The sequence below is a fragment of the Dasypus novemcinctus genome, chromosome 10, assembly GCF_030445035.2.
Source record: "Dasypus novemcinctus isolate mDasNov1 chromosome 10, mDasNov1.1.hap2, whole genome shotgun sequence".
NCBI lineage: Eukaryota > Metazoa > Chordata > Mammalia > Cingulata > Dasypodidae > Dasypus > Dasypus novemcinctus.
Window position 1 is genome coordinate 20,357,197 of NC_080682.1, and position 72,089 is coordinate 20,429,285.

General features: G+C 39.5%; 4 protein-coding genes across 4 annotated transcripts; 2 read left to right on the forward strand and 2 right to left on the reverse strand.

Moving 5' to 3' along the window:
- Positions 1 to 1,564: 1,564 nt before the first annotated feature.
- LOC101432356 (olfactory receptor 10Q1) lies at positions 1,565 to 2,524 on the forward strand. The gene has a single exon (XM_012530054.2). It carries the CDS (start codon positions 1,565 to 1,567, stop codon positions 2,522 to 2,524), a length of 960 nt encoding a protein of 319 aa, XP_012385508.2.
- Positions 2,525 to 17,583: 15,059 nt separating this feature from the next.
- Positions 17,584 to 18,522, forward strand: LOC101431920 (olfactory receptor 1S1-like). Its single transcript, XM_004471086.4, has one exon. The coding sequence runs from the start codon at positions 17,584 to 17,586 to the stop codon at positions 18,520 to 18,522; it is 939 nt and encodes a 312-aa protein (XP_004471143.1).
- A 9,847-nt stretch (positions 18,523 to 28,369) lies between these two features.
- On the reverse strand, positions 28,370 to 29,314 carry LOC101431488 (olfactory receptor 9Q2). The gene has a single exon (XM_004471085.2). The coding sequence runs from the start codon at positions 29,312 to 29,314 to the stop codon at positions 28,370 to 28,372; it is 945 nt and encodes a 314-aa protein (XP_004471142.1).
- Positions 29,315 to 49,618: 20,304 nt separating this feature from the next.
- Positions 49,619 to 50,536, reverse strand: LOC101446025 (olfactory receptor 9Q1). Its single transcript, XM_004471053.1, has one exon. The coding sequence runs from the start codon at positions 50,534 to 50,536 to the stop codon at positions 49,619 to 49,621; it is 918 nt and encodes a 305-aa protein (XP_004471110.1).
- Positions 50,537 to 72,089: the final 21,553 nt, after the last annotated feature.

The window sequence follows — 72,089 nt, forward strand, 5'->3', positions numbered from 1 at the left end:
ACCCCCTCTTTAATATAGTATAAACCCTGTTATAATGCTCAAAAATGAAATATTTACTTTCATCAACTTATTTTAAGCTTTTATTTTATAGGTTTGCTCTCATTTTCCTTTGTTTTCTGCCTCCACTCTCTACACTATAGTTACTTTTTAAATCCTCTGATCATTTAGAAGGGATATGCTGGTTTTTATTCTATAGATGATTAAGATTCAGAAATGCATACTTGAATAGATACGTCTCTGACTAGTAACATATAAATGAAATTATATCCCTTTTATCCCTCCCTATATAGTTGGAAGAAATTAGCATGATTTCATTTCTCCCATCCCTCCCTATCAATTTCCCAATTATATAATTTTCTATTATGATATATACATGATTATATGAATTTTTAAATTTTACATTATGTAGTTTTTCAAGAATTATTCGGGAATATTTTCTGCTTATATCTGCATTAAATTTTAAGCACATATTTTATTATTTCATTTTTTATATTAAACTTCCCCAATCTTGAATTATGTGCTTTGATTAATAACTCAATTCAATGATCTAGACTCTTTCGGAAATTTTTTTCATTGTATTTAAATATTTTCTAAGTCCTTGTAAGTCTGACAGCCTTGAATCACTAATACCTGAATATAGAATTTTTTCACAATATTTTCTTTTTATTAAAACTCCCCAGGCATTGTTCTATTATTTCTTAGGTTTTTGTGTTAAAAACAAAATTGTAGTTCCACTTTAGAGTGCTTCATTTATAGGCATTTTTCTCTACCTGGATGCTTACAAAATTCTTTCTTGGTATTCTAATTTTTCAAGTATTCAAATAAATGTTCAAAAAATGTTCAATAGCAGATTCTCTCAATTCTGTTATAGCAGTTTTAGTTCCTTATATTATTTTCTTGTCTCAGGGATTTACCTAACTCCTATTTGGTTTCCTCTCATTTAATCTGTGTGAATCCTAAAGTTTAGGATCATGGTTGGAAATTTCAAGAAAATGTTCAAATGAGAGGAAATATATAATATCAGAATATATTGGAGGGAAAAGATGTTTGCCTAGTTCTATACAGAATCAGAACAATTGGACATAAAGTGAACAACTGAGGAATAACTTGTGGTTTACCCTTAAAAATGGTATACTACAGAGCAATGGAACGAACAAACTTGCTACCTTTCCAGACAAAATGCTGAAGTCAGCAACACTAGAGTACACACTTTATCATTACATGTTTAAATTGAAACATAGTGAAACTAATCTGCAACAATGAGTGCCCATCAAATTGGATTAAAAATATCAAAGTAAAAATAGATATTTCATCAGGAACATTTTACATGTCTTTGTCACCAGGAACTTCTACAAATGAACATCTATTCCACTGATTTAGCTTTCCAAGGAAAAATATGCCATAACCTCTACTGTCAATTCATTCCCAAGCATTACGATTGGAAACTAGGGACCAAACAGGGGATTCCAAATACAAAATTAAATTTAAAGTCTCTGTTTTTAATCAGGCAGTTAGGCAACTCAGCAAATGAAGGTTCAGCGCTTGCTCTTCTTTTGCAGGGGAAATGTTTGTTTGGAACGCTGTCCTCAACCAATCTGACACCACTGAGTTTGTATTCCGTGTGTTCACCGCTGTCCCGGCATTCCAAGCCCTCCTCTTCCTTCTCTTCCTCCTCCTCTACCTGATGATCCTTTCGGGCAACAGTGCCATCATCTGGGTGGTGTGCACACATAGCGCCCTGCACACCCCGATGTATTTCTTCCTGTCCAATCTCTCTCTCCTGGAAATCTGCTACACCTCCGTCGTGGTGCCCTTGATGCTTTCCAATATTTTGGGGGCCCAGAAGCCCATCCCTTTGGCTGGCTGTGGGGCCCAAATGTTCTTTTTTGTCACCCTCGGCAGCACGGACTGCTTTCTCTTGGCAGTGATGGCATATGATCGATTCGTGGCCATCTGCCACCCTCTGCACTACGCCCTCATCGTGACCCGGAGGCTGTGCGTCCAGATGGCGCTCGGAGCCCTGGGCCTGGCGCTCTTCCTCTCGCTGCCGCTCACGTCCTTAGGCTTCGCCCTGCCCTTCTGCGGCCACCGCCGGGAAATCAACCACTTCCTCTGTGACGTGCCTCCCGTCCTGCGCCTGGCCTGCGCGGACATCCACGTGCACCAGGCCGTCCTCTACGTCGTGGGCATCCTCGTGCTGACCGTCCCCTTCAGCCTCATTTCTGTTTCCTACGGGTTCATCACCTCCGCCATCCTACGCATCGGTTCTGCCGCGGGCCGCCGCCGGGCCTCCTCCACCTGCTCCTCCCACCTCACCATGGTCCTGCTGCAGCACGGCTGCTGCAGCCTGGTCTACCTGCGACCCCGATCCAGCACCTCCGAGGATGAGGACCGCCAAATCGCCCTGGTCTACACCGTTGTCACCCCCTTACTCAACCCCCTGATTTATACCCTTAGGAACAAAGATGTCAAAGGTGCTCTGTGGAAGGCTGTCACTGGCAAAGCAGCCTCTGACATCGATTAAAGTGACTGTGTGGGTGTCTGCTGGTTGCTACCACTACTAACTAAGTGACGGTTAAAGAATTATAACAATGACTTTCCCATACTTTGCACTTAATAAGTCTCTTTGGGCATATTTGTCTGCATTCGCAATCCACACTCATTTTCTTGAAGTAGTTCAAATTAGATTTGAAGATTTGGACATAACTTCCAATATAGCCAGTTCTAGTCTACTCCCCCTCTTCTTTAAAGGTTCACAGCTCACCAGAGGCAACTGCTCTATCAGTAGATCCCTGCCTTGCTGTGAATAAGTTGAAAACTTTAGACATGCTGTCCCCTGAGGAGGAAATGAAATTAACTTATCCTGTAAAAAGTGCCTTAGTTAAGAAATATTCAGAAATGGACTCAGTTGTGGTTTCCCTACACATGGCTCTTCTGACCCTTCTATTTGAACCCATGGTTAGTAGTAGAGTTGATAGGTGTATGTCCAAGAGACTTAAATCTTTAGGCTGTCCTTGTACCAGCTGAGCCCTGAATCTCAATGGAGTTGCAACACCTATTCTCCAGTTCATTGGGCTACCCAGGACAACTAATAGGAAGATGATGATGGACAACGACCATCCCAAGCAGCCAAAAGAGTCTATAACTGCAAGCAAGGGAGTCCCACCCATCTGCCCTTTGGGATTGAAGCCCACTCTCAGTGGTGGAGTGGGCATCACCATCCCAGAATCCTCAGGATTGGGAAATGAACCATGGACTAAAGTAGACTTACTGATATTTTACTATAGACTTATTGTGATTCTACCAATGGAAGAAATTATATCATTGATGTGGAGGCAGTGGCCACTGGAGGTTCTGAGCGGAGGGAGAGGGGAAAACAGGGGCATTTTTGGAATTTGAAAATCATCTTGAATCACATTGCAATGACAGATACAGGCCATTATATATCTTGCCATAACCTACAGAAGTGTATGGGAGAGAGTGTAACTACAATGTAAACTATAATCCATGCTTAGTAGCAATGCTTCACAGTGTGTTCATCATTTGCAATGCATATAACACACTAATGAAGGATATTACTAATGTGGGGAAATGTGGGAAGTGTGGGGAGCAGGGCATGTGGGAATCCCCTATATTTTTTTTTAATTTAACATTTATGTAATCTAAGTATCTTTTAAAAAATAAAAAATAAATTCATAAAGATACTTTACTCAAAGAAATATCTTTTATTATTGCTTTAGTTGTCAGTGCATGGCAACAATAGCTTATTTAATGCATCAATTTCCTTTGTTCTGTGCTTCCTAGATGGCTGTCTCCATTTTCTGTCACTCTGCCATGCCCAGAAAAGGACAGGAATTATCATTCATTGACTAAACACCTACTAGGTGCCAGCCATGCTAGGGTATCAATAACTATATCGAGATGTCAGCAGCTGCCAGTATGAGCCATCTGTGCTGATGATACTCATGCCAGCCATTGCTGTATCCCCTTCCTTCCCACCTCCTGTGCCTTCATAAAGACTGCTGCTCATAAGATCACCCAGCAGATGGCGCCATGGCTCCTCCCACCTCACTGCAACCCTGCTGCAGTAGGGCTGGTGCATCTTCGTGTACCTGTTCCCTGACTCCAGATACACCCTCAAGTAAGACTAGCTTCCCTGTCTGATGTGCATAGCAAGCACCCTGCTGCTAAAACATTCATCGACACCTTGATGAAGAATGAGGTTGTTATAGATTGTTTCCCCCAAAAAGATATGTTCAAGTCCTAACCCCCAGTCCTATGCATGTGGCCCTATTTATTAATAGAAATGGGGTCTCGGAAGATGTGATCAGTTAAGATGAAGCCAGATGGGACTAGAGTAGGCCCTAATTCAATACAACTGTGTTTTTATAAGAAGGAGAGAATTGGACACAGGCAGACACTGGAGAGGAGGTCATGTGAAGATGGAGGAGGGAAAGATTAGAGTGATGCACCTACAAGCCAAGGATTGCCAAGGATTGCCAGCCAACTCCAGAAGCTAAAATAAGCAAGGAAGGAGTCTCCTCTACAGATTTCAGATCCCGGGTGAATTTACGGCTTTCTTGATTTCAGACTTCCAGCTTCCAGAACTGTCAGACAAGACATTTCTACTGTTTTAAGCCACCTAGTCTGTTACAATTTGTTATAGAAACTCTGGGAAACTAAGAGGTGAAGAGGGCAGTTCTTATCAGAATTACCTTTCCCAGAAACAAGTAGGCGAAGGTATAACCTATCAGACAAGGGCCTAGATCTAGTCCATACAGCCAATTCTAGTTAGCAAAGCCAGAGAGAGAGCAAGAGCCTCTGTTTGTTGGTTTTAAAACTGATCAAAGAAATGGTATAAGCTTGTTGAATGTCAATTTGTATAAGTATACCAAAGGCCTTGAAAATATTTCAGTTCTTTTATCTAGTAATTCCTATTCTAGAAATTTAACCTCAGGATATTAATAGAGGGTTAAACAAAACTAAAAACCATTTATTACATTTTTTTAAATGAAAAATTATTGTACTCGAATTGTACTCGAATTATTGTACTCGAATCCAACAACTTTGGATATATAACTAAAACAAACTTAAAATCATTTTTAAAATAATGTAATAATAAGAAGCAATGTTTATCACTATAACTGCCAGTGACAAAAGCAAGACTTTAAATATGTATTTACAGGAGACCAATTTTGTAAAAATGCATACAGATACACATACCAATGAATTGAAATGCACAAAGATATGTGGTTTGTAGAATTATAGGTAGCTTGTTTTAATTTTCTTTTTGGTCATTTAAGCATTTTCCTATTTTCTAAAATAAGTCATTGTGGTGGTTTGAAACTATGTGTACCCCGGAAAGCATTTCTTAAATTTAATCCATTCCTATGGGTGTGAACCCATTACAAATAGGACCTTTTGATGAGGTTAATTCAGTTCAGGTATATATGCTCAACCTCAACCCTATTACTGGCATCCTTTTTAAGAGAATGAAATTCAGAGAGAGGGAAAGCCACAGGAAGTAAGAAGCTGAAATCAACAGAACCCAGAAGAGAAGGGAAAGACCACCAGATGTTGCCATGTGCCTTGCCATGTGGAAGAGGACCCCCAGATCACCGGCAGCCAGTCTGCAGCAAGAAAGCCTCACCTTGATGATGCCTTGATTTGGACTTCTGTTAGCCTCAAAACCATAAGCTAATGAATGCCCACTGTTTAAGCCAACCCATTTCATGGTATTTGCTTACGCTGTCTAGAAAACAGTCTTTTATTTTTTTTAAAAAGATATTTAGATTACATAAATGTTGCATAAAAATTTAGGGGATTCCCATATGCCCTCCTCCCCACATTTACCCTTCATTAGTGTGGTATATTCATTGTAATTTATGAACACATTTTGGAGCATTGCCACTAAGCATGGATTATAATTTACATTGTAGTTACACTCTTTCCCACACGATTCTGTAGGAAAAGCAGTCTTTACTGCTCTTATAATTAAAAAATGATCATTTCTAAAAGCAATCCAAGGACCATATAGATTTATTTGCACATAAACCTTGCATCATCCCAGCAAGGATCCTGCTCCACTCTTCACCTTTTTCCAGGATTAGAACTTTTTTTGGTTACCTTTTTTTGCCCTTCAAAACTGCTTTTGATGTTTTTGATTTTTTAAGCTGATTTCACATGCAGATAAGGAGAAGAAATACAAAGTGCTACTTATTCTGGGAACAGCCATGGATTTAACAATATATTAGGCATGACTTTGCTTTCAAGTTGGTTTGGAGGAGAGGAACAAAATTCTCTGCTGGACAGGATTCTCATCAGCACATTCAGACCAAGTCACATCAAAACATAATGATTCAATTTTATGTACCCACTGTGATAGGCATTGTCTGGAATGTCAAGAAAAGAGAAGTTTGCAGCTATGACTCCACACTTTCTTTCTTTCTTCAACTGATGTCACAAATCATAGAGAAAATCAACTTGGAACTGAGGCTGCTGAAAAAAAGAGAGTGAAATGTTACTCTATCAGGAAGAAAGCCCTGAAGCCTTGATCATTCCTTTCAATCTGAATTACTGGACTCCCTAGTTATCCTTCCTGTAGATGTTTTAGCTGAAAGGACAAGCAACTCCTTCTTAATGAAAAAGTATTCCCTTACTGCAGGAGTCTGCACAAAATTATTACATTCCAGAATTAGAGCATTGGGTGCAATGTCGATACACCATGAGTAGATTTATGGGAATGGACTGTCAATCAGTGCTGTTTCCTTTGTGGAAACCACACCTAACCTGATCCCTCCAAAATGGCAGACTTGTGGTAGCATTTGCAACAAATATAAGTAGCTGGAATCTTCTTTAGTTTGCAGCTAAGCCAAAGTCAGAACTTGGCAAAACTATTTTAGATGTCCTCTATCTTTCCTCATCTGCCTCTTCACCACTCCTTTCTTGAAATTCTCTTTGCTAAGGCCCTGCTCATCCCCTTATTCTTGGCATAAATGATCTTACAGAGAAGTACCTGCCCAGGAAGTAACCTCTCCCTCTACTGACATCCTGTATCTATTCCTGTTTCATTGGAATTTTTTTTAAATGCATCTTACAAGGTAGTGTAAATAATTGAGCATACTAAACAATAAGACCTTGAGAGCAGGAACCCTGTTTCGTGAGTCACAGTTCACTATACATTGCTCTGATTTCAGTAAATGCCCAATAAATGTTTGTTTATCAAGATAATGAATCATTTCCCTGGATATCTAACTTTGATTATATGTAGATTGGTTTTGTCATCTTAGGAAAGTGGTTTACTTGAATTTTAAAGCTCTGTTTCCTTTAGTTAAATGGGAACAGTTATCCATGGCTTCTACCAGTCTTCTGTGAATGTTATTCCAGAGAAATTCTTTGACATGCTGCCGCTTTACACACTTCTCAAGGCTGCGCTGTCCAGAACCTAAATACAACTCTGGGTGATAGTTCATCTTCCCGTGGGGAATAATGGAACAGTATAGAATGGAATCATGAGTACACAGTTACCTAAGGTAAACAATGGGCTTTTTAAAACACCAGGGGACAAATGAGGGGAAACTAGCATTATTATACTTTGCAGGTAGCTATGTTAATTTGTAAACACTTTTGGAAAGCATTTTGGCAAAATACGTCAAGAGCTAAAACAACTTTTATGCCTCTAATAAAACAATCATCATTCATCTGGGGATCTATCCCAATACATAAAAAGCTACAATTAAGAAAATGTTCATTCCAGTGTTATTTATACTTTCAGAAACTAGGACTCCAACTAAATATCCAATGATAGGTGATTAGTTAAATAAATTTCATTACAACTAATCCATGCACTAAAAATATTAGTGTGACAGCTATATAATGATCTGGAAACATACACATGGAATTAAATGAAAGCAATACTGTATTTAACTGTATTATTTGATTAAAACTATATATTATCTTTTAAACCACCAAATTATAGTGATAGTTTATTAATTTATATGCATCGCTTGATTAAAATTATATAAATCTAAAAAAAAAAGCAACCACACTAGATTGTGTTTAACAGTCCGTTAGAGTGGTGGGATTATGTGTGGTTTTTCCTTACATTTCAAATGCTCTATATATTTCTATACTTTATAGTAAGGGAGAAATTACTCTGTTATTTCCCATGGACTTCATATTAGATGTGCACTCCAATGGCCATCAGAGTTGTTGCTTCAGACAGGGCCATATTCTATGCCAATAACACAGTCTGCCTGTAGTCCCAGCTGCAATGGTCTACTTCAGCCCAAAAGAAAAGTTCTGAAATTTTCCTTTATCTCTGAGTTTAGTTATTACCATTTGCAAGTGAAATAAGTAGGATTCTGTCTTACCACCCCCCTTTTCCTCTATATAGAATTCACGAGGCAAGAGCTTTGCCTACACACATTTCCTGTCCCCTCCCAGCTCATGCCCTGCCCTAACCTCTGCTCGCTACCTGTCCAACCACAGCATATCACAGCATTCCCTAACATAGGGTAGCCAAATTTGGCAAATAAAAATTTTGGCAAAAAAAAAAAATTGAACTTCAAATAGACAAAAAAATTTTACTATAGCAGTTGGACCATACATATACCATACAATACTTATACTAAATAATTATTCATTGTTTACCTGAAATTCAAATTTACTTGGGCTTCCTATATTTTATCTGGCAACTATAAGCCAGGGTACATGACAAAGACATCACTGATCTGTTGTGACTGTTGAATTTCTCCATCCTTTTGCTTACAATTTGACTGGTAGATGAGATGAAGGGTTAGTAAAATTGTGAAAGTAGTGTTTCCATGTGGAAATTCCTTACCAGCATTTCTCAAGAAATTTATATGTATTAACCCAAATTCTAAGAAAAAGCAGTTGAGAAATCAGGAAAATTGGAAAAAGTATTATAATTCTCTTGAAAAAATTAAAGTACAATAATCAGCATAAAGATGTTACTGGTTCAGGGGAATTCACTCATGTTAAGGGAAAGCAAGAACAGAGCATGCTGACATGTGGTGTCAAAACTTACTTTTGTACTTTACAGGAGTTTGTCAAAAGGGTGAAAAGGCAACCTACTCAATGGGAGAAAATATTTGGAAATCACATGTTCGGTAAGGGTTTTAATATCCATGATATATAAAGAGATCCTACAACTCAATGATAAAAAGACAAATAACCAAATGGGCAAAAGACTTGAACAGATATTAGTCCAAAGAAGAACTACAAATGGGGAAAAAAAAGAATGAAAAAATGTTCAACATCACTAACAATCAGGGAAATGCAAATCAAAACTATAATGAGATACCATTTCACAACTATCAGAATGACAACTATTAAAAATGGAGAATAAATGATATTGCAGGGACAGATGCTGGACATTATATATCCTGCCATAACCCACAGAATGTACTGGGGGAGAGTGTAAACTACAATGTAAACTATAATCCATGCAGTGTAGCAGTGCTCCAAAATGTATTCACCAAATACAATGAATGTGCCACAATGATGAAAGAGGTTGTTAATGTGGAAGGAGTAGGGTAGGGTGGGATGTGTGGTATATGGGAACCTCTTAAATTTTTTGTGTAACATTTTTTGTAATCTATCTATCTTTTTTCAAAAAGCTAATTAAATTTTTTAAATTCGAAAAAAAGAGAACTATGAGTGTTAGAGAGCATGTGGAGAGATAGGAACACTTATTCACTAATGGTGGAAATGTAGAATGGTGCAGTCTCTGTGAAGGACTGTTTGGCAGTTTCTAAAGAAATTGAATATAAATTTTCCATATGAACTGGCAATTCCAGTACTGGGTATAGCCAAAAGAACTGAGAAGAGTGACACGAACAGACATCTGTAAACTGATATTCATAATGGCAATATTTATGATTGCCAAAAGCCGGAAACAAACCAGGTGTCCATCAACCAATGAATGAATAAACAAACTGTGGTGTATTCACACTATGGACTATTAGGCATCTGTAAGAAGAAATGAAGTTGTAAAGCATATGACAACATGGATGAACCTGGAGGACATTGTTTTGAATAAATCAAGCCAGACACAAGAGAACAAATAACTATATGATTGCACTACTATGAACTAAATATACTGTGTAATCTCATGGAGTTTCTAACAAGGGTAAAATTGCATTCATAAGACTGTTTTTCTTTGAAGCTGAAAAAATATACGTTAATATGACAAAATGTTAATATCAGCCAAAAAAAAAACATTATTCTTGGTGAAAGAAACCAGACACAAAGTACTACATATTGTATGATTCCATTTATATAAAATGTAAATATAAATCAATTAATGAAGATAAAATTAGATTAGTGGTTATGTAGGACTGGAGAAGGAATGCTAAAGGGTATGGAGTTTTTCTTTTTGGAGTAATGAAATTGTTATAAAACTTTTTGTGGTGATGAATGTACAACATTGTGATTATACTAAAAGCTATTGATTATATTCTTTGGAAAAATCATATGGTATGTGAATGTATCTCAATAAAACTGTCTAATAAATAAATAAAGGTGCAAGAATAACCAGAAATACCAGATATGCACCGATATGTTTCACTTAACCCACTGAATGTACTGGTGCAGAGTGTAGACTACAGTGTAAACTATAATCCATGCAGTGCAGCTGTGCAGCAGTGCTCCAAAATATATTCACCAAATGCAAATGAATGTGCCACAATGATGAAAGAGGGTGTTGATATGGGAGGAGTGGGGGCGGGGGTGGGAACCTCTTATAATTTTTAATGTAACATTTTTTAAAATTTATGTACCTTTAAAAAAAGACAATAAAAAATAAAATAAATTAAAAAAAGAGAGAGAGACCCTATTAGGAAAAATTAGTCAAAGGATAAGATCAAGTGTTATATAGAAGATGAAATGCAAACAGACCATAAATATTAGAATATATTCACAGACTTACCAATAATTAAATTAGAATTTTTTTATAAATGTTATAACTTTTAGCCCATCAAATAAAAAAATTTAAATGATTGTTTATACCTGGTATACATTAAAAATACAGAGACATAAGGGCTCACAAGCTATGGTAAGTGTAAAGTCAGTACAGTATTTTTGGGAAACACTTTAACATTATTTATTAAAAACTTAGCTGTTCCTGAGTGTGATGGAGTTGGATTCAGATGTGACCTTTCTACACATGCCTCTTCTGTCACTTTTACTGGACCTGTGGTTTGCACTAGGGTTGGTGTATACTCAGGAGACCTGAATCTCTGGACTGTCCATGTGACAGACAGGCCCTGAGCTTCAGCAGACTTGCAACTCCTACCCTCTGGATTATTGGACTTACCCCGGTCAGGTAACAGGGAGGTGAAGAAGGTCGACCACCACACCAGGAAGCCAAGAGTGCCTACAACTGCAAGCAAGAGAATTGCATCCATCATTCATGGGGAATCAAGTCCCCTCTTTATATAGAGGTGGAGTGGACATAACCATCCCAGGGTCCACAGGATGGAGGAATAGAGTATGGATTAGAGTGGACTTACTGATAATCTATTATGGAACTATTGTGATTAGTAATGGAAGAAATTGCAGCATTAATGTGGAGAAAGTGGCCACGGTAGCTGCCGAGGGTAGGGAGAGGGAACAAGAGATATGATGTAGGGGCATTTTCAGGACTTGGAGTTGTCCTGGATGGTACTGCAGGGGTAGATGCTGGACATTGTATGTCCTGCCATGGCCCACTGGGTGAACTGGGGGAGAGTGTAAACTATAAGATAAACCACTATCCATGTGGTGCAGCAGTGCTCCAAAAATGTATTCACCAAATGCAATGAATGTCCCACGATGATGAAAGAGGTTATTGATGTGGGAGTGGGGTGAGGGGGGTAGGAAGTATATGGGGACCTCATATTTTTTTAATGTAACATTTTTTTTTTAAATAAAGGGAGGAAAAAAAAAACTTCACTGTATATGACTTTTTGTTTCCTAGGCTACTCCAAGCAAATTACCATGAAATTGTTCGACTTAAGCAATGGAAATTTATTTGCCTATGATTAGAGTTCAGGAAAATGTCCAAATCAAGGCATCAACAAGGTAATGTTTTCCACCCAGATACCAGTTGCCTGTGATCCTTGGCTCCTCTGCCACATGGCAAGACACATGGCTACCTCTCCTGGTCTCCCCTTTCTCTTCCAGATTTCATTGCTGTCAGCTTCTTTCTTCCATGGTTTACTGTCTTTGTCTTGCTTCCATTTATAAAGGACTCCAATAATAGAATTAAGACCCATCCTGAATGAAGTGGGTCACCCCTTAACTGAAGTTGCCTCATAAAAAGGTCCTACTTACAAGGGGTTCACACCCATACGAATGGGTTAACTTTAAGAATATGATTAGGGGGTGCGAGAGTACATAGAGCCTCGGACCACCAGAATGACCTTTTGATCTGACAACATTATTTTAAGTTCCTATCCTACAGAAATATCTTTAGAAATGCGTGAAGATATAGGGAACCAATTCAGTTTCTCCATTATTTATAAGTGGGAAATTTAGAAGCAACCTGATAGTCCTTTAATACAAATATAATTGAAAATGTTATGTATTGTGCATCCATTAAAAATGAGCCATATGTGTATGTACTGTTGTGGGAAGTTATTCATGGCAGTCTACAGAGGGGAAAGGGGGGAGTTGTGATGGAGTGAATAGTGAGAGCGCTCCACCCAGCAAGGAGTACTCATTTATCACTGACACTGTTAGAATTGCCAGGGCATGGTGATAATAAAATGCAGGTTGGCTTTTAGTCAGTTTTATTATTGTTTTAAATTCTTTATAGACAAAGCACTCCTTACTGCCTACATCTGGGATATTCTGCTCTCCCTGCCTACCCCACCACACCCATCCTTTGTGTGTGCTATTCAGCAAGGCCAGGAAGATGAGCTGGATGCAGAGCAGATGAGAGCAGGAACAATCTGGAACCTGATGGACTATGTAATGTCCCAAAGTGTGACCTTTTAAGAATAATGGAGAAGTGGTTCAAGCAATTGGGCTCCTGCCTACCACACGGGAAGTCCACGGTTCAGTTCCCGGTACCTCCTAAAGACAGTGAGCTGGGCAGGCATGGTGAGCTGACACAACAAGATGATGTAACAAGAGACTCAAGAGGAAAAACACAATGAGAGACACAAAAAGGCAGAAAGTGGAGGTTCCCAGTGCCTCCTAAAGAAGATAGGCAAGACAGCAAGCTGGCATGATGGGCAGGTGAAGCAAGCTAATGCAGCAAGATGATGCAACAAGAGACACAAGAAGAAAAATATAATGAAAGACACAACAAAGCAGGGAATGGAGGTGGCTCAAGTGATTAGGCACCACCCTCCCACATCAAAGTTCCCAGGTTCTGTTCCTGGTGCCTCCGAAATAAACAAGGAAGATTCAGAGACACAGCAAATGCAAACAATGAAGGGGTGGGGAGAAATAAATAAACAAAATAAATCTTTAAAAAATAAAACAAGACTAATGGCTTCTGCTAAATTTTTACTTCCAACTTTCATGTAAGTTCCTCTTTTGGATAACCCTAAACCCAGAACCTCACAAGGAAAAGGATTCCAGGGGACATAGTTTCCAGCTTTAGCCAACCTGACAAAACACAATCCAGCACAGATAGATACGGTTTTTCAATCTCGTTCTGCTGGCCTCTGAAAATGCTACAATTCAAGGGCATACAAAATACCTTGCTCATCACCATCAGGGCATCCCACACAAATTGTCTAGGACCAAGAGATATATTTTAATCCAAAGAACATACAACAATGGACAAATAACCATAAAATTCACTGGTCTACCACACAGTACATCTGTTAGATAGAATGATGGAATAATATAATGAAGGCTAACTAAGATGCCAGCTGGAGGACAATGCCTTATGGGCTGGGGTACTATCCCCAAGGATTAGGTACACTCCTTGAACTCGCCTCCAATAAGCAGCATGGTATCCCTTATAGTTAAACTGCACAGATTCAAAAGTCACTGAGTAAAGTGGGAGTGGCTCTTCTCACTCACCAATTTGTGCAATTGGTGCTTCCTATTGCTGAAACTTTTAATCAGGATAATTCCAAACTCTGGTGTAAAGACTGTAATAAGCACTTACAACAACCTCAGCCCTCAAGGTCAGGGCACCTAAGCACTCATATCCCTCAGTGAGAAGGTCTAAGTCCCACAGAAAAATAACCGAGATCATTCAAAGTGTGAGCTAAGGAAGCAGTAGTGGAGGGAGGAGAAGAATACCAATCAGAACCTTAAGGCCAGCTACCAAAATGATATATTTTGCTAACGCTTTTGCTGCAGTATTACAGGAAATCAAGACTGGCCAACACCATGAAGGGATCTCTAGACCATGCAATCTTAATTTGAAAGATATTGCTCCCAAGTGGGAAAAAATCTGTTTCTTAGAGGACATCTTAGTTTGCCAGAGCTGCTATGTTGAATACCATACATTAGGTTGAACAGAAGTACAAGTCAAAACATAGGCAAGACCATGATTTCTCTTGGAGTCTGTAGCATTCTGGCAATGCTCAATGTACACAGTGATCTTTTACCTTCCAAATAACATGTCTACACTTTTAAATTCTTGCATCAAGCCCTGCTTTCTAGAATACCCATACTAAAGCATTAAGACATATTACTTAGACATACTAAGAGGAAAAGGAACTAATAAATGTGCTACTCAGACTAATTATAGAAACAAGGACTCTGTTTCCACCCATATTTCCTTCCTAGATGTGATGAGAGAGAGAAAAACTTGCCTTATCTTTCCTCCTTATTTCTCTGATATTTTAAATATTAATCATGAATAAATATGCAGTTAGTCCACAGGTTGAGTAATTTCTATTGAGAAGGGATTGAATATTCTTAGTTTGTGTGAGAAATAACTATGCTATATTATGAGGTATGTGTAAGCATTAGAAGAAGGGATATATTGATTTTGACTGTCTCTGTGCAGTCTCCTTTCCTCCTATCCATTTCAGAGCTTGTTTATCTAGTCATCCCAGTATATCTGTGAGCTACCAGTATCATTTCAACATGCTTCTTTTCCACATTACAAGCCAGAGTTGACTTCTTTATTTTGCAAGTAAGATCCCTGAGTGCCGAATCTCTGGGATCTCCAGATTCTGTTCCAATGAGACACTAATTCAAGTGCTACAGGAAGCCAAAGCCTATTCCCTTCTACTAGAGATGACATCTCTTTGGAGTCATAATCACTAACAAAGGAATTGAAAGAATTTGATTGAATGCTGTAGGCCTTTATTAAGTATTCTCCTATACTAGGCACTAGAGGGTAAAAAAAACAGAGACAGAATCCTCAAAATGCTTACTCTCTCACTGGGAAAATAAGACACACACAGCAAACAATTCAATTGCTACAAAGAGCAATAACCAACTAAATTACAAGTAGGAAAAAACAAGCAGGAATAGCATGTGAAGGGTGAAAAAACAATAGCAGAGTTGCTTATACTATTCCCATTTACCTCATCAGGACTAGGATGTGAAATAACTGTTTGTTTTGAAGAAAACACTTCAGGGATATTATCTCAAAGGACATAGAAGCTGTTAAATGTCCCATGTGATTCTGGCACAATGACTTTACTAACTCTGGTGCCTGGGGAAAAAATTCACTTCTGAAAAATACACATGCTGCTCTCAGTCCCTACCTGCTACCCTGTTAGGTGTGGGGAAAGCCACTGGGTCTAGATTCTGGTAACTTCCTGAGATTCCACCACCATTCAGAGGTGAGCCTTTTCAGACTTTAGTGCTGCTCTTAACAAGCCAGGCAGCAGTGTCAGAACCTTAGACCAATTTGTGCTGGACTGCTGGTGAGAGGGAAGGTAGGACAAGAAGGTGAGATTAGAGATTGTTGCTAAAAAACACCCAGTTTTCATATTTAGTCTAGCCTCAAACCCACAGGTCCCTCTAAGTTCAGTCTCTATCGTTCCCCGAGATTGTAACAGGGATTCCTGCTAGCTCTTTAGCTTGTTTTCATTTTGGCCTGGAGCTTCTCTCTCTCTCTGGTCTTCCATGCCAATATTCTTTCCAATAAACCATAAGGAAAACCACACTTAAGCCAATCTTCCTTCCTGCTCCTAGATGGCACCTTGGGACATCCCTATAGCTTTCTTGTCACTTTTGGTTTTAAAAATAAGTTTTACCCTGGTACTGAAGATCCACTTTCAAGTATTAAAAGCCCAGCCTGCCCAATTTGAAATTTCTTTTTTTTTTTTAATCAATTCAAACCATGTGTCCTCCCTCCACAGCTCAGATCTGACATATGCTTGGGAATCTGCAGCAGGAAGAGAAAGCATGTATTATTCCTCTATTCTTTAGTCCCTCTTTCCCCTCTCACACTGGTGTTTTTTGGTCTCCCTTTCTTTTTCAGATTTATGAGGTCAGGGAAGAAGGATGGGGGCAAGAAAAAGGGAAAAATCTTTAGGCCTGTTGCCATGGAGTTCTAGCATTTGGTACCTTATATGTGACTGGCAACCAAATGTTTGGCCATTTTTGAGTTCTCCACAGGCCCCCTTTCAGTGTCTGTCCTATTATGCAATTCCATGACAAAGGCAATTAATTAATTTTTCCCAGATCCCTTTATGATCCCTTTTTTATAAGAGAGCCACCCCATGACCTCTCACTGCTACAGAATCCTCTACCTCAGCAAGGTGTTTCTCAGTCGTAGTCCCAACAAGGTGGCTTGAGCCCCAAAATCTCCCATAGCCCTCTCTTGGGCTATAGAAAACTCACATATCCTTGCAGTGACATGGATGAGAACGTAAGTTTGCCCTCTACCCCCTGTCCTCCCCTCACTCCCATTCTAGTGAGCTAATCCAGTGAGCCTCCCACCTTTAGAAGTGGGAGGGAAACATAGCTCTTTATGTTCATATGTTCCCCAAACTTTCTCAATTCAGCTACCATCTAGCCACGAGTGAAATAATATTCTGGTCTACGCTGTCCTGTTCTCGCTTTCCAAGAAGTTATTTTGGAGGCCTCCCCCTAACTTGGGAAGAATTACCCAGACCACTGTATACTACCATAAGGATTCCTAATCCTCAATTGTTTCTGCTTTCAAAACTCTTACCTTTTCTGTCCTCCAAATTTCTATCTTGATGGGAAAGTTCTTGGAATCAGTTTGTTCATTTTTCTATCTTGATTGGAAAGGTCTTGGAATCAGTGTGTTCATTTTTAAGTAATTCCTGAAAGGGCTATCTAGCACCTTTAGAATATGGGACTACATCTCACTTATTGTCCAAAGTTTGGGGCATTTAACTACATTTGGAGTCAATTGAAAACAATCACATTCAGAATCCTGTTCGAATTTAAAATATTTTCACTGAGAAGTATCTGTCATGTCCCTATATTTCCTCTCTAAGGCATTTCCTGAGTCTCTGCACTGCTTGCTAGCTCCTTGTTAATTAGCCCTTCTCTACCCTTTATTTCTCTTCAGCCTATTGCAAGTGCTCTCCCCCTGCAATGGCTGCCACTGAATGTACTATACTGGGTTTCCTTGTGGGGGATGGGGGCCTTGTGATCTTTCTTCAGATCAACAGAAGTATGCACCAAGGAAACCAAACCACCATCACTCAGTTCCTGCTCCTGGGACTCTCCAACCAGGCTGAGCTGCAGACACTCCTCTTTGGGCTTTTCCTGGGTGTATACCTGATCACTATGGCTGGGAATGGGCTCATCATTCTGGCCATCGGCTTGGATTCTTACCTTCACACCCCTATGTATCTCTTCCTTGCAAATCTCTCTTTTGCCGATGTTTCCTCCATTTCTACCTCAGTCCCCAAAATGCTGACAAATATTCAGACCAAGAGTCAATCCATCTCCTATGAGAACTGCATCACACAGATGTACTTTTCCATCGTGTTTGTTGTCCTTGATAATTTCCTCTTGGGGGTTATGGCCTATGACCGCTTTGTGGCTATCTGCCACCCACTGCACTACACTACCATCATGCAGCTGAAGCTCTGCGTTTTGCTTACAGTCATCCCGTGGGTCCTCAGTAATCTCGTTGCCCTGACACACACCCTTCTGCTGGTTCAGTTGCTCTTCTGTGACAGGAATGCTCTCCCACACTTCTTCTGTGACCTGGCCCCTCTCCTCAAACTGTCCTGCTCCGATACAATGATCAATGAGCTTGTGTTGTTTGTCATGGGCTTATCAGTTATCACCTTCCCATTTGCCCTCATTCTCTTCTCCTACATCAGCATCATCAAGGCCGTCCTGAGAATTACATCCACAGAAGGAAAGTGGAAAGCCTTCTCCACCTGTGGCTCTCACCTGATAATTATATTACTCTTCTATGGGACCATCGTAGGGGTTTACTTCTTCCCCTCTTCCATTCACACTGAGGACAGAGATAAGATTGGTGCAGTGCTATTCACTGTGGTGATACCCATGGTGAATCCTTTCATCTATAGCCTAAGGAACAAGGACATGAAAGCAGCCCTGAGAAAGCTTATCAATAGGAAATGTTTCTCCTTTTGATGCCCCTGGCATCAGAATTCCTTTTATTCCTATAACCAGATGGATGATTCTGCCCAGAGTTTGTGACATAGTTGTGATGGCTAAGCTACTGATGAACTCTGAGATTTCTGCCCCCTATTCCGACCCTTGAGAGGTGGGCTTTCCTACTTAGTTTTGGTCTTAGAAACAAGACCCCTAACCCCCGTGACAAGTCACACCAATAACTAGCATTTTTATTGCAATCTATGTTGCTACAAACAGGTGAAAATTTTTTACAACTTAAGCAATAACTGATGCATGAAGTACCGACAGAGCCTAGCTTTCGTAGCTATGAAAATGGATATTATTATATGGGGGCATTTTGGGGACATTGGATTTGTCCTGCATGACATTGCAGTGATGGATTCAGGTCATTGTATATTTTGTCATAACTCACAAAATTGTGCAGGACATAGTGTAAACTATAATGTAAACATAGTCCATAGTTAGTAACAATCCTTCAATAAGGGTTTATCAATTGCAACAAATGTACAACACTAATGAAGGATGTTGTTAATGTGAGGAAGTTTGGAAGGGGACAGAGGGGGCATATGGAAATCCCTTATATTTTTTATGTAGCATTTATGTAACCTAACCTTCTTTAAAAATAAAATATGTTAATTTTAAAAATAAATAAAGAGTTATTACTAGATCTTTATTTAATCTAGAACTGTCTAGGTCACCTTTTCTGCTTTTTTCAAAGCTTATTTTGCAAAGATATTCTTCAAAAGATATTTAATAATTGTGGAAATGAAATTGTTCAAATAATTTGGGCAATTCTGAGTTAGTGAAGCAAACGGTCTTAACAAACATCTCAGAGCATTTTGAGTGTAGCATAGTATAGTGTAAATCTTCAAGGATGGTAATACCATATGCAGGATCTTTCAAATTAAATTTATTCAATAATACAGAACCTGGTTCATCATAGGGTGGTTCATAGGACTGGTGATGTTCAGAACACATTTTGGGAAATGTGATTTTAGGTGAATTCGAATTATTTCAATGAAAAACCATAGGGCTTGAGTGAGAAGACGTCAGCTCTAGTCCTGACTCCATGCCTTAGCAGCCAAAAGAAAGAAAAACAGCTGTCACCTCTTTGAACCTATTTTTCAACTTTCAAATGAAACTAGTTGTCTAGACCAACTGAGATGTATACCCAGTCAACCTTTCAAAATTCACAACCGCAGACGCTGCAATGTCTTTTCTGCTTGACCAACTGCAGTATCTTAGCTCAGACTGACAATAAAACTTACAAGATATACCCAGCATTGAAATTACTTAGCTTTAAGGAAAGGTGCTGGATAACCATGCAGAATGTAGAGCGACAGCATGGTGGAGGTCTTGTGATTCCCAGGCATACCTTCTACATCTACTCATTCCATACTTGGGATGTGCATGGTCATGTCATAGCTCTGAGTGGATGTGGGCCAACTCAACAAGGGAAACTATCATCTCTGAGGTTCCTGGGCATTATGCCGTGCTAATCACAGAGCCCCTCAGGAATGTGTGACTAGTACCCACTTTCTGGCACAACTGTATCTAAATACAGGTTACTCACCAATTGCAGACTGCTCTCTAACAAATTTTTGCACATACAAGCGCTTAAGTCAGTTTGAAGCCATTTTATCAGGGCTGTCATGGCTTTTGGATCCAGTATACACAAAAACACTCTTTGAATTAATTGCGAGGTGAATTTGACCAAGGCCCAACTCCTCAGGCTTATATTAGGCTGAGAAAAGGCTACAAACGAGGTTTTAGCCCTTCCTTTTCAAAGTTCACCCTGTGAAAGAGTGAAGCACGGGCATTTGTATTTTGACAACACTTCTCAGTTGACACTGATGTGATAAAGAATCACTGGACCAAATAATTTCTGACTTTCATTATAGCTCTTGGCTTTTGTGATTTGTTGATGGAGATGTCTTCCAGACATTTGTCTTAAATATATTTTATGGCTACCATAAAGAGTGTTCTTATTTCCCTGGCCAAATCCCTTTATTAAATTAATCCCAGGAGAGCGGATATAGCTCAAGTGGCTGAGCACCTGCTTTCCATGAACAAAGTCCCTGGTTCGATCCCAGGTGCCTCCTAAAAACAACCATATAAACAAATGAAACAAAACAAAAACTCTCATTGGATGTAGCTCAGTGATGGAGAACCTGCTTCCCATGTGTGAGATCTTGGGTTCAATCCCCCATACCTCCAAAAAAAAAAAAGTAATTCCACTTTGAAGAGCGATATCACTAATTATTCAAACTGGTTCCTCTAACAATTGCACTGCAGTATGGAAAATAATATTTGGTTCTAAATCCTGGCTTTACAGTAAATTGAAATCCACCCTTGGGACCTAATAGAATTTAAGTACCTAAACATACCTTTACCATCCATCTGTTAAAAGGGAATAGTAATCCCAAAGTTGTTTGTGGGTAAACGTACATGCATATTAAACAGTGTCTAGTATATAGTAGACACTCAAAAAAGGGGGTCACTTTTTTTTTTTAACTGTCCCTCTAGCTTCAAATGCCAATATTCCTGCTAGGTTCAGTTTACAAACAAGGTTTGTTTGGCCCCAGTCTCAACTGACTTTCATTCTTCGAAAAACTTATAATCATGTAATTTCCTTAAGAGGGAATATACACTAATTCGCCTTTCTTTCTTCATGTTATCTCTTCAACTTAGACATTTCCCTTATGTTTTTAAGATGAATCTAAAACCCATCCACTTCTATACAGATTATCAAACTAGCTTCTTTTTCTTAAGTTAATTTTTTTCTTTATTTTCTTTTAAATGTTACATTAAAAAAATATGAGGTCGCCATGTACCCCCACCCCACCTACGCCACCCCTCCCCTATCAACAAACTCTTCCATCATTGTGGCACATCCACTTCACCTGGCAAATACATTCTGGAGAACCACTGCAGCACAGGGACGGTGGTCCACATGGTAGTCCACACTCTCCCCCAGTCCACCCAGTGGGCCATGACAGGACAAACAGTGTCCAGCATCCATCCCTGCTTCTTAACAGTCCTGCCTTCTTCAAGTACCTTGAAATTCATTCTTTTCCACTCACAGCTCCAACTTGAAAAATCACAGAGCTCTGCTTTCATTATTCCATACACAGTAACAGAGTCCTAGATTTGTAAGCAAGAGATTTGGGATATAATCTAACTCTAAAATTAACTCACTGTGTGACAAGTCACATTACTAGCCTCATGTTTTCTTTTTCTGTAATATAATAGGTCTAATATGAATAAAGCAGGTTTCAGAACGGTATGTATCATATGAACCCATTTATTTAAAACAGAATATGCAGAGAAAGATGCCTGAGAAGAGATTCAAACTAATACCACGATGAGGTACCACTACACATTTATTAGAAGGCTAAAATTTTAAAGACTGAGCTTGCCAAATGTTGGCAACGACATGGAAGAACTAGAGCTCTCATATACTGTTAGTGGGCATGTAAATGGCACAACAGTTTAGGAAAAGAGTTTGGCAGTGTCTTAAAATGTTAATCACACACCTACTATAAGACCCAAACATTCTACCCCTAGATATTTACAAAAGATAAATGAAAGGATATATCTATATAAAATGTGATGAATGGATAAACAAAATGTGATATATCCACATGATGGAATACTATTCAGCTATAAGAAGAAACAAAATCAGGATGCATATGACTACATGGATGAACCTAGAGGATATTAAGAGGACAAATATTGTATGGTCTCACTAATATAGACTAATATGTTGAGTAAACTCATAGAGGCAAACTCTAGAATATAGGTTGCTGAGAAATAGAAGGTGGGTTGAGAATGGGAGATGATGCTTAATGTATGTAGCATTATTAATAAGGTTAATTGTAAAAGTGCGGAAATGGATAGACTTGAGAGTAACATATTATAATAAGTATAACTAGCACTGCTGATTTATAAATGTAATTGTAGCTGTAAGGAATAGTATGTGGAAGTAAATGTCAATTGAAAGGAAACGAGCATAATCAAGGTAATATATATTATAATGATTTCAGTGGTGGATAAAAATTGTGGTTAATAATATAAGTATTAATATAAGAATACTCTTCTTTTACAAAGTGCTAAGAAAATGGTAATACATGGGAAAATTACAACTAATGTAATGTATGGAAGATAATGAATAGTAATATTATAATATTTTGCAGCAATGGCAAGAAGATATTTTTTCAATAATAAAAGAGGTTTAGGGAAGTATGTGATTTTTCCTTTTGGAGTAAGGAAAACATTCTAAAATTGACAAAGGTGATGACACCACAACTCTGTGATGAAAAGGAGAGTCACTGAGTGTACAGTTTGAATGGATTGTACAAAGCATGGGGCTGTATAACACAGAGAATCTAATGGCAGATGATGGACTGTGGTTAATAGGACAAATATGAGAACATTTTCTCCTGAATGAAAAAACTATATGTAATACTAATAATAGTATTATATATTTAACACTATTAGTAAAACTAATAATGTTAATAATTAGGTGGGTTGGAAGGAAATGCACCAAATATTAAGATATTGGCTATAGTAGTAGTAATATTTTGATGATGCTCTTTCACAGTTTATAACAAATGTTTCACGGTAATGCAAGGTGTTGATGGTGGGGAGATGTATAGGACACTTGAATGATGATATGCATGTTTGTTTTATAAATTCACAAATTTTACTATACATTTATTGTTTATGTGTGTTCATGTGTGAATGATATACTTCAATTAAATTTCATTTCAAAAACTTGTTTACAAATGTTTCCAGCAGCTTTATTTATGATAGCCAAAAAAACTGGAAACAGCTCAAATAGTAGTCAACAGATGAATGAATAAAGTATAGTGTTATCTTTACAAAGCATTATTACCCAGCAATAATAAGGAAAGAACTATTGATACACTCAATGTCCTGGATAAATCTCAAAATAAATATGCTAAGTGAAAGAAGCCTGACAGAGTACACACTGCATGAATCCATTTATGTAAAATACTTAGTAATACAAACTAAAATCTAATGACAAAAGACAGATAAGTGGTTGCTTGAGAACATGGGGGTGGGGTTATAAGGGGCAGATCAGAGGAATTATAATGAGATACAAGGTAACTTTTGGAAGTGTCATATGTGTTCATTATGTACATTGTGGCAATGATTTCACAAATGTATTCAAGTCAAAACTTATCAAATAATACACTTTAGGGAAGCGGATTTGGCCTAATGAATAGGGCGTCCGCCTACCCCATGGGAGGTCCGCGGTTGAAACCCTGGGCCTCCTTGACCCGTGTGGAGCTGGCCCACTTGCAGTGCTGATGCGCGCAAAGAGTGCCGTGCCATGCAGAGGTGTCCCCCGCATAGGGGAGCCCCACGCGCAAGGAGTGCATCCCATAAGGAGAGCCACCCAGCGCGAAAGTGCAACCTGCCCAAGAATGGCACCGCACACACACAGAGCTGCCACAACAATGTAAAAAACGAAGATTAGTTTAGTTTTCACATAATGGAAGAAAATATTGATTAATGTAACCTGGCAGCCTACTGCCTCAGACTCCCACTCCCGGGTTAAACAGCAACAAAGGAAACTAGCTTAAGCCAGTCATATAGGCAGTAAAAGAAGATGCCCAAGAAAGAGCTAAGTCAATACCAATTGAGCACTAAATTCCATTCCTTATTTGGCAAAGGGAAGCAGGTAAAAACTAAAATGGTTGGAATGTGATGGGGGAAGCGGTTAATCACAAACTTTTGCTCAGGAAAGTTAGATCTTCTCGGATAGGCTGTAACTTCTGAAGTATCCAATCTATGGAGAAACAGAGGAAGGGCTTGCGTGCTAGGGTTAGGGGTATAAATTGTGTCATTTTTCTTTGTTCGGGTTGCCAGATACGTTTTCTGGTTGTGTGCCCCTTCTTGCAAAATTGAGAATAAATTCTTTTCTTCTCCGCAATCAGGTAAGGCTTATTTTCGTCCAGAAGAAGATTTCTTTCTAACAATAAGATGACACAACAAAAAGAAACACAGATTCCCGGTGCCGCTGATAAGAATGGAGGCAGTCACAGAGGAACTGTGCAGTGAATGGACGCAGAGAGCAGACAACTGGGGGGGGGGGGGGGTGGGAGGAGAGAGAAATAAATAAATAAGTAAATCTTTTAAAAAAATACACTTTAAATGCATGTAGTTTGTTTCATGTTACATCTCAATAAAGCTCTTTTTAAAGTCTTAGCAAATCAGAAGGGATTTCAGAAGCATATTACTATATTTCAGAAGCATATTAAATATTAGAAGATATTACTATTTTGAGTAATACCTTACACTTTGTATATTTATTTATTGTATATATATTCAATATATTCATTATATATTCAATATTTATATTAATATATTCATTATTTTTTAAATGTTATTAAATGGTAAGAAATAACAGTGATCACTGTTTGGAAAGGAATATTGAATTCCTTAGGAGATCACCAAAGATTGAAAAAGAAGTCCTTAAGGCAGTGCTGCTGACTGATTGGAGGCCCCATACTGATGAGCTTTACTACAAAAGGAGCTCTGAAAGGACTTCAGAAGGCAACAGGTGATCAGAGCCAATCTGAAGGAGCTGAAAAGTCTCCCAGTACCTCCTCATTGACAGAACTGTGGACATAAGCAACTTGTCAGACCATAAGATGCACCCAACCTTAGCTCATACCTACCAAGCATTAGAACCAAAAATACAACTGAAAGCCACACACCTCTGAAAAGCTAACTGCAAACCAGAATTGTGGCAGAGGCGAAAGAAACAGAAGAATGGAGAAGAATGGATATCGGTTAAGAGTACAGATTTTAGAGTCAGAAATACCTGAGATCAGATCCTTCCTGGTTTACCGCTTTCTCAGTGTGTGACTTGGGCAAATTCACATATCCTCTGGGAGTCTTAGTTGTTTTGTTTTTGTTTTTTCATTTGCAAAATGGGGTCAATAATAATTACTTTCCATTAAAGTTGTTAGGAGGATGAAAATAAATGATTCATGTAAAGCTTTTAGCACAGTGTGTAGTGTATAAATGTGCATTAGCTTAAGAATTAAGCTTAAAATTATTAATGAATTATCCACTTCTGGGATTGTTGGGATCCAAAGTTAACCAGGGTCCAGACATTTCAGAAATGAAGAAGTCCACAGATCAGCAACAGATTTCACTGCTCAGCAGTACTCTGATTACGGAGCCTGGAGTCTGGATAAAATGGAATATTAGCACCTCAACAATACTAATTAATGTTTGTAGAACGTTACCAAGCACCTTCCGAACATACACCAAGTGGTTGTGAAAATAAGTGAGGTACATGTATAGCCTGGCCCAGAGTGAGTCCTGTATAATTATCATTTCACTGAAGAGGAAAACATGCTGAAAAGCATTCACAAATCTGAAGCCACACAACTAAGAAGTGGCAGATGGGACACACTTGTGCCAAATTCTGAATTCTTTCTACAGCACAAAAGCTACAGAAGCTTATGTGTCAGGAGAACATTTGTATCACAGTTAATAGTTGGAAAATGGCCCCCAAGAAATACTATGGAGTTACCTAACTCCATTGTGCTATTTTTGAGTGACAAATGCAAATATACACACTGAAGTGTGAACCCAAGTCTTTTGACCATCAGGGCAAATTATTTTCCTATATTTTTTCCCAAACAGGTCCATCAACTCTCTTCTAAAATCTTTGGCATATGCTCTTAATATGAAAGTTCCTAGAGTTTAGCAGCTGCCTTATTAAAATCTATAGATCACTTTCGCATACACAACTACACACACACGTACACACACTGACACATGCTATCACATTACATAATGCTAGCACTAGGGGCTATAAAATGAATAAAAGGAATTTTTTATTGTCTTCCACCTTTAAAAATTGGACTTTTGCCTTTTCTTCACCAGATAAAAGGAAGAAGAAAAGTGCAATAACAATAAATTCTGGGTTGAATGATTATATAGAGCTGGCAGTAGAACATAGTTGGAGAGAGTATGAATGGCAGGTCAGATCTCAAGGTCTGGCTAGATGGAATCCCCACTCTACCTTTGCTTGTTGACTGTCTTGGTTTTCCAGGACTGCTATGACAAATACTACACACTGGTTGACTTAAATAACAGTAACTAATTACCTTGCCATTTTTGAGGCTAGAAATACAACATCAGGATATTGACAGGGTTGGCTTTCTCTCAGAATCTGTTGAGTTCTGGTGCTGGTTTGCTACAATCCTTGAGGTACCTTGGTTTACATCTCTGCCCCTGCGATATGTCGATCTGACTCATTCTGTGGCTTCTGATTTCTGGCTTCTACTAACTTTGGGCTTCTACCAGCTTGTGGTTTCTATTGACTGACTATGTTAGAATATTCTCTGCTTACAAGGACTCCAGTCATATGGATTAATACCTAAACTCATTCAATTTGGCCTCATCTAAATAGGCTCTTTAAAAATCCTATTCACAAAGAGTCTATACTTTAACTAATAGCATCTCAAAAGATCCTATTTAAAAATATGTCTATGACCACAGGACTGGGGGTTAAGACTTGAACATGTCTTTTGTGGAGGACATGATTCAATTCTCAACATAACCATTCTCTCTAAGCCTCAGGTGCCTCATCTATAAATCTGGGATAACAATAGAACATGCCTTACAGGGTTATTGTGAGAATTAAGTCAGATAATTCCTGCCACAGCAAACTTATTGCAATTCTTGGAAGATGATAAATGTCTAATAAATGTCAATTGACAGCCATTAGTAATAATAGCAGTAGTAGTAGTAGTAGTATAAAAACATGGGAAAAATAAGAAAGGAAATCATAAAGGAATAAATGATGGGATTCAAAAAATCCCTTTGGATCAAAAATAGTGGTTGCATTTGTCGATATCTTCATGACTTTCCAAATACTTTTTTTTGTTTCATTTCTCTTTTTTTTTTTTTAAGATTTATTTATTTATTTATTTCTCTCCCCTTTCCCCTGCCCCAGTTGTCTGTTTTCTGTGACTATTTTGCTCATGTTCTTCTTTTTTTTGTCTTTATTTATTTTTTTAATGTTACATTCAAAAAAATGAGGTCCCCATAGGCCCCCTACCCCCTTCACCCAACTCCAAATACTTTTGCTTCACTCATCAAGTATGTTGCACCAGACAAAGTACTGGTAAGTAAGACAGATACTGGTGAATAAGCAGATACTGGTGAATAAGACAGACATGGTCCCTGTCCATTCACGCTCTGGACCCTCGAAAATAAAATCCTATAAAGTAAGTAAACTGACTTGGTAGATAAAGAAAATAGTGTCTAGCAGTAAGGAAAGTTTATTATGGAATATTATTATAATAAATTATGTTATCACCCCTTTTATAATATGTATAATGCATGGATTAAAAATACTCTGGAAGGATAAAAAACTCAGTTCTTTTAACTGCTGGCCCATATCTGTTGCAAATAAACTTTGACACCTGTACTCTCACCTAAGATTAATTCATTCAACCTTAGGTTAATTCATTGAACAAATATTTATTCAAAGCATTTTATATACTAGGTGAATTACTAGGAACTTATATATAAATGAAGCTCACAGATAAAAAATTCTTGCTCTCAAATAGTTTACTTTGCGTCATGAGAGTTACACAATGTCAAATAAATAAAGTACAGAATATTTGTCAGATGGTGATAAGTATTACATAAAATAATAAATCAGGAAAGGAAGGTGGAGAGTTCAGGTGCAATTTCAAGTGGAGTTGTCTGGAAAGCCTTACCAAGAAGGTGACATTTGAGGGAGGACAGAAAGATGGAGAAACTAAAGAATGACATTTTTCATTATCTAGGACTTCCTGGAAACCTTTGGCCTGTTCAGGGTTTTCATAACAGCCTCCTTTACTTCCTTGTTCCTCAGGCTATAGATGAGGGGGTTCAGCATTGGAGTGACCACTGTATACAGTACTGACACCACTCGGTCTTTCTCTGAAGACTGGCCCGAGTTATCCCGCAGGTACATGAAAATGAGGGTGCCAAAGAAGAGCGCAACTGCAGTGAGGTGGGAGGCACAGGTAGAAAAGGTCTTGGCCCTGCCCCCAGCAGAGCGGATCTGCATGATGGCTATGATGATAAGCAGATAGGTCCCCAAGATCACCAATGTACAAGCAGGCATGACAAACATGGCAAAAACAATGATCACCACCTCCTGAGTGTAGCTTTCCCCACATGTGAGCTTCAGCAGAGGTGGGAGGTCACAGAAAATGAAGTTGATCTCATTGTTTCCACAAAAGGAGAGAGTGAAGGCTGTGACCGTTCGAACAAAAGCACTGGAAAAACCAGCAGCATAAGCCCCTGCCACCAAGCCCAAGCAGACCTTCTCAGTCATGATGGTGGCATAAAGCAGGGGTTGGCATACAGCCACGTAGCGGTCATAGGCCATGATGGCCAGGAGGTAGCAGTCAATGGAGGCAAAGAAAGTGAAGAGGAAGAACTGAGCTGCACAGCGAGTTTGAGAGATGACTGCACCGTGTTCCAAAAGCACCACCAGCAGCTGAGGGATGATGACAGAGGAGTAGCAGATGTCCACAAAGGAAAGGTGGCTGAGGAAGAAGTACATCGGGGTGTGGAGCCGGCGATCTTTTCGGATCAGGATGATCATTCCTGCATTCCCCAGCAGAGTGACCTGGTAGAAACTCAAAAATACCAGGAAGAGAAGAAGTCCCCACTCAGGATGTTCAGTGAATGCAGTAAGGAAGAACTTGGTCACTACCGTGTAATTCCCCTCTGCCATTAACAGAGTGACTGGATAGAAATGCAAAAATACCAGGAAGAGAGGAAGTCCCCACTCAAGATGTTCAGTGAGTGCAATAAAGAAGAACTTAGTCACTACAGTGCAATTCCCCTCTGCCATTCATTCAGCAGTTTACCTGTGAGGACTAAGACAAGAGCCGATCAGGGAACCCCTAAAAGTAATGAGATTTTTTATCTAGTGTGTGACATCTAGACACTCAACTTCAACAAGCCTTGCATTCTAGGATGGAAACAGATAAATATAGAGGTTGTGATAATACAAGACAAGAAGTGATAAATGCTTCTATTAAGAAAGGAGAGCAAGTGATTCTGACTTACAAGTAAGCTTTGTATTTGCAACTCTGTCCCCAATTATCTGTTTGATCTTATAGAAGTCACTTAACCTCTCTGAACTTCAATTTCCTCTTCTGCCAAAAGAGGATCATAATATCTACCTGCTTATGAGATAAGGTTAACGCATAGATTAAAGCAGATGCAAAAATGCATTGGAAAGCTGAAAGCACTCCACATACATACGATGACTATTTAAAATTTTATATGAACACTTTAAGGAAGGAGAATTTACATTTTTGGAGCAAAAGAGCATGCATCAGAAAAAAGATATCCATTAGGAATCAGCAACTGTCTCTGCTTGTAGGAATATTTTTATACTCAGGCTAACAACATGCATGTTTAACAAATAACTGTTATCCTAATTAGAGTTGACTGGTTTATTAAAGGAGATTTTTTAAATAAGTAATAACATTAACCATAGGAAAAGGACTTGGCCCAATGGATAGGGCGTCTGCCCACCACATGGGAGGTCCACGGTTCAAACCCCAGTCCTCCTTGACCCGTGTGGATCTGGCCCATGCGCAGCGCTGATGCGCACAAGGAGTGCCTTGCCATGCAAGGGTGTCCCCCGCATAGGTGAGCCCCACACACAAGGAGTGCACTCCTTAAGGAGAGCCGCCAAGCCCGAAAGAAAAGTGCAGCCTGCCCAGGAGTGGTGCCACACATCTTGCTGGCACAGCAAAATGACGCAGCAAAAAGAAACACAGATTCCAGGTACCGCTGATAGGGATAGAAGCGGTCACAGAAGAACACACAGCAAATGGACACAGAGAGCAGACAACTGGAGCAGGGGAGGGCAAGAGAAATAAATAAATCCTTAAAAAAAAAAAAACATTAACCTTGAAATCAAAAGTACAAACAAGAGCTTTGTTTGATTGTTCTAACAGCACCTAACAAAAAAGTCAAAGGAAACAGAATTTCCACAGTCTGTTGCTGCCTGAGCTCTGTTAGGAGAATCTGGGTTAATGGATTTGGGGGTCCTTATAGTGTTCTAGGACAAGACTGTATGTTGAGCTTTGATCATGTTTGAATTCCTCATGCACTGGCAGCCAGGCCAATACTGAGCTGACCCATTAAGGATAATAAAAGAAATTAGATCCAGAAACCATGAGCATGAAACATACTCACCTGAATTCCACTTTGCTAGCTCCTTTTTCCTCTGTTCAAAATTTCCTCTGCCTGTGACCAGCTGCTTGTTGTTCTTCCACTAACTGGAATCACACAGAGGGCAAAGAAACAGAACTGCCAATCCAGGAGGAGACCTGGGTTCCAGTCACCTGCACTAGGTATGTAACCCTGGACAAATCACTTTTACTCTCTGGGATCCAATTTCCTCATCTTTGTTCACTTCCAATAAACAACAAGGCAGCATGAGTCTAGAATCATAGCAACCTTGTTGAGATGGGGTTTCTGGCAGTTCTATTTTCTTATTCTCACTTCATGGAGTCTTTCTCTTTCCTCTTGATATTGACCAAAAAAAATGGATCCCTTACACTAGAAAGAGATTCCCACTTTTTTACACTTAGGCTGGATAGAAGAATTAAGGGACCAGCCTCTCTCCCTGAGCCTCTGATCCAACACTAGACCTTGATGGTGGAGCTTCTTATATTTGCTGCTCTAACATCATCTCTAATTGGTTCCTGAGGTGATTCTCCTGAGAGAGACAAATTATATTCATGTGACTTCCCAACAAGGCACCTAATTTCTTTGAACGTTTCTCTTTAATTTCAAATTCCCAAAGCTCCATCAAACATCCTGCCATCATTCAGCAGAGTCTAGGGGGGCTGGTTTCTAGTCTGGCCTTGTCCCTGTCTTGCACCCAAAGAAATACATTTCTTTGAATGTTTCCTATATTTCAGTTGGCAATTTTGTCATAGGTTTTGCATAATACCATCCTTGTTAGTTATTACCTGATCCCCAAAGTAGGCTGTTTTGTAAGCACTAGTCTTTGATCTCTATCGCCAAGACATGCTGTAATTTATGACTCTGAATGTTTACAATTTGGCAGAATCAGAGAATGGTGTAAATGTGGGAATCATGAGATGAAATGTTGGAAAGGCAAGTGGAAAGAAGTCATGAACAGACTTCTACCAGATGGACCAATACCCCCTCAGACATCCCACACACATACAACCAGGGTGCTTTAGCTTGCTAAATGCTGCCATGCAAGAATATAAAAAATGGTCTGGCTTTTATAATGGGCATTAATTAGAGTAAAATATTACAGCTCCACTAATCCTGGACTCCCAGCATGTGGCAAGGCAAAATGGTGGCCAGTCTGGCCAGGGTAACTTTCTCCCCAAGTTCAGCTGTGGGCAATCAGGCATGTGGTTTGTCTCCCCTGAGGCTGTCTCTTCAGCTTTGGGCTGCTCCGCTGACTCCAGCCTCTGGCCTCTCTCTCAGCCTTTTGGGGTTTCTCTGTCTTTGTGTAGGAGATCCTGGAGTCCTCTCTCACATCATAGGGTAAAATGGCAGCTCTCTATCTCTCTGCATCTCTAAATGTTTTTTCTGTTTATAAAAGGCTCCAGCAAGAGGGCCAGGACCCACCCTCTTCACCTCACTGAAATATTCCAGTCAAAGGCCCAACTGAACTCAATCCTGTCAAAGGGTCCCATGCCTTCAGGAATAAATTAGCTCCAAGAGCATGATCTTTTCTGGGATTCACAAAAGCTTCAAACTGTCACACAGGGCATCAGTTTTCAAGCATTAGTGTGCATAAGAAATTGCCCTTGGAATTTGTCTAAAATATTAATCTAGCATTCCACCCCCAGAGAGTCTGATTCAGACATCTGCCATAGGGCCCAGGAATCTACATTGCTAATAAGTATCCCATCTGATTCTAATAAACTTAATATCCAAAAATTGTATCAAAAGGCAGTGCCTTGGGAAGCATTCTCAGGAGCTCTAGTCTTGTTTGGCCCTCCATGCACTGTGTTGTAAACTAAAGTAAAATAATAAAGTCATGTTCTTGAAGAGCATGATTTTGTGAAGTCCCATCAGCACATTTTTTTTTAAGATTTATTTTTTATTTATTTCTCTCCCCTTCCCCACCCCGCCCCAGTTGTCTGTTCTCTGTGTCCATTCGCTGTGTGTTCTTCTTTGTCCACTTCTGTTGTTGTCAGTGGCATGGGAATCTGTGTTTCTTTTTGTTACGTCATTTTGTTGTGTCAGCTCTCCGTGGGTGCAATGCCATTCTTGGGCAGGCTGTACTTCCTTTTGTGCTGGGCGGCTCTCCTTACGGGGCACACTCCTTGCGCGTGGGGCTCCCCTACAAGGGGGGCACCCCTGCATGGCAGGGCACTCCTTGCGTGCATCAGCACTGTGCATGGGCCAGCTCCACACGGGTCAAGGAGGCCCGGGGTTTGAACCACGGACTTCCCATGTGGTAGACGGACGCCCTATCTACTATGCCAAGTCTGCTTCCCCCATCTGCACCTTCTTTACTCAAAGGAGAACTGTGATGTGGCAAAGGTGGGTATGATGTTCCCATGCCTTATAAATAAAGAAATCTAGATGCAGAGAGAGCCACACAGCTACTTGGTGGCAAAACAATGCCTTGAACTTACATCAGCACTCTGTTGAGTATGTTATTCAGGTGGCACAAGACAAGAGGACTCTAGGTCAGTGGTTCTCAAATTTTGCTGCACATTAGACTCACCTGGGAACTTCTGAAATCCTGAGATTCAGATTGTACCCCTTCCAATGAAATCAGAAAGTCTGAGTATGGTAGCCAGACATTAGTGTTTTTTTTAATCCTCAGGTGAATATAATGTAGAAAGTTTAAGAACCACTGCCAGAGAGCTTCTACCCTGCAGAGCTTTCCATTTCTCCAGGTGTTTTAGGTAGAAGTTTCAGGGAGGAAAATAGATTTACTGTTCTCATAAGTTTGGAAATCACAGCATACTAAATTCCCCAAGTGGAAAATCATACCATAAAGGATCTACAAAGTTCTATAATTAAGGAACCTTGTCAACTTTCTCTAACGCATCATTTCCTGAAGGTATTTGACCACAGGACCCCTCTTTAAATAAGGCATATTAGCATCCTGCAGAACTCAGTTCCAAAAGATGGATGCTCCTTTAGCAGTGCAGCTCTAAAGAGTCTTAGCAATTGACCAAATGCCAAATAGCAAAGAAGTAGTCATTCCAAGAACCAGCACCTCCTTATGACTCATGTCAGGATCTAGCTCCTTCAAATCTTTGTTAGATTACTTCCCTCATGAGCAGCCACTTCTATTGGGAAAGGAATTGGAAAGGGGAAAGGCAGGGAGCAACAGCCTTTAAGGAAGACATTCCCTTCTAATGAGAAGTAAATCCAATGGCTGAGCCACTGTAGTTGTGCTTCATAAATTGTGACCCCTGCCCCACCCCAACCACAGATTACTAGACTGCTAAATTCATTGGAATCCTACATTCAAGACACTATTATAGAATTTAAAACCACTATCAAAATGATCATTAAGACCAGTCACCATGTGGGCAGCCCCTCACAAGTAACTGAATGAACTTCTAAGTGTATAATTTTAAATTTTACATAATGCAGATTGTCCCCCTCACAACATTTTATTTTAAACTGCCAAAGCTGAAGGACTGTTCCAATGATCACCTGGAATCTCACCACCTAGATTTAATAATTTCACAATTATTTGAAATATATAAAATAGGCAAAGGAACCTTTAATTAGTGCCCTCAACAGTTTAACAAAGAATCACATTTGTATCAGAGCCTATAAAAACTAAAGAAAAAACATTTTAGAGACTTTTTTCCTAGAACCTACATATCTGACTTTTGTCTTCTGATTCAGAGATACAGGGCATGGTAGCTGAGCCAAAATTCTAAATGGAAATCCAATAAAATAATACCAAACAGGGAAGTGGCTGTGACTCAATCAGTTGGGCTCCTGTCTACCACATGGGAGGCCCTGGGTCATGTCCCGGAGCCTCCTTGTGAAGGCAGGCTGGCCCACATGCCACAGAAAGCCATCTGACCAGCAAGCGCTGTGGAGCGCTGCCCAGCCCGTAAGTGCCGCAGAGAGCTGACTCAGCAGGGTGAGGCAACAAAAAGGGAGACAAGCAAAAAAACACGGAAGAGCACACAGAAAATGGACACAGAGAACAGACAGCAAGCAAGCTGCAAGGGGGGAAGAGGAAATAAAATAAAATATAGACACAAAAGAATGCACAGTGAATGAACATAGAGCAGACAGAATGCAAAAAGCCACAAAGGGGTGAATAAAAAAAATGGTAATAGTGAACACTTCTTGAGCTGATTACTAGATGCCAGTTCATTTTGACAGATATAGAGATAACATACATTAGAAAAATTAGATGTACTGATCAATAGGTAGATACAGATAGATGATTGAAAGATAGATATGCTAGATAAGTTATATTTATTAACTCATTTAATCTAGACAACAATTCTATGAGATAGGCACAATTATTAACTCCATGTTAAAAAGGTGGGAATATTTAGGTACAGAGAGTTGAAGTGGATTGCCAATAATCCCACAGTAAGTCTACAATAAGATCAAGAATTTAACCACAAGCAGTCTGGCTTCCAAAACCATGTATTTAATGCCTATCTGATAGTTCAAATCCTCAAGAGATATCTCTGAATTCCATTTGTGGGAATAGTTATAGAATAGAGGATAAAATCTAGAACTCTGACTCTGCTTTTTACATCTGTATTGTTCTTCTAAACTCTGATAAAGAAGGGAGCTGGGCTTAGAGATAGGATCTAATGACAGAGTAAGCAGATCATGGCTGACAGTTATTGGATTACTAGCCTTGTTCTTCCTAAGAGCTATAGCTGTGAAGGGGTGGACTCAGCATCCATATTAGCCCCATATGGCCTCACCATTCTAGACACTGCTGATTGGTCAAGGAAAAGATCTGATCTGAGTTGATTTGGGGGAAAATATTCTCTTCTTACAATAAGTTCTGTTCTTTAACTAAACGAATTGGTTAAAGGAGTCTTGGCTAACAGCCTGGATTGAGTGCTAGGAAGGTCTGAAAGTTTCCATGTCAGGAGGCCATAACCTCAGCCCTTGTCCTGGGATCCATACCTATTACTTTCCCCACTCCTTGCTTAGATGGATCTCATGCAATTCAATGCTGAGAAGTACCTAGTGTCCACATATTTGCTACCTTTGGAAGGACTTATCCTGCTGTAATGGTTCTTGTGTTAGTTTGAGAGGGCTACTATAGCAAAGTACAACACAGTAGTTGGCTTAATCAATAGAAATCTATTGTCCCAGTTTTGAAGACTAGAAGTCCAAAATTAAAGTGTCAGCAAAGCCATGTTTTTTCTGAAGTCTGTAGCATTCTAGTGATGGCTTAGCAGCCATCCATAACCCATTCTCTGGCTCTGACACATGGCTGTCTCCTCCTCTTCTCTGTGTCCAAATATCCTCTGCTCACAAGAACTCCAATCATATTGAATTAAGGCCCACTCTGATTTATTTTGGACTCATTTTAACCAATAGAACTTCAAAGATCCTATTTACAAATGAGTTCACATCCACAGGAGTGGGGATTAGGACTTAAACATGTTTTAGTGGAAACATGATTTAATCCATAACAGTCTTCCCTCTGGACCCCAAAAAGGCAAATTCTGAGCTTGACATCATCAACATGGCAATGTAAGACACCCCCTGCAAAAAACCTCTCCAGAGATACAGCAAATAAAAAAGACAAATTCCACTTGCTTAGAACTCTGGAGGGTGGTAGAGACTTGGAGAAGAACTCCACAAATGCTGAATCCAAGAAAGAGAAAAATAATCAGGTAGGAAACATCTGCCCCAGACCCACTGGTCCACTCATTCTCCTTCACTCTGTCCCATGCAGGTTGGGAGTTTCTCAGAGACAACAACCCACAGAATAGAGCCCACAGCAGTGGGACAGAGCCTCATGCATATCCAGGCACTGGGACCCAAGTACACAGAGACCCAGTGTGAAACATAAGCTCCAAGGAGAGCTGCATACAAAAGGCCCCCCAGGAGGAATAAAAAAGAGAGGGACCACAATAAAACTTCAGCTGGAAAGTGTTGTGCTCCCTCAGTCCAGTTGCTGTTGACCAGACCATCTAAATGCAAAACAGACTTTTCTGGAGTGACCCACATTTCAGGATTGGCCCCCATCTGGCTCCTTAGAGTGGGATACCCTAACAGGGAAGAAACAAACAAACAAAGGGTGCACGGCCATTTGAAGCTTTTTGTGGATCCCAGAAAAGATCATGTTCTTAAAGCTAATCCATTCCTGTGGGTTCAGTTGGTGGTGGGGGGGGGGGGGGGGAGGTTTGATTGGATTACTTTGGTGAGGTGTGACTCAGGTGTGTCTTTGTGCTCCTTCTGGAGTCCTTTATAAATGGGGGACTAAAAGCAGCAGCCACACAGAAAAAAGTGACAGAAACAGAGAAACCCCAAAAGGCTGAGAGAGAGGAACCAGAGGCTGGGGGCAGGAATCAGTAGCACACAGAGATATGTAAAGAGGCCCCCAAAAGGTTGAGTGAGAGGCCCAGAGAAGAGGGGAGAAATGAGCAGATGGGCATGGTGACCTGCCATGTACTTGATCACTCACAGCTGATCTTTGAAAGAAAGTGGGTCTGAAGGAGAAGACAGAGACCAAGACCAGCAGAACCACCATTGTGTCTTGCCATGTGGCAGGAGTCGAGGATTGCCAGCATCCAACCTTCAGTGAGACAGAATCTCTGATGAGGCCTTGATTTGGACATTTCCACAGCTTCAGAACTGTAAGCTTTTAACCTAGTAAATGTCCATTATAAAAGCCAAACCATTTCTAGTATATTGCTCCCGACAGCTTTTAGCAAACTAAAACATGAGCATTAACAGAACTGCTGTAAGACAGGAGAGTCCCAGAACTGAAAAGAGTAAAGAAAATAGGGCGCTGAGTGAGGGAGAGAGTTTTAAACACATCATAGGAGCTGGGGAGAAAATTTAGTCCAAACAAAAACAGAACAGACCAAGATTCCAAAAAAGGGACAGAGGAAAGGAAGTTTTCTCCTAGAGATGAAACTATATTAAAAAGTGTACTACATATCCAAGACAAGAATCAGATGAAGAAGAGCTGAGAAAATTTGATCAGTTAAAGACCAGGTACTCTAAAGGTCTAAAATAACTTGGACCAAGAGTCAAAGAAGAGTCTTAACACAAATCCAATCAACAGTAAAACCTTACGCAAGAGGAAGAAATTGACCTTCAGAGTTAACTCATCAAGATAATCATATGAGGGATGCAGGCTTGGCCCAATGGATAGGGCATCCACCTGCCACATGGAAGGTCATGATTCAAACCCCGGGCCTCCTTGACCCGTGTGGTGCTGGCCCATGCGCAGTGCTGATATGCTCAAGGAGTGCCACGCAGAGGTGTCCCCCGTGTAGGGGAGCCCCACATGCAAGGAGTGCGCCCCTAGCTGCCCAGAGCGAAAGAAAGTTCAGCCTGCCCAGGAATGGCACTGCACACAGAGGGAGCTGACACAGCAAGATGACACAACAAGAACAAAGATTCCCGGTGTCTCTGATAAGATAGAACACACAGTGAATGGACCCAGAGAGCAGACAATGGGGGGGAAAGAAATAAATAAAAAATTTTAAAATCTAAAAAAAAAGGATAATCATATGCTTAGACACCAGCAACAAATTAAAAGCCATACTAAGAAACAGGAAAATATGGCTCAATCAAGGAAACAAAACTATGGAGGAGACACAGAATTTGGAACAACTGATCAAAGAAGTCCAAACAAATCTCCTAAATCACCTCAAGGAGATGAAGAAAAATATACATAAAGAGATAAAGGATATTAAGAACAAAATGTGTGAGCTTAAGTAAGAATTTGAAAGTACAAAAAGAAATACAGAGTTCTAGGAAGATGATATCAGAGTAGGCAGGCATGGTTCAGCTCTTTTACAGAAAAATGGAAAAAGGGCCAAAAGCAGTCTGAAGGATTTGCTTAAAGGGTCAGCAGGCCAGGACAGTGTTACACAATTCCCAGGAGGGTGAGGGAGAGAGAAACAAAAAGCCAAAATGACAAATGTGAGTTACCAAGCCCCCACAGAAGTTGGGTAAGACTCCCATCCCCCACCCCCAAAACTTAAGCCAGTATAAAATCCCTGGCTCATTGAAGCTGACTGAGAGGGGAACAGGTGTCTTCCTCCCAGTCAGGTGTTACAAGGAAAAAGGGGAGGGAAAGTCAGGTGGCTTCTGTTCAGTAACTCGGCCACCAGAACCCACTTTGAATCTGGGCTTTGGACAGACCAGAAACACAGGAAAGTGGAGATTGAAAGAAACACCTCCGTGGAAAGGGTATCAGTGAGTGCCCTCTGCTGGCCAGTCTGGAAATTTCATGAAGAAAAATTGCCTTTAGGGTTTTCTTAAGCCTCATGGAGAAAATTCGCACCCCATTAGTGAGTCCCTGGCCCAATTTGGTTAACTTAAACTGGGCAATTTTAAAAACTTAGAATAAGTTGAACCAAATATCAAAAAGGGCAATTCACCAAAAAGAAATAACTGTACTAAATATTTATACACCTAACCTAGGTGCCCCAAGATACATGAGGCAAACACTGGCAGAACTGAAGGGAGAAATAGATGTCTCTACAATGATAGATGGTGACTTCAAGACACCACTCTCAGAATTGGATAAAACATATGGACAGAGGATAAATAAAGAAACAGAGAACTTGAATAATATGATACATGAACTAGACCTAGCAGACATTTATATAGCATTGTACCCCAAAACAGCAGGACATACATTCTTTTCAAGTGCTCATGGATTCTTCTCCAGGATAGATTTTATTTTGGGTCACAAGACAAAACTCAGTAAATTTTAAAAGATTGAAATTATACAAAATATTTCCTCTGATCATAACAGAATGAAGCTGTAAATCAATAATGGATGGAGAGACAGAGAGAAGGAAACCTCCAGAAATTGACAAACCTGGAAGAGAAAAGTCACAGAAGGAGGAGCCTGAAGCTGAAGGAGGGCCCAAGAGAGAAAGTCCACAGAGAACAAGATACTGAAAACAATATAGCCTGGAGAAGAAGGCAGGGACCAACAGAGTTGTCATTGTGCCCTGCTACGTGGCAAAAGCCCAGGATCAGCAGCAGCCGACCTTCAAGGAGAGCGCTTCACCTGATACTTTGATTTGGACATTTTTCTAAGCCTCTGAACTGTAAGCTTATAAGATAAGAAATCCATTTCTGGTAAAAAAAATAATAATAATGGATGGAAAAGGGGAAAATTCATAAATAAATGGAGATTAAACAGCACACTCTTAAATAATCAGTGTGTCAAAGAAGAAATTGCAAGAGAATTCAGTAAATATCTTGAGACAATTGAAAATGAGAACACGATATATCAAAACCTATGGGACACCACAAAGGCAGTACTGAGAGGGAAATTTATAACCTTCATTTCTTACATTCAAGAAGAAAGAAGGAACAGATAGAGCTCAAGTGGTTGAGCACCTGCTTCCCATGTATGAGGTCCTGGGTTTGATCCCTTGTACCATCTAAAAACAAACAAACAAGCAAATAAAAACCAACTCTTATTGGGGAGCACATGTAGCTCATGGCTGAGCCCTGCTTCCCATCTATGAGGTCCTAGAATCAATCCCCAGTACCTCAAAAAAAAAAAAAAAAGAAGAAAAAGTTAAACTTGAAGATCTAACTGCACACCTGAAGGAACTAGAAAAAGAACAGCAAACTAATCCCAAACCAAACTGAAGGAAAGAAATAATAAAGAGCAGAGCAGAAATAAATGAAATTGGAAAAAAAAAATAGAATCAACAAAACCAAAATTTGGTTCTTTGAGAAGGGCAACGAAATTGACAAACCCTTAGCTAGGCTGACAAAATAGAGAGAGAGAGAGAAGACACAAATAAATAAAATCAGTAATGAAAGAAGACATTACCACTGACCAGTATGCCATGCATACAGATGCAAACATCCTCAACAAAATACCTGCAAAGGAAAGACAGAGGACCCCTATCTCATATCTTATACAAAAATTAATTAAAAATGAATCAAGGATCTAAATATAAAAGCAACAATCATAAAAACTCCTAGAAGAAAATGTAGTAAAACATCTTCAAGATCTTGTGGAAAGCAGATGTGGCTTAAGCAATTGAGCTCCCACCTACCACATGGGAGGTCCCGGGTTCAGTTCCCTATGCCTCCTGAAGAAGACAAGCAAGACAGAGAGCTGGTGTGATGGGCAGGCACATCAAGTTGATGCAAGAAGATGATGCAACAAGGAGACACAAAGAGGAAAGACAATGAGAGACTCAACAAAGCAGGAAGCTGACGTGGCTCAAGTGACTGAGTGCCTCTCTTCCACATGGGAGGTCCTGGGTTTGGTTCCAAGGACCTCCTAAAATGAAGATGAGCAGACACAAAGAGCACACAGCAAATGGACACAGAGAGCAGACAGTGAGGCAAATCAATGGGGTGGGGGGGGAGGGAAATAAATACATAAAATAAATTTTTAAATAAAACATAAAGTTCTTGTGGTAGGCAGTAATTTCTTAAACCTTACAACCAAAGTATGAGCCACAAAAGAAAAAATAGATAAATGGGAACCCCTTTGCACCTTAAAGGACTTTGTCAAAGGGTAAAAAGGCAGCCAACTCAATGGGAGAAAATATTTGGAAATCACAAATCTGATAAGGGTTTAATATCCACAATATATAAAGAGATACTACAACTCAACAACACAAAATAAAACTACCTGATATTTAAAAAGGGGAAAAGACTTGAAAAGACAACTGTCCAAAGAAGAAAAACAAATGATGACAAAACACATGAAAAAATATTCAACATCACTAGCAATTAGAATTAGAAAAATGCAAATCAAACTACAATGAGATACCATTTCACATGCTTTAGAATGGCCACTATTAAGAAGTTGGAAAATTATAAGTGTTGGAGAGGATGTGAAGAGATAGTGGGAAAGTAGAAAGGTACAGTCACTGTGGAGGACTGTTTGGCAGTTCCTAAAGAAGTTGAATATAGGCTTGCCATGTGACCCAGCAATACCATTACTAGGTATATACACAGAAGAACTGAGAGCAGTAACGTGAACAGACATTTGCACTCTGATGTTCGTAGTGGCCTGATTCACAATTTGCCAAAAGATATAAACAACCCAGGTGTTTATCAACTGATGAATGGATAAACAAATTGTGATGTACACACACAATGGAATATTATACAGCTGTAAGAAGAAATGAAGTTGTGAAGCATATGAAAACAAGGATGAACCTGGAGGACATTATGTTGAGTGAAACAAGTGAGACACAAAAGGACAAATAATGTATGATTGTGTTGTTATGAACTAAATAGATTGTGTATATTCAGAGTTAATCATTAGAATATAGGTCATTAGAAAATAGAATGAGGGTAGAGAATGGAAAGCTGATGGTTAATCTGTGCAGAACTGGTAAAATGGGTTTGGAAATGAATGGAAATGGTGAGAGTGTGGTGGGGGGGGATAAATAAATAAACTTTTTTTTTAAAAAAAGAGATGATTGTTCTTAAGATGGCTAATCAAAAGAAAAATGAGATAGAAATGGGATGGTTTCTGGTGGACTGAGAATATAAAAAGTAAAAATAAAACTATTAGACACCCTGACTTGGAGAGAGGGCTGTGCCAGTAAGCCATTCAACAGAGTAGACTACCCCATTCCACCATTCTTAAATATAATACAGCATCCACCCAAGAGAACAGTTAACTGAGCCAACTTGACCACTGGACAAGAAAAGAAATCAATGATGGTGAGTGGAGTGTTTTGGTCAATTTTCCCATAAGATCATTGGGAAAATGACCAAAAGAGGGGACTGTTTAGTAAAATAAAATGGACACATCCATTGGGCATTACCAAAAGGAACCCCTTTCTGAGAAAGAATTTTTCAGAAAACAAAAAACAATTCACCTACAGAAGTTTTCCGAGAAAATGAAACAATGGAATGCACCTTACAGAACTGCAGATAAGCAACACTGGTTATAGAAGTTTCAGTCCAGTAGAAAGAGCTTATTAGAATGGACATGCATACCATACTAATCAGTGTATATCTACTCCCCACTATGTAACCTCCACTATAGAAAAGGAAAACCTGACATTATCCATTCAGAACATTTCCTCACTTGCTTCTATGTTTGCCTTATGTTTTTGCTCCCCTTTCCAAATACTTGGTGGTGCTCCTTTCCACATGCAGTTTGATGCTCCCAAATTCATGAATGGTAAACTGCTCAAATAAACTATAAATAATACCTAGTACTTTATTTTAGTAACTGTTTGAAGACAAATTGGTTTTCTAGCAATTTATGCAGTGGTCTATATTGCTCTCAAATACAAAAGAGGTCCCTAAAAGATGACCAGATGAACTGAATTCATCTTGATTCAGGTCTAATTAATTTTTTAATCTTTTTTTATCTTCCCCCCACCCCAAGATGACTTCCTCATCTGTCTGCTCATTGTCTCTGTTCACCATTTTGCTCTTGTTGTCTGTGCTCATTGTCTGCTTACTGTTTTTGGTCATTGTCTGCTCATTGTGTCCTTCTTTAGGAGGCCCCAGGAACCCAACCCAAGACTCTCATGTAGATGGTGGGCACCCAGCCACTTGAGCCACATCCATTCCCTGCTCATTGCATCAGCCCTTTTCATCTGCTCATCTTCTTTAGGAGGCACTGGGAACCAAACCCAGGACCTCCCCTGTGGGAGGCAGGTGCCCAACTGCTTGAGCTGCATCTGCTTTCTCTATTTTTTAAATGTATATCTGTCCCCTCCTATTCCCAAAATTCAAATAGGGTGCCCAAGCTTGAGACTAATTTCTCTCATTGCTTCCTTTACAAAAGTTCTCAAGTTTTCTCAGAGCCTCCATGTCTGTATTACCTATAAGGATGGATCCAGAAGGAACTCAGGAATCCAGTACAGCTCCTTACAGCTTTACGGGTGTGGTGAATAAGATTCTGTGATAGAAATGACTTACAGTTCCTGGGTTCCTTAGTGAGAACTTTGTGGTTGCAAGTGACAGAAGCCCAGTACCTAATGTAGTGTCTTAATTTCCTGGCAGCTATGACAAATACCACACAATGGGCTGGGTTAAACAATGGGAATTTATTGTCTCGCTGTTTCAGAATCCAAAAAGCTTGCTCCCTCTTGGGGTCAGTAGCATTCCAGCAGGCTGGCAATCCTTAGGGTTCCTTTTCTTTCCCATCATAAGGTGATGTCCTCTCCTTTCTCTTCCAGGTTCCAGCTTCTGGCTCCTCCCCATGGCTTTCTCTCTATAAGGCCATCATTAATAGTATTAAGACCCATCTTGATTCAGTTGGCCAGTCCTTAACTAAAAATAATATCTTCAAAAGATCCATTTTAAAATTGGTTCACATGCACAGGAATGGGATTAAGAGTAAGAACTTTTTTTTTTTTTTCTAGAGTACATAACTCTCTCTACCATATATGGCTTAAACAGAGAGATAAATTCAGTACAAGATTCTTGAAACAATGGAGAGGGCAGGCAAGAGCTCAGTTAAGCTGCATGGACAACAGGGACCACTGAATCCCTTGTCACCAGGACTTCCTGATGTTCATGTCAGCTTCTTCCTAAAGCTACTTCTTCCACAGAATAAAAAAAGTGACCACTGGCTGTTTCCACATTTCACATATTCCAGCTTTCCCACCATAAAGGATTTAAAAATCCCAAATACTGCTCAGATACCATGTGGATCAGGATTGGTCCAGAGTTGGCCAGTGAAGACCAGGATGATGGGATTTATAGCGAGATGGAAGTACTATGTGAACCCAAGTTTAGAGTAAAGAAAAGAGCATTTCCCAGATGAGAGAGGATGCTGTCCTGGGACTACAAAAGGATAGATTTTCACCACACTAAGGTAATGATAATTAAGGAAGTCTCTCTTCACTTGTGCTCCAGGGAACCCCATAGAGGTTGTCGCTGGGCAGTGACTCAGGGAAGCAACAGGTAGCAGAGCTGGAAGCAGATAGGCTGGTGATGTTTACACAGTTCATGTTAAATCCTCCCTGCAAACCTAGATGCCATCAAAAAGTCAATAGAAAAGCAATTACTGTTTGGCTACTTCTTTAAGCTTTATGTCTACCATCATTAAGCCAAGTATAGAAATTTCATCACTGGCTAATCCATCTCCTTGGTTTTACTCCCTTTTCCCCATGTATATTTCTCAGTTGCCCTATGCCCAAGTTCTCTCTCCCCATTCTAAACTGTATTCTCAAAGGACTTCTGACACAGTTCTCTTCTGAAAGAAATGGCTGGTAACATTTTGTCTGGAATTTCTACCCAAATAATTTAGATTTGAACAGGGTTAAAGTCCGGGCATATAGAGTGTCAGACCACAGAGAACTCTTAGAATTATCATATTCAACTCTCTTTCTAATTTTGCAGGAGAAATTGAAATACAGAAAAAAAATTTCTTATGGAAGGACACACAGCTGATTAGGGATAGTCACAGCCCAGCATTCTTTCTATCATATCCTACAGACTCTAGAAATGAAGGTCAAGCAGGCTATCTTCAAGCAAACAAAACATGCCATTTGCTTATGTCTGCTGCAACCAACATAAGGTAACATCTGTTAACTTTCACTGTCCATGGAATGCTTTGTCTTTTCTTCTCACACCATGTGATCAAGCAGTGTAGTCTTCAAGTCCTCTTATTTAGGTCTGGGGCAAAAGAGGGTGGAAGAGTCTCCCAAAGTCCACAGAGTAGCCATGATAACTAGTCCCTTCTCCTTTGACAGCACCCAGTGGGCCTCACTCATGGTAGTGGAGCTTTCTTTGGGAGATCCATCTGTTGGCAAGCATTGGGTAGGGTGATTGGAGAAGTCAAGCTAAGTGCCAGATGTGAGACCAGCAGAGTGTAAATTATGTGCTATACTCGCCATCCTTTTATTGATTATTTCTCCAGAATATTTTTTATTCTCCTTTTAGATATTACAGCCACAATCTGAAACCTTTCAGCAATGGTGGTTCCTGATTTAAATAACCTGGTTTGCCCTAAACATGGATATCCAAAAGCAAATTTTTAATGATTTATTATCAGCTATCTAGTTTCTGTTAAAGCAGAACTTTTAAAATTAAATATAACTTAACCAAAGCAATCACAGGCTGCTTTATTTGAATGAGTCCAACACAAGCATAGAAATATATAAGGAAACACTAACACTTATTCACAACCAGGTAACCTCCCTATTATCAACTATTCTTCAAAATGACTTACTTTAACCTTGTCTCTCTTTGCCTATTTAAGTGGAGAGCTTTTTGCTTCCCCTCAGCTCTTTATAGAACAGCTATACACAACATTGGGGCTTCAGTCACACTAGCTCCTACAGTCTTTCCACTGAGCCCTGTCTTCTTAGCTAGAAGTCTTTAACTGCCCACTTAGAATTGAATTAGAATTCAATTCTGATTCAGATGTTGGGAGCAGTCAATACGAGTATACACTGAGTTCAGCAATGCCAGTAACATGGCCGCCAGAGCGGAGCCCACTTCCTTATTCTTCTTCCTCCCCACTCCTTTGTTCTCCGTTTCCCGCCACTGCCCAGGCTGATAAAGCAGTACACAGGCGCAAGGCACGAAACTGAAGTCTGCCTTCCACCCCAGCAACAGCAGCCACCAATCCCTGAACCCTGCCACTTACCCTAGCAACAGCGACAGCCAATCCCTAGCCTCCACCTCCTCACCTACTACTCCTCCCCTTCCCAAGAGTATATATGCTTTGTTCCCTCAATAAAATTTCGCAGCTTGACCATCACCCTGTCTCGCTGTCATTCCTCGCGTCTCCTGTCTCACCATTTTCCTCCACGCAACCACGAGCCCCCATTCCTTGCCCTGCTGGCCGGGGCTGGACACAGAAGGATGCATCAAATTACTCCTTATACCAGGCAGATCTTAGTACTCACTTTCAGTTCATAATTCCTACCTTCTGACAGAATCCAAGAGAGCAAATAACACTTTAATGCTATTCAAAAATATCTTATATTGTCTTTTTCAGTCAGAAGGGAATTTCATATAACTAATTCAAACTTTCCAACCACATCCTTAACTACTCCCACCACCTGTAACTCAATTGACACATCAACTACTTACTAACCCTCCCTCTTAGTGGAGCTACGCATTTTCAGCCTCAGTTGTTTTTTGTTTGTTTTGTTTATTTTTAATAATATATTTTTAAGATACTTAGATTAAATAAATATTACATTAAAAATATGGGAGATTCCCATAAGCCCTGCTCCTTACTCCTCTCACACTTTCCCACATTAACAACATCCTTAATTAGTGTGGTACATTTGTTGCAGTTGATGAACACATTTTAGAGCATTGCCATTAAGCATGGATTATAATTTACATTGTAGTTTACACTCTCTCCAGCACAATTTTGTAAGTCATGACAAGATATATGATGGCCTGTATCTGTCATTGCAATGTCATTCAGGAAATCCCTAAGTCCCAAAAATGCTCCCGTGTTGCACCTATTTTTCCCTAACCCTCCCTTCAGAACATCCAATGGCCACTGTCTCCACGTCAATGATAACAGTTCTCCCATTGCTAGAATCACAATAAGTCTATAATAGAATAACAGTAAGTCTACTCTATTCCATTGTTCATTCCCCATTCCTGAGGATTCTGGAGTAGTAATGCCACCTTTCACTGAGAGGGGACTTAGATCCCATGGGGCAGATGGATGGGACTATCTTGCTCACAGTTGCAGGCTCTCTCTATTCCTTGGCATTGTCACTGTCCATCATTATCACTTTGTTAGTTGTCCTGGATGAGTCCAGTCAACTGGGGAGTAGATATTACAATGCTGTTGAGATTCAGGGCCCAACTGGCACATGGAAAGCCCAAAGATTTCAGTCTCTTGAACATACACCTATTAACTCAAGTACTAGCTGTAGGTTCAAATAGTAGGGGCAGAAGAGCCATGTGTAGGGAAACCACAACTGATTTCAACTCCTTCACACTAGGGAGCATAAATTCCAAAGTAGGACCCACTGGCAGGGTACCAAACTCCTGAGATGTCTGCCCTGCCTATAGTGTCTGGACATCTCCAGGGCGCTCAGGAGCCCTTCTATTTGAGGCAATATTTTCTTTAGCAGTCAATGAGATCCTGCTGAGACATGCGTGAGTGTAACCTCTGGAATGACCTCCCAACTCACTATGAAGTCTTTTAGCCGTATAAACTCATTTGTCTTTACCCTTTCCCCCTTTTGGTCAAGGTCTTTTTCCAGTTGCATTGCTAGTTGATGCTTGGTAGTAATCCCTCGGTGCCAGGAGGCTCTTCTGCAGGAGTCATGTCCCACACTGGGGGAAGGTAATGCATCCATATGCTGAGTTTGACTTAGAGAGAGGCCACATTTGAGCAAAAAGGAAGCTTTCAGGACGTAACTCTTCAACTTGAGTTTTAATACCCAGATCTACCACTATTAAAGGGATCAAATATTTCCCATGAAAATTATATTTTTAATTAGTCCATGTTCTAGAATAAATATGATTCCTTGAAGATTTAGATGTGTTTTGTTTTACCGTAAGTGATCTGAAATTGAATACCCTTTGGGCCCTGCAGTCTGGATGTGCCACCCTTGATTTATCTTCTCCTTCCAATATAAAATCCTGTTATCAGAACTCCAATTACTTGCATTTTTGGCTGAGTTAGGAATCAGCCTCTGTTTGTAACATACTGTCACCCCTCCTTCTTCCATTTCCTAGCAGTTTACATGCCTGGAATCTTGGTTTTTGGTCATTAAGAGGTTAGGGAGCAGGTGGAGAGGACTTCTAGTCTCAGGAAGAAGGACTAAAGGAAAAGTGGAGAAATATATAGTATATATGGTCTGTTCCCTTCCAGCACCTTAGGTTTGACTAAGGCACCTATAGTTAGAGAAATGTAGATCAAAAACCAATGGATTTTGTGAGGCTTTGAACACAAGGCTGGGCTGTTGCAAAGCACAGAGACCCAGTGTAAGCAAGGATACCCTCCTGCCCTCTCCTATGTGGAATGCATCAATGCTCTGCCTCCTTAAGGATAAAAACTTTAAGAAACATAAAGAATCAACATTTATGATACAGGCACAGGAGATACCATTATGGGTAGTGAGAATAGTATAACTTCACCAGCTGGATCTTCAAGCAAACAATGTGACAAGTGGAAGCTGGAACAGGTATGGAAGAAGAAAGCAATTGATAGACAACTTATTGTGGGTGTTTGTTAGAGAACCATATGAGGCACCCTGGAAACTACCAAAAGAGTTTGAATAATACCTTAATCCATGCAAGCTTTATTAATCAGGTTAGTGAAAGCTTAAAATGCACCATAATTTGATCATTAAAAATAAAGATAATCTAAATATTGACTCCTAATTAATGATACACATTCTGAAAAGAGTGTAGGAATGAAAGGTTTTAATGATAATGCCCCCAACTTACTTTGAAATGCATCAGAAAATAAGGTGGATTGAGGGATGAATTGATAGATGGATTGATGAAAGATGGATAGCTTATATATTTATGATAGAAGAAATACAACAGAACATTAGCAACTGAAAAATCTAGGTATTGCACATGGGGGGTTAACTATAAATTATTTTCCATTTTTCATACAAAATTTTTCAAAATATGTCATCTTGTCTTTTGTCACCGGGCATTGAGCTGTGCAACATCTGGAATGCATAGTATTTAAGTTCAGATCCTTTTGTCACTTGTCCTGGGTGTCACAGTTCTCTCCAATCTCTTCTCAGAGTGTTCCTTCCTTTTCTTCCTTCCTCTTCCTGGAGCTAAAGGGGCTCACTCTTTTTTATGTCCTGTACCATGGTATATTCATTTAAATATCGAGCTGTAACAAACACTCAGAATTCTGGTACCACAAAGAAGATGGCTGCTCAAGATTTTCCAAAGCCGAAGATGTTTAGGACAACTTGACTCTATTGAGAATTTTCCTCAGGGCTTCCTTCACCTCCTTGTTCCTCAAGCTGTAGATGAGGGGGTTCAACGTGGGGATCACTGTTGTGTAGAGCACAGACACCACCCAATCCTCCTCTGAAGACTTGCCAGAGTTATCTCTGAGATACATGAAAATGAGTGTGCCAAAGAAGAGTGACACAGAAGTGAGGTGGGATGCACATGTAGAAAAGGTCTTAGTCCTACCTCCCACTGAGGGGATCCTCATAATGGCCACAATGATAAACAGGTAGGACACCAAGATCACCACCAGGCAGGCAGGGATGACAAAAATGGCAAACACAATAATTACCACCTCCTGGGTATAACTGTCCCCACATGTCAGCCTTAAAAGAGGTGGGAGGTCACAGAAAATGAAGTCAATCTCATTGGTCCCACAGAATAAGAGAGTGAACTCAGAGACTGTCCTCACCAAGGCACTGAAGAGACCAGCAATATAAACCCCAGTCACAAAACCCAAACAGGCTTTCTGTGTCATGATGGTAGCATAAAGCAGGGGTTGGCACACAACCACAAGGGCCAGGAGATAACAATCAATAGAGCCAAAGAAGGTGAACAGAAAGAACTGTGCAGCATAGCGTGTATGGGATAAAACTGCCCCATTCTCCAACAACACAGCCAACATCTGAGGAACAGTGACAGATGAATAGCAGATGTCCATGAAAGAGAGGTGACTCAGAAGGAAGTACATTGGAGTGTGGAGCTGGTGACCCAAACGGATCAAGATAACCATCCCCAAGTTCCCCAAGAGGGTAATGAGATAGATAAAGAGAAACAGGAAGAAGAGAGGAAGACCCCCTAAAGGACACTCAGTGAATGCAAAAAGAAGGAATTCTGTTACTAAGGTGATATTCTTCTCTGCCATTAAGCCACTGGTACCTGAGAGGGCTAAGATGAGAAGCAAGTTAGAAAGCAATAAATAGCAACAGTATGTTTTAGTTTGCCAAAGGGCTGCTGATGCAAAGTACCAAAAATATGTAGGCTTTTATAAAGGATATTTATGTGGGGTAAAAGCTTACAGTTCCACACCAATGAAAAGTCCCAACTCAAGGCACCATAAGAGGTGTTTTCTCACCGAAGACAGTTGCCATGTGTTGAAGCAAGATGGTGGGCAATGTCTGCCTAGTCTCTGCCTTCCCCTCCAGGATGGACCGCTTCCTAGAGCTCAGCTGAGGGCAACCAGGCATAGGTCTTGTTTCTTACTAGGCCTCTTCTCTCAGGCTTGGCAGCTCCACTTTCTTCCTGATTTCATCTGCAAGCTACAAGACAAATGGCTCATCTCTCCCTGGGGCCTCAGGTGTTTGAACCTCTCCTTTCTGTAACATGTCAAGATCAAAAATGGCAGAGCTCTCCTTTCTGAGAGCTCCTGTGTCTGAGTCTCTGTGACTCCCTGTATATCAGACCCAGCAAGAGGCGGAAGACTCAACATGAATCGCATTCCATTGATGTAATCAAGTCAAATGGTTCTCACACCCACAGGAATGGATTAGTTTACATAATCTTACTATTTTTGGATTCATAAAATAATCTCAAACTGCCACATAGTATTTCTAGTTTATATTTACTGAACATGTACCATTGTCAAAATATGCCAGGTGTTGGGCGGGGCTTCCAGGATGAACAGCCTTAGCTCCTACCACCAAAGGCATTCAGAGAAGAGAGGGCATGGCAAGCTGTGATGGAATGTCATCTTAGTATATGTCAAGAAAACCATTACAAATAAGCATTTTCAGTTCTTCCCACCTTTATTGCTAAATTAGCTGTGGGTGTCCTTGCAAGACAGATAAACCACTCTGAGCCTAAATCTTCCCCTTGCTTCAATAGGTGCTGATATGTGGGCTCCTGCCTACCATGGGAATATCCATTTGGCATTCTGTCCTTTTCTGTCCATGACCATAGCTCCTCCCTTAGTCAAACCTTCTTCATCTCTTGCCTGCATTAAAACAGCCATGTAGCTAACGGTTCTCCCTGCCTGCATACTTGCTTCTTGCCAATTCTGGTGCCTCCATGCGGGTAGAGTGCTATTTGTAAGACTTCAATTTGATCACATCTCATTCCCCTACTGAAAAACTGTGCCATGATGCCCTATCACTGGCAGGATATTATCGCAACTCCATGGCATTTTGGACAGGTCCTCCATGACATTTCCCCTGCTTATTTCCTTGTACCCTTTCTTTTCACTACTCATACACCACCGCCACACTTTATTCTCCCATACCGAATTATCTGCAGCTTCTATTATCTCTCCACATTTTCTCCCATCACTGTGCTTTCTGAAAGTCCTCATTTTTTTAAAAGATTTATTTCTTTATTTATTTCTCTCCCCTCCCCCCCCCCCAATTGTCTGCTCTCTGTGTCCATTCACTGTGTGTTCTTATCAGTGGCACCAGGAATCTGTGTTTCTTTTTGTTGCCTCATCTTCTGTCAGCTCTCCGTGCATGCGGCACCATTCTTGGGCAGGCTGCACTTTCTTTTGCACTGGGCGGTTCTCCTTACAGACGCGCTCCTTGTGTGTGGGGCTCCCCTATGCCCTCTGCGTAGCAGGGCACTCCTCACACACATTAGCACTGCGCATGGACCAGCTCCACACAGGTCAAGGAGGCCCGGGGTTTGCACTGCACACCTACCATGTGGTAGGCGGATGCCCTATCCATTGGGCCAAGTCCGCTTCATCCCCAGGGTTGTCCCTAACTCCTACTCCACCTTCTAACCTCAGCTCAGATTGCACTTCCTATAAGAATTTGCTCTTGAGTCTGCCTCCACCATCAGGGTATGTGACCCTGGAGCATCTTACTATGTGAGAGCCCAGGAAAACATTGTATTTGTCTACCCACGCTTCAGATTGTGAGTTCACAGGAATGGCTCAATATGTTTTTGTGGAATGAAACAGTTATCAACTGAGATATGAAGCACCTTGCAAAGGGAAAAGCACTGTACCAAATATTCAGATCACTATTTTTATTTATTTTATATTTCTATACTCATCCTAACAGTGTTCTTACTTAACATAAAGCTACTGTCTTAATTGGAGGCTTTTAGTTTATTAAAAGTAGATTTTATAAGAATCAATATTGTCCTAAATAATAGAAAACATGTAGGTAACATTCATTAAGAACTGTAACTATTCTAAGTGACTTACATATTAATTAATTTAATCCCTTCAACCACCTTATAACATAGGAACTTTTATTATCTTCATTTGTCAGATGAGAAAACTGAGGCAGAAAGAGTTTAAGTATCATGCCTAACACCACACGGCTAGTAAATAATGGAATTGGCAAACAGAAGCACTGTTTATCTTATAAAAGAATTCACATGCATCACATATTCCAACAGCTCCTATTCAGAGAATGTCTATCATTAAGTAAACAAACATAAATACCAGCACTACATTCTATTAATATCCAAAGGATGATGGAGGCTTTCGAACTAATTGGATAGAGTCATTTGGCAGAGTTGCAATGCAGTAGAGCAGAGGAGATATTTGATAATTTTTAAAGCATTAGACTTTGGCATCTAGGCCAGTGCTAAGCTTACCTAATGATTAAAAAAATGGAACTGGAGCTAATGTTCATGAATTGGCCATGAGCCAAGAAAACCAAAACCACTTCTTTACCTGATTTATACTTCACCTTCACCTAGCCAGTCCTCTTCTCCATTTATCCACTGTTGTTCCTTTGTCTCCACTGCCTGGAAAAGCATCTAAAGAGGAAAGAGCAGTGCACTGGGCAGCAAGAGATCTAGATGGTTCTTTTTGTCCTCCCATATCTGATCAGTTATGTTTCTGGGCATGTCACTCAATCTCTTGGGGACTCAGTGTGCCTTCCCTTCTCTCCACACTCCCCTCACAAGAAAAGGAGTGAATCAACATGGGGACAATGATGTCTTCAATCCCTGAAGGAGAATCTCTGGCCAGTATCATCCAATCTGGTTAGCATGCATTCCTCACTCTGATTTTTATTCAATTCCAGACAAGGTTAGCAGGGGTTGGAGAATAGCTTTTCTATGGGTTCCCAGCTCGAATACAAATCCCTTTTGTAGAAGACATTAATAGTTGCTACAAGAGGTCTGAGATCCCCAATTAATGGATAGAGTGAGTCCCTAAGGAACGGCAATTATTGCTCATGTGAGTTCCTAACAAGGCACCTGGCTCCTCTGATGTGGGAGAAGAAAAGACTTCCCTCTAGGCTCCAGCTCCTGAAACCCTACTTCAAGTCCACCGAGTGGAGCATTAAAGGCCTGAAACACAGTTCTACATGGTCCCTCAAAGAGTTAGATGTCTCCGGCTTTCATTTCTCCAGGCATAATAATGTCAGAAATTCTACCCATTGCCAACTTCAGTAGCACAGCCATGATCTGGAAGAAGGGTGCTTTGCAAACACAAGGATTTGACCACATTTTCCCAACAGGGCACATTGGACAGTGGACACAGAGACCTCAACATGACACATCGAGTCCTCTATGTTTGCCCTCCCAGGAATCAGGTGTTTCATAAGGTCTCTCCCATTCTTTTTTTCTTTAAACTCAAATGAAATCACAGGGAAAAGAAAAGTCTGGGATGTTGCCCAGAGGAAAATTGGCAAGTTCTTCTTGTTGTCATGATTTCTGACAGCTCTCTGCATCTTTGACACTGTAGCATATTTTATCCCCCAATTCACAGGCATTTTGTTAAGTCATTGAATTTCATAAGGCCTCAATTCAGAAAGGGAAATAAGGAAGTTGGGGAAGGAGAGAATAATTGTGCTCTTTGACAGTTATGAAAACCAAGAGTAAATGTTACCATATCATTCATTCATTTGAACTCAGCTAAGAGTTCTAAGGGAAGAATAAGAGCTATAAAAGGAAAGAACATCTCCAAAAGGAAAACATTGTGCCTGCTGTAAGGAATATAATCTAATAGAGTAGGTAATTAGCCATCCTACAAATAACAAGTATTATGTCCTTGCTATGGGCTGTAGGTAAGGTGCCATGGGGATTCAGAGTAGTGTAAGATTACTTACATGTGGGGTAGATAAGAGATGGCTCCCTAGAGGAGGTGGACTTTGACAATCAGTTTGGGTGGAGGTGGGGGTTGGGAAATGATGGTCAAAACTCTTCAGGAAGAGGAATCACTGTGAATTAGTGCATACAGAGTGGGAAATTCCCAGGGACTGCTCCTGGAGCAATGAATTTGGCTCTTGTGGAAGCATAGGTTGGTGCGAGACAAGGCTATGACCAGGGTGAGGTAAGTGGGGCACTCACCCTAGGCACAAAAGTAAAGGTGGCACCAAAAACCACAGTAAACAAAATAAATGATGTTTCAATGTAATATTTTTAAAACTCAAATCAATTCTAAAAAACCATAATGAACAAAATAACAAAATTTTAAAATAAAGACAGGGCCAGTAATGAGTTTTCCTTCTGCTTCAACATCCAATTTGTGAGGCACAGTGAAAGTACTAGAAGATATCCTTGGAAATGGAGAATGAGACCAAGGGATATTCAAAAGACAGGCTTAATGAATGCCCTTTCACCATCTAAGAATCTTCCATTTCTTCCTCTCTACTCTCTACATAAGAAAAAAAATCCAAGATACTCAGTTTAATAATACCTAATATTTGCAGAGTATCTAACCACTGCAAAACTCTCCTTCATCTATCCTTGCAAGAGCCCTGTGAGATTAAGAGAGATAATGCGACCCCCATTTGTATTGATAAAGAGACAGAGGTAGAGAGAGGGGACCCAAGGTCACATAGTTACCTGGTGGATGAACTAGAAATTTTGTCTGTCTTGTCCACATTGCTGGCTAATGACATCTGCCCAGGCCAAAGTCCCTGCTGCTCAAGAGACCACATCTTTTGTTTTATGATCATGCACACACACACATGCACATGCACCCCAGAGTTCACTGGATAAAAAGGTAAGTCCTGTGAGTTCTGCTGTGTTAACTTAAAATCACGACTTTGCACAATGTCATTTATTGCTCATGCAAAATCCAGTGCGGATTAAGTAGGTCTCAATTTTCTTATACCATTTGAACAGGTAAGCTTCAAGATTGTAGGTGTAGGGCAAGAAACAAGGGAAGAATCATGAAGGATATGGTTAAGGCTTGAGTCTGGAAGTGGTCTGCTTCACTCCTCACCAAAACCCAGTGACCAGTATCCACTCACATGGCCCCGACATAACTGCAAGGGATGCTGGAAAATGTACACAAGCACAAGAACATCTGTGCAAACAAATATTGGGCTCAAATCTCAGCCACAGGCCCCATCCTTTGAACTGTATTAGGTCTAGGATCCTCCCCTAAAACTTCCTAGGAGGTATAATGGCTCATTTACATGGCCCTCTGTCTTCCTGCTTCCACTGACACAGTATTCACACTCATTCTCACTTCCTATGACTACTCATCCTTCCCCATACCATAAGAAGCATGAAGCATGACCTTTTTACCTCTTCATTCCCTAAAGCAAAATTAGCACAGTATTGGTTTGGGTAGCAGACTTTTAAAATAAATATATTGGGAAGTGGATGTGGCTCAACTGATAGAGCATCCGGCTACCATATAGGAGGTCCAGGGATCAAACCCAGGGCCTCCTGGCCTGTGTGGTGAGCTGACCCAGCCACGCTCAGTGCTGATGCGTGCAAAAAGTGTCATGTCACACAGTGGTGTCCCCCATGTAGGGGAGCCCCACGCACAAGGAGTGCACCCCACAAGGAGAGCAGCCCCACATGAAAAAAAAAAGTACAGCCCACCCAGGAGTGGCACTACACACACGGAGAGCTGATGCAGGAAGATGACACAACAAAAAGAGACACAGAATCCTGGTACCATCAAGAATGCAAGTAGACACAGAAGAACACAGTGAATGGACATGAGAGCAGACAATGGGGGGTGGGGGGGGGAAGGGGAGATAAATTAATTAATTAATTTTAAAAATAAAATAAATATATTGTAGAAAACTTGGAAGGTTTACAGTACTACGCAGAATAGAGAAAAAATTAAATATTAGATATCACCAAGCTACCAATTCCCCAGCCATTTGCATCACAAGGAATTTGTCATGGACTGTTCTTCACTCTCACTTTGAGCCTACTTGCTGCCATCAACTTAAGCTCTTTTTCTTTCCTGAGAAAATCTTTTATTTATATCACCTCTCTTCTCTCTGTCCCATAGTCTTCCAAATCCCTATCCAGTCCAACCCACTGGGAAAAGACAAAATTATTTTTATATTATTATGCATGGCAATCTAAATTTGTAATATCCAAATGCCTCCCCCTTAGGCCAAGAGAGTCTTAAATTTCATAATCAACATGCCCTTTAAAGGGTTTTCCTCAACAAAGGGGAAATTCTATCTTTAACAGAGTAAAATTAGGTCAAACTTCAGCTAGAATTTAATTTTTTCTTCTATTTTTAACATACCACAAAAGAGCCAATGCTTAAAGAAGTCTGGGAAACTGGGTTAAATGAAGTTAAATATCTTTACTAGTGGCTTTCTCAGAGACTTTAGTTTGATAATATACTTTATATATCTCCAAAATGGCATGTGTAGTATGCAGCAAATCTCAGATTTATTTTACCGTGAAGCACTTTCTTAGCTACTGGTGTAAAAATCACCCACAGATTCAGTGCATTCAACAATAAGCATTTAATCCCACACTCATAGATATGCAGGTTAGCCAGTGTGATTTAGGCTGAGCTGGGTTGAGCTGAGAAAAGATGCAGTATGGGTCCTGGTCTGTTCCATATCTTTGGGTCAGCAAGCTAAATAGGGCCTACTCTTACTCTGAAAATGGCACACACAAAAAATGCAAGAGGGCAAAGCCCCACTACTAAAGCACAATTCAAGCCTTTTATAACATCAGGGCTACTAAAGTTCCATTGGCCAAAGCATGTATCATTTCCAAACCCAACATCATGGGGCATGGGAGTATATTCTACTGCAATGGGAGGGGAAGGAGAGTGAATATTTTCTGAACAAAAATCCAAACTTCCCCCAAACTGTGGTGGGAAATATATACCTTATTAAGCCATGAATCTTATTCCTTGATGGTGGTGTCTGCAATTGAATGTTCCTCATGGCACTTAGAAAATATCATGACCTAAGAGCTTTTGCATACTCCAAAGAATGGTAATCCTAAATTCATATAGTTTCTATTTTAGATTTTACTCTTTCAAATTGTATTCTTTAACAACTTAGAGTTTACCAACAGAAGGCATTATAAGTTTTGGTGAAGAGTATGGGTATTGGCATAAAACTGCCTGGATTTAAATCTTAGTTCCATCACTTTCAAGCTGTAACTCATTGGGAAAGATATATATTCTCACTGTACTAAATTTCCTCATCTTCAAAATGAAGATAATAGTATCAACCTCATAAAATTATGGAGAATTAAATGAAGAGAACAAAGCCATTCTTCAATGTGGTACCCTAGTTTTTACCAGTCAGTGGCATGTTGCCCAGGCTTCCTAATTCAAGCTTTCTTCTTACTTTTCAGTCTGATTCAGTATGCATTCAATGACATTGTAGAGTTACACCAAATGGCTACCTTAGGATGGCAATCAAACTTTCAATATGGATTTAATGTATAACCCACTAATTATAATTGTGATGATCACAGAAATCATCAACATTCCTGAGTGCCCACCATGTGCCAAGCATCAAACACTTCACATGTAACATTTCATTTAAAAATAAAATTCTACAGGACTTCCAGGAATATGGTATAAGAGTAAGATAGTTAAGACTCAAATCTCAAAAAAACAATGGAGGAAGGGCAGAAGCTGTCCGAAAGAGCTGCTTTGGGGATCTGCAGACAAGAGAGTGCTGCACATTTTCCAGCAGGGCAAGGGACAGAGAGATGAAGAAGCTAAAATGGAAACTGTGGTTTACTAAGCCCCACAGCTAGGATGTCATCCATTCCCCACTCACAAGGCAAACAGCTTGCTTAAAAGTCATGCCTCACTGCAGTCAACTGAGAGGGAAACAGATGTTTTCCTCCCTGGGAAGAGGGAGGGTGCAGCAGAGGGCAATGAGAAGATTCTCTTCAGTGAATTTAGTCTGCAAAGCCTGCATTGAATCTCAGCTCTGGTCAGATGAGAATCATGGGCAAGTGGAGATTGAAAGAAACGCCTTGAAGAAAAGACTCATTGACAAGCAGCATCTTTCGGCTGACTGGGAAAGTGCAAGGAGAAAAACTGCCTTTAGGAGTCTCCCAACCCAGCCCTTTGGGCAGAAGTGTACCATAGTGCACCAGAAAATTCCCTGACCTTATTTTAATAACTTGAGCTGGACAATTTTAAAGACTCAGAATTAGCTGAATCAAAAATCAAAGAAGAGCTAAGAAACAAAACCACTAGGCAAGGGAGAAAAATTGACCATCAGAGTAAATTCACTAACATATTCAGTTTCCTAGCATCAACAACAACAAAAAAATTACATGCTACACTAAGAAACAGGAAGAGAGAGCCAAGCCAAAGGAACAAACCAAAATTCTGACAAGAAACAGGATTTAAGACAACTAATCAGTAATAAACACACAAATCTCCTAAATCTTATCAAGGAATTGAAGGAAAATATGACTAAAGAGATAAAGGATCTTAAGAAGACACTGGATAAGCATAAAGAACAATTTGAAAACTAGAAAAGAAAAGAGCTTATGGAAATAAAAGATAAAATGAATATGATTAAAAAATACATTAGAGGCTTATACCAGTAGATTTTAATTGATGGAAGACAGAATTAGTGACTTGGACGATTGAGGATCTGAACTTGAAAAGACAAGGGAACAGATAGAAAAGAATGGGGGGGAAATGGAACAGGGTCTCAGGCAAGTGAATGACAATGCAAAACACACAAAAAGTGCATTATTGGTGTTCCAGAGGGGGAAGAGGATGGAAAAGAGGAAAAAAGAAAATTTGAGAAAATAATGACTGAAAACTTCCCAACCCTTAAGAAAGGTATATACAGCAATATCTATAAAGGACAATGCACCCCAAACAGATTAAATCTGAATAGACCTACTCCACAACACCTACTATTCAGAATGATAAATACCAGAGACAAAGAGAGGATTCTGAAAGCAGCAAGAGAAAAGTAATGCATCACATACAAAAGAACTTCAATAAGACTAAGTGCCAATCACTCATCAGAAACCATAGAGACAAGAAGAAAGTGTTATTTTCAAAAAAAAAAAAAAAGAAAAAAGTGTTATGATGTATTTAAGATACTAAAAGAGAAAAACTGAGAGCCAAGAATACTTTATCCAACAAAACTGACTTAGGAAAAATGAAGGTGAGTTTAAAGCCTTCACATATGAGCAAAAACTGAGAAAGTATAGTACCAAAAAAGCAGATTTACAAGAGATATTAAAGAGAGTGCTACATTTAGCCTAGTGTTGTAGGGTGCCTATGAGTTATCTCCTGAGAGCCTCCATGTTGCTCAAATCTGGCCACTCTCTAAGCCAAACACAGCATATAAATGCATTACCTTCCCTGCACTGTGGGACATGACTCCTGGGAATGAGACTCCCTGGCACCAAGGGATTACAACCAAGAACTGGCTGATGATGCAACCGGAAAAGGACCTTGAAAAAAAGGGGGAAATGGTAAAGACAAATGAGTTTATATGGCTAAGAGACTTCAAAATGAGTTGGGAGGTCATCGGAGAGGTAATGCTTATGCTTATCTTAGCAGGAACTCACAGACAGTCAAAGTAAACACTACCCCAAATAGTGCGGCTCCTGAGGGCTCTGGAGACACCCAGGTCCTACAGTCATGCAGATAGCTCCAGATTTCGGTGCTTGTCAGTGGGCCCTACTTTGGAGTTTGTGCTCCCAAGTGTGACAAAGTTGAACTTAGATGTGACTTCTCTACACATGCCTCTTCTGTCCTGTTGATTGAGCCTATAATTGGCACTGGAGGTGGTAGGTATATATCCAAGAGATTTTAATCTCTGTGATGTCCATGTGCCAGCTGGGCCCTGAGCCCCAGCAGAGTTACAGCACCTACTCTCCAGTTCATTGGACTCACTCAGGACAACTAACAAGCAGGTGAGGATGGACTACCACCATTCCAAGGAATTGAGAAAGTACACAACTGTGAGCAAGAGAGTCCCATCCATCAGCCATATGAGATCAAAGCTCCCTCTCAATTAGAGGTGAAATGAGCATCACCATTCCAGAATTCCAGGATTGGGGAATAAATTATAGACTAGAGTGGACTTACTGGTATTCTACTATAGACTTATTATGATTCTACCAATGATAAAAATTCTATCATTAATGTAGAGACAGTGGCCACTGGAGGTGCTGAAGGCAGGGAGAGGGAAAAAGAGGTTTGTTATGGGGGCATTTTCAGGACTTGGAATTGTCCTGAAAGACATTGCAGAGACAGAGAGAGGACATTATATATCCTGCCATAACCTACAGAATGAAGTGAGAGAGTGTAAACTACAATGTAAACTATAATCCATGCTGTGTGGCAATGCTCCAAAATGTGTTCATCAATTGCAATGAATGTACCACACTAACAAAAAAGTTGTTAATATGGGGGAAAGTGGGAGATGTGAGGAGTGGGGCATATGGGAATCCCTTATATTTTTATGTATAATTTTATGTAATCTAAGTATCTTTTAAAAATAAATTTAAAAATATATTTTAAAAAGATTGGCAAGTGGCCTGCCCCCATCCAAAAGAGAGAGAGAGAGAGAGAGAGAGAGAGAGAGAGAGGTACAGCCTGAAAGGAATAAACAGGGCAAGAGACTAACAGAAGAGTGTAGAAATTAAGATTATTAGGAGGGGTAAATTAAAGTGTAAAAAGACAGACAATAGTAAGATTTGACAATGGAAAGTCAAAGGATAAAATGGATGAATTCAGTAATGCCTTTACAGTAATATTATTGAATGTTAACATATTGAATTCCTTAATCAAAGAACCTTGACTGACAGAATGGATTAAAAATACACATGAACCCTGTACATACTCTTTAGAAGAGGCTCACCTCAGATGTAAGGGCACAATCAGGTTGAAAGTAGAAGGTTGGGAAAAGATACTCCATGCAAATAATAACCAAAAATGATCTCAGTAACAATGCTAATATCAAACAAAACAAATTTTAAATGTAAAACATTATAAGAGATGAAGAAGGTCATTATATGTTAATAAAAGGGGTAATTCAGCAAAAAGAAATAACTATAACAAATATATATGCACCTAACCTAGGTGCTCCAAGATACATGAGGCACAACTGACAAAACTGAAGGGAGAAAAAGTAAAACTGTGAGTTTCTTGCCCTTGAGGCTGGAACTGCAGGACTGCTAAGCCCCACCTCAAGGCAAAGAGTAGATAAATAAGGAAACAGAGAGCTTGAATAATATGATAAATGAACTAGACCTAACAGACATTTATAGAGCATTTCACCCCCCAAACAGCAGGATATGAATTCTTTTCAGTGTTCATGGATCTTTCTCTAGATCACATGTTAGGTCACAAAAGAGATCTCAATGAATTTAAAATTATTGAAATTATTCAAAGCATTTTCTTTGATCATAATGGAATGAAACTGGAAATCAATAATGGATGTTAAATGGGAAAATTCACAAATATTCAGAGACTAAACAAAACACTCTTGAATAATCAGTGGCTCAAAGAAGAAATTGCAAGAGAAATCAGTAAATATCTTGAGATGAATGAAAATGAAAACACAGCATATGAAAACCTATGGGATAGAGCAAAGGCAGTGCTGATGGGAAATTTATAGCCCTAAATGCGTACATCAGAAAAAGAAGAAAGAGCTAAGATCGAACACATAACTGCACACCTGGAGGAACTACTAAAACAATAGCAAACTAATCCCAAACCAAACCAAAGGAGAAAAATTAAAAAGATCACAGCAGAAGGAAATGAAATTGAGAAAAAGAAAGAAAGAAAGAGAAAGAAAGCGAGAAAGAGAGAGAGAAAGAGAGAGAAAGAGAGAGAGAGAGAGCGAGAAAGAGAAAGGATGAAAGCATCAACAAAATCAAAATCTACAAGTCAAAAGTTGGCTCTTCAAGGTGAACAAAATTAACAAACTCTTAGCTAGACTGACAAAGAAAAAAAGAAGATGAAACTAAATAAAATCAGAAATGAGAGGGGGAACATTACCAATGACCCTGCAGAAATAAGAGGGATCATAAGAAAGTACTATGAATAACTGTGTGCCAAAAAACTAGACAACTTGGATGAAATGGACAAATTCCTAGAAACACATGAACAACCTACACTGGCCCTATAAGAAACAGAAGACCTCAAGAAACCAATCACAAGTAAAGAGATTGAAACAGTCATTGAAAACCTCCACAAAATGAAAAGCCCAGGACCAGATGGTTTCACAGGTGAATTCTACCAATTATTCAAAGATGACCTAATAATAATCTTGCTCAAGTTCTTCAAAAACATTGAACAGGAAGGAATGCTACCAAACTCATTTTATGAAGCCAACATCACCTTAATACCAAAACCAGATAAAGATATGAGAAAAGAAAATCACTGACCAATAATTCAAATGTATATCGATGCAAAAACCCTCTACAAAATATTTGCAAACAGAATCCAAAATCACATTAAAAGAATTATATACCATGATCAAGTGGGTTTTATCCCAGGTATGCAAGGGAGGTTTGACATAAGAAAATCAATTAGTGTAATAAACCACACTAATAAACTGAAGAAGAAAAATCACATAATCTTCTTGATTGATGCAGAAAAGGCATTTGACAAAATACAGCACCCTTTCTTTTTTTATATACTTCTTTATTTTTTTAAAGATACTTAGATTACATAAATGGAGCACTCTTTCTTGATTAAAAAAACACTCCAAAAGATAGGAATAGAAGGAAGTTTTCTCAATATGATAAAGTGCTCACCTATGAAAAACCCAGAGCTGACATTGTACTCAACAGTGAAAGACTGAAACAGTGAAAGCTTTCCCTCTGAGCTTGGGAACAAGACAAGGATGCCCACTGTCACCATTGTTATTCAATATTGTGCTAGAAGTTCTAGCTAGAGCAATTAGGCAAGAAAAATAAATAAAAGGCACCCAAACAGGAAGGGAAGAAGTAAAACTTTTGCTGTTCACTGATGATATTTTCCTATATCTAGAAAATCCAAAAAAAAATCCACAACAGAGCAACTAAAACTAAAAGACTAGTTCAGCAAAGTGGTAGAATACAAGATTAATACACAAAAACCAAAGGTATTCTACACACTACTGATGAACAGTTTGAGAAGGAAGTCAGAAAAAAATTCTTTATAATAACAATTTAGGCATAAACTTAACAGAGGACATAAAGGACCTGTATTCAAAAAATTGCAATACATTGTTATAAGAAACCAAAGAAGACCTGAATAAATTGAAGGAAAAAATTCCGTGTTCATGAGCTGGAAGACTAAATATCATTAAGATGTCAATTCTACCCAAAATGATTTACAGTTTTAATACAATTCCAATAAAAATCCCAACAGCATTTTTGGCAAAAATGAGAAAGCCAACTATCAAATTTATTTACAAGGGTAAGTGACCCTGAATAGCCAAAAATATCTCTTAAAAAAAGAACAAAGTTGGGGAACTCTCACTCCCTGCTGTAAAGCATATTACTTAACTTCAGTGGCAAAAACAGCATGGTCCTGGCATAAAGATAGACAGATTGGCCATGGAACCAAATTGAGAACTCAGAAATAAGTCCTCACATCCACAGTCAAGTGATTTTTTACAAAACTGTCAAACCCTCCCAGCTGGGCCAGAAAGGTCTATTCAACAAATGGTAATGGGAGAACTGGATATCCATATCCAAAAGAAAGAAATAGGACCCCTGTCTCATACCTTATGCAAAAATTAACTCAAAATTAATTAAGGACCTAAATATAACAGTGGCAAGCATAAAACTCCTAGAAGAAAATGTAGGGAAACATCTTCAAGATATTGTAGTAGGTGGCAGTTTCTTAAACCTTATACCCAAAGCACAAGCAATGAAAGAAAAAAATATATATGAATGGGATCTTCTCAAAATTAAACACATTTTTTCCTTAAAAGATTTTGTCAAGAAATTAAAAAGGCAGCCTACTCAATGGGAGAAAATATTTGGAAATCACATTTGTGATAAGAGTTTGATATCCATGTTACATAAAGAAATCATACAACTCAGTGATAAAAAGAAAAGCAAGCCAATTTAAAAATGGGCTAAAGACTCTTTTCCAAAGAGGACATACAAATGACCAAAAAGCACACGAAAAAAATGTTCAACATCACTAGCTTTTAGGGAAATGCAGATCAAATCTTCTCACACAGAATAGAATGACCATTATTTAGGAAAAAAAAAACAAAAACAGAAAACAAGTGATGGAGAGGATGCGGAGAAATAGGAACAATCCTTTACTGTTCATGGGAGTGTGGAATGGTGCAGCCTCTGTGGAAGACAGTTTGCTGGTATCACAAGAGCCTGAATATATTGTAGAAGTGCCATATGATCCAGCAATCCTGTTACTGGCATATCTTCAGAAGAAATGAAAGCAAAGAAGTGAACTGACATTTGTCCACCAATTTCCATAGCAGCATTATTAACAATTGCTAAAATATGGTACCATCCCAAGTGTCAATCAACCGATGAATGGTTAGACAAAATGTGGTATATACATGCAATGTAATACTATTCAGATGTAAGAAGAAATGAAATCGGGGTACATATGACAACATGGATGAACCTTAAGGATATCATATTGGGTAAAATAATCCAGACACAAAAGGACAAATATTGTGTGGTCTCACTAACATGTATTAAATGCAATGAGTAAACTCACAGAGGTAAACTCTAGAGTATAGGTAACTAGGAGATAAAATGTGGGTTGAGAGAGGAGATGATGTTGAGTGTATGTAGAAATATTAATAATGTTTATTATAAAACTGTAGAAATGAATAGAGTTGATGGTAACACATTACACTGAGTACTATTAACACTGCTGATTTATGAGTATGATCATGACTGAAAAGGGTAGTCTGTAGACGTAAATGCCAACTGAAAGGAAACTAGAGAATAATCTAGGAATTGTATAACATAGAGATTTTGATGGAGAATGAAGATTTTAGTTAATAGTATAAATATAAAAATGTCCTCTTACGAAGTGTTAAGAATATGGTGATACATGGAAAAATGACAACTAATGTAACTTATGGACAATAGAGAACAGTAATATTATAGTATTTTTGCAGCAATGGCAAAAAAAATATTTTATCAATTCTAAGGGACAACAATGGGGTGATATAAGAGGGTATGGGATTTTTCTTTTTGGAGTAATGAAAACGTTCTAAAATTGACTGAGGTGATGACAGCACAACTCTGTGATGAAAATGAGAGCCACTGAGTGTACACTTTGGTTTCCATACAGCGTGGGACTGTATTACACAGGGAATACAGTGGTAGAAGGTAGACTGTGGATAACAGAACAAATTTGAAAATGTTCTCTCATGAACTATAACAAATATATAATACTAATACAGGTCGTTAATAATTGGGGGGGAGGGGAAAAAAATACACCAAACACAAACTAGGGGTTACAATTAGTAGATTATTTTGATGATGCTCTTTCATAGTTTGTAACAATTGTTTCACAACAATGTAAGGTGTTGGTGTTAGAGTGATGTATGGGAGCCCTGAATGATGATATGCTGTTTGTTTTGTAAGTTCACAACTTTTGCTATACACTTATTGTGTAGGTATGTTCATGTATAAATGTACCTCAATAAAATTTTATTTAAAAAATAAAATTATAAATCACTTAAACAAAATGTAAAATTTTTAAATATAATATTCTCATAGATGGCAAGCATTCTTTCTTTGGATGGGAGTTCTCATAAAGCAATTATCCAATTATCCAATTGTCACCTGATCATCTCTCCGTTCCATTTTGCTCTTCTCTGGGATAATGTTAGTTTTTCTACTAATGTCAACCTTCCCTGTGGTTCCCATTACATAATCTAATTTCAAATCTTTACCAATATGTCTCTCAGTTAAAAAATGGAATTTTTTTGTTGATATTATGCCTTTGTCTTTCATTCATGTCCCTTCCTGAAAGATTTCCTACTTTTAAGGGCCTGGTTCCAAGCCTAGTATATTATGAACACTTGCAAATGATAATTAGAACCCAGATGGTTAGTACAACAGAGAAGGAGTTTGCTGAAGAGCATTTCACAGAGCTGTGAAGATAATTAGGAAAACTTGGCTTTATTAAGAGTTTCCCTGAGGGCCTTCTTCAATTCCTTGTTCCTCAGATGATAAAATTGGAAAGTTCAGCCTGAGGCACACTACTATTTAAACATGGGTAGAGTCCTGTCCCCTTCCAAGAACTTTACTAAATTACATACATAGATACATAGATTAAAGGTAAATTACATACCTAGATACACAGATTAAAGGTTAAATTCAAAAGATAAACCCAACTGCAGTATATGTGAGGCATATGTAGAGCAGACCTTTCTCTGGCAATCTGATTTGCAAATGTTCAGATGGCCAATTTAATGAACATGTTAAAAAAGAAAGAAAACTAGGGTCACAGCTATCTGGTCAGAATCACAGAGAGAGCAAAGAGGAGAACGAGCAGTTGTTGGAGGAAGCTATCCTCCAGGTCAGTGAGAGCAGCTATGGGAGGTAACATAAATGAAATCAGTCAGTGAGGGTCAGAGAAGAGAAAGAAGATGAAGCATGTGCATAGGATTGCATTTGCCAAGTCCTCTAAAATATGCAGCCACAAGCTTCTGCTAGAGATTTTGGGACTCACAATGGCAGCATAGAGCAGGAGTTGACAATAGCCACATAGTGATGATAGACACATCTGAAAATAAAACGGTGTTTCCAAATATGGCACCATAAGTTCAGTCAGGTAATATTTTGAGATTTTAAGTAGTGATTTCTTAACCACCACCATCATTTCCTACCACAACTACCACCCTACCACCCTACCACCAAAACCTAAAACCCTGTGTTTCTTATAGCCCTAGTTCTATCTCCATGAGTCAGAAAGTAGTAGTTATTTATCATACCACATTCCTTTTAGCAATGGTCCTGATATATCCTGGACCAAAGGAACAAACTGAATTTGTCAATAGATATTTATTGCGTTATAGAAATAATAGCCTTAACACCAAGGCTTTTAGTTGCAAGAGACACTGTGTTGAAAGATTTAAGTTTCCTTGGAATTCCCCAAGATGGGTCTTTTAATATAAAGAGTAATCATGGAAAGCAAGAAACAGAGCATTTTTACCATAAGCATAAAATTCACTCTATAATAAATAGCCATTTTCACACCTAAAAAGAAAAAGATTTTATCAGCAGGCTGAACAGGAGAAAATCATAGGATATTCTGATTAGACTACAGATGCTGTTTTGATCCTTATAAAGGGACCCAGTGCCCCCAAATTCCCCAAATTCTGGATAACTCTCAGAGGAATCAGTATGTGATGTAAGTCCACAAAATTTGGGGGGAGTATCTGAAAGGGGGGGGTACTTGTGCTTGACCTCCTAGAGTAATGATGAACATTCTAGTGATTCTCTTCATCCAACATGGCAGCAACGTAACATACCATGAATGGTTGATGGAGATGTCTAGGTAGAGGGACCAAGAGCAACATCACAAAATCCTGACACGAAGGTATAAAAAGAACTTAGAGGATTGAAAATCAAAGGTTTTTTAGGACCATACAAAATGAATGCAGAGTATATGTCACTTAAGAGAAATGCTATGACTTGAAAAAGGACAGCAGCAGTAGATATGAGCACAAGACAATGAGGATCAGAGAAGACCAGTTTCATCAGCACAAAGGACAGTAAGAACAGAAGGAATTCATTGTACCAAATACCCAAGGTAAGCGGATTTGGCCCAATGGATAGGGCATCTGCCTACCACATGGGAGGTTCAAGGTTCAAACCCAGGGCTTCCTGACCCTTGTGATGAGCTGGCCCACACACAGTGCTGATGCACACAAGGAGTGCCATGCCATGCAGGGGTATCCCCTGCTTAGGGGAGCCCCACGCACAAGGAGTGTGCCCTGTAAGGAGAGTCACCCAGCACAAACAAAGTGCAGCCTGCCCAGGAATGGCGCCACATACACGGAAAGCTAATGCAGCAAGATGCACAATGAAAAGAGACACAGATTCCAGGTGCCGCTAACAAGAATACAAGCAGATACAGAAGAACACAAAGCAAATGGACACAGAGAGCAGATAACTGGGGAGGGGGGGGAGGCGGGGAAGGAGAGAGAAATAAATAAATAAATAAATAAATAAATAAATAATAAAGTAAATACTCAATGTGTTTTAGTCTGCTAGGCTGACAAAAGCAATATACTAGAAATGGGCTGGCTTTTTTTCAAATAAAAGAATACTGCATTATTATTTTAAATTTTAATAGCTCCTTAAGGTATATGTATTTCTTTTAACTTTTTCTTTATTTTTAAAGATTTAAATTATGTAAAAGTTACTTCAAAAATTTACAGAGTTCCCATATACCCTACCCCTTCTGCTTCCCACCCTTTCCCCCATTGACGACATCTTTCATTAGTGTGACACATTTTTTACAATTGATGAACACATATTGCAACATTGCTGCTAAGCATTGTCTATAGTTCACATTCTGGATTTATACTATTTTCCTACACATGATTCTTCTGCCCTACTTTCTTCTGCCCCATTTATTTGAACCTATAATTAGCACTATACTTGTTAATTATATGTCCCAGAGACTTAAATCTTCTGGCTGTTCATATGCCATTTGAGCCCTGAATGCAGAGCTGCAGCCAACACCTACTTTCCAGTTCACTGGACTCACCCAGAACAACTAACAAAAGGATGATGATGGGCATCACCCATCCTAAAAAACAGAGAGTATCTACAACAGCAAGCTAAACAATTCCATCCAACGGCACCACAGGATCTAAGCCCCTCTCAGTCAGAAACAGTGGGCATCACCATCCTAAAATCCCCAAGATTGAGGAATGAACAAACATAAGGGGGGAATGCATCTATGGACTAAAGTAGACATTTTTATTCTAGTAATGGAAAATTTATAACATTGATATAAAGACAGTGGTCATCAGAGGTTCTGAAAAGAGGGAGAGGAAAGAATGGGTGTAACATGAGGCATTTGTGGGACATTGGGATTGTTCTGTATGATATTGCAATGATGGATACAAGCCATTATACATTTTGTCAAAACCTATGAAATCATGCTGTGGGTTGGCTTTTACAATGGGGATTTATTATCTTACAAGCTTATAGTTCCAAGGTTGAGAAAATGTCAAAATCAAAGCATCATCAAGTGATGCTTGCTCCCTGAAGCCTGGTTACTGGTCCTGGACTCCTCTGACACATGGCAAAGCATATGGCAGCAACTGCTAGGCTCTCCCTCCTCCTCCAGGCTTCCTTGCCTTCAGTTTCCTGCTTTTGTGGCTTTCTCATTATCTCTCTCTGTATTCATCCCATTTATAAAGGATTCCAATAAGATGATTAAGACCCAACCTGGGTCATGCCTTAACTGAAGTAACCTAATCAAAAGACCATTAATGGGAAGCACATGTGGATCAAGCATGGGTTTCCATCTACCACATAGGAGGTCTTGGGTTCACTTCCCAGTGCCTTCTGGGGAAGGCAAGCTGGCAAGGCAGGAACAGTAAGATGACACGACAAAAGAAACACAAAGAGGAAAGACAATGAAAGACACAACAAACCAGGGAACTGAGGTGACTCAGGTGATTGAATGCCTCTCTTCCACATAGGAGGTCCCGGGTTTAGTCCCAGGTGCCTCCTAAAGAAAAGACAAGCAAATAAAGAGAGCACACAGCAAATTTACACAGAGATCAGACAGACACAACTGTGTTGAGACAGTTATTATAAAATGGTTACACTGCTAGAATATAAAGCAAACATACCGGTAGAGGCAGAGAAGATAAAAACTATGAAAAAAAAATAGTCAAAAAGATAAATATCTATAAATAAAAAGGTTTACATATAAAGTGTAAGATAATTATTTTTAAATAGAAGAAAATTTCCTTGAGCATAAAAAAATTGTGTCTTCAGATCCAAAGAGCTCACCAAGATCTGATACCAATATTGATAAAAAGGTACACTTTGAGCCTCAAGGATAGAACAGAAATTCTATGCATTCCTGGAAGTTAAAAAGAAGCTATCTACAAGAGAACAAAAAGTAGAATGCTGTCAAATTTTGCATCTACAGTATTGAGTATCAGAAGTCAAAGAAAGAAAATGTCTATAAAGTTCAGAGAGGTGGCAGACTTCGCCCAGTGGTTAGGGCATCCATCTACCACATGGGAGGTCCGTGGTTCAAACCCCGGGCCTCCTTGACCCGTGTGGAGCTGGCCCATGTGCAGTGCTGATGAGCGCAAGGAGTGCCGTGCCACACAGGGGTGTCCCCCGCGTAGGGGAGCCCCACACGCAAGGAGTGCACCCCGTAAGGAGAGCCGCCCAGCACGAAAGAAAGTGCAGCCTGCCCAAGAATGGTGCTGTACACATGGAGAGCTGACACAAGAAGATGATGCAACAAAAAGAAACACAGATTCCTACGCCACTGACAACAGACGTGGACAAAGAAGACGCAGCAAATAGACACAGAGAAGAGACAACCGGCCGGGGCGGGGGAAGAAAAATAAATAAATAAATAAATAAATAAATCTTTAAAAAAATAAAAAAATAAAGATCAGAGAAAGAATTTTGAAACCAGAATTCAATACCCAACCAAACTATCACTCAAGTGTGAGGCAAACATGTGAGACACATTCTCTGATTACTTTGCAAGACACACAGAAATTACTGACAAAAGTCTAGCCAAAAAGAATATCAACTAGTTTGATCTGTTGAAACAACCTATTCAGCTACACTTGAGATAAAATGACACTTATCATGAAATTCCAGAATATTTAGAAATATTAGAAATGACTGACAATCAGTTCATCTTAAAACCTATGAATTGTAGCATCAATGGTAAAGGGAAAAAAAATCTATGCCTGCAAATGCTTTTACTAGACAATGAGGAAAACTAAAAATAAATGAAGCATGCATTATAAAACAAAATAGTAACACAAATATACAATGAATCAAAAGAAGCAAAAAGGAAGTAAAAATAAAGAAAAGGTAAAAAAAATAATGATAAATAAGACATTTTAAAATGGACTTGACAAATAAAACCAAGAGCTGGCTCTTTGAAATGATCAACAAAATAGAAAATAGTATAGCCATTCCAATGGGGGAAAGGAGGCAGAAAGTAAAACAAATAACTCCCATTAGATCTGAGAAATGGGGAAAATTTGTTTGTAGAGATCATTTTAAATTATGAGGAAGAACAGTTCACACAGACCAGATGTATGCAAAAAATTATGACTTGCAGCTATATATTAATATAG

Excerpts from the sequence above, each read along its gene's own strand:
- LOC101431920 (XM_004471086.4), top strand. The coding sequence starts at position 17,584 with ATGCACCAAGGAAACCAAACCACCATCACTCAGTTCCTGCTCCTGGGA.
- LOC101431488 (XM_004471085.2), bottom strand. The coding sequence starts at position 29,314 with ATGGCAGAGGGGAATTACACGGTAGTGACCAAGTTCTTCCTTACTGCA.
- LOC101432356 (XM_012530054.2), top strand. The coding sequence starts at position 1,565 with ATGTTTGTTTGGAACGCTGTCCTCAACCAATCTGACACCACTGAGTTT.
- LOC101446025 (XM_004471053.1), bottom strand. The coding sequence starts at position 50,536 with ATGGCAGAGAAGAATATCACCTTAGTAACAGAATTCCTTCTTTTTGCA.